Source organism: Phaseolus vulgaris, chromosome 10 (genome assembly GCF_051622355.1).
Source record: "Phaseolus vulgaris cultivar YP4 chromosome 10, ASM5162235v1, whole genome shotgun sequence".
Taxonomy (NCBI): Eukaryota; Viridiplantae; Streptophyta; class Magnoliopsida; order Fabales; family Fabaceae; genus Phaseolus; species Phaseolus vulgaris.
In genome coordinates, this window is record NC_143507.1 from 40,551,988 (window position 1) to 40,624,076 (window position 72,089).

Sequence of the window (72,089 nt, forward strand, 5' to 3'; positions counted from 1 at the left end):
GTGTAAAGTACAAGTGGAGGTTACATTGAAAGAAATTTTTATTAAGAAAATATCATATGAAAACTACAATGTAATTAATTACATTAAAACATTTGAATTAATAAAATGTTTCTATCTAAAGTATATTATAATAATAGGTATAGTCTACCTACATATCGTTTTTGTTAATATATGAGTTTTGGTCTAGTCTCTCGTATTTTTGTATTTTTTTCTTTTTTTTAATAATATTTTTGTAAATGATGATTATTAGTTGAGGTGTCAGCATAACTGAGATCTAATACTTAACATACAAGTTTTTATTTAAAAAAATTTATATTATAATAATGATTAGAGTAAAAATATAAATAGAAAGAGATAAGAGAGTAGATGGGATACATAAAATAGCATCTTTTTCAAATTCTCTATCTTCATGCTCAAAAGCTAATTGGCCAACTAGATGACATTTGGCAATAACAAAGACACATGGGCTTTTTGTTTGTCTATATCAAACCCATCATCCCTCACCAACAAAAAGTTCTCCCCACCCACCCAAAGCCCATCCAAAATATTGAAGCATCAAAAGGGAACACCTCACCCTTATTCCCTGTGCAATGCAAAATAATATGCTTTTAGCATATTTTATTAATGATGTTAACCATTTATTTTGTTAATTGAATCAAAATTATTTAATTTTATAGAATTTAAAAAATGAAAAAAAAAAATTATAATAATTGTAATAATAGCTTTGTTGTGTTTGTGTCCATTCATGATTTGGGTACCCTTGAGAGCTTGAGGGTTGGAGACATTGGTGATAAATTTTGTGGGGTTCACCACGCGCGGTGTGTTTGTGTGGGTCTCACGGCGTGGTTCACTATCATAAGACGGGTCCAATTTGTTTCCTCCTTGTTTTGAAAAGCACGTTTCTTTGTCAATACAACTTGCAACCTGCTTGTTAAAATGTCTGAATCATTGGAGGAGATTGTTGTTTTTTCTTTTGGTTTTGGTTTTCCTAATTTTCACCCCTATTCATCTACATTTCTTCTTCCATTCATTTTTATTTCAAGCTTTGACTACAAAAGAAAAGTGACCATTCTCTACCATCCTTCACTTTTTAATTAACTTACTTTTTTCTTGTTTAAGTTAAAGTAAATAATCGAAGGTTGGTTCAATTTGGAAATGGCCATGTTGCTTGGGGCTGAAGCTAAATCAGTAATTGGGTGTTAATTTCAAACCTTTCAGGTCTCTTCTCCAAAATTGTCACCCGTGAGTGCGATTGGTTTCACAGTCAATGTTCACTATAAAAGAAGGAAAAAAGAAAAAGAAAAGTAGCTACCCAAAGTGGATAGATTTTGGCCATGATTATGGAAATTTTTTAACTTTATTTCGACACAAGATCTCCCCCTCTATAAACCAATTCTGCAATTCCATAATTGCACGTTACACTGTACTTTTTCACAAATCATTGGATAATAAGTAACACAGTTTGGACAAATTAACACACATGGTATGACGTTAAAGTTTAATACCTTTTTTTTATCATATATGTCAAAGATAAAATTCATTTTATTCGTCGCATTCTCACAACTCCTATGCTTTCACTTTTCATGTGTTTCATTAGCAAAATCGAAAGACACTGCAATATAATCCTATAAAAATCATAGAATTTATTTGTGTTCATTGAAGGATCTATAAGTTAAATTTTTTGAACAAAAATGTTAGTTGGTAATTTTAATTTTAAACTCTTTTTTTATTATTATTAAATATTCATAGAAAAGGAAATTTAGGTTTAGAAAAGATAGAAAAAGGGAATAGGAGATGAGTAGTGGGAGTGGTGCGCGTGTTGTGATGGTGAGAGTGTGCGAAGGAAGGACCAAAGCTTTCTTTATTTAATTGCATGCTGGTCCTTTACGTGGAAAAATTGAACGAGTAACTTTAGTTCCTTTCTCTCTTTTTTCTCTCTAGGGGCATTTCAGTAATTCAACCGCGCTCGCCATAGTAACGAACTAAAAAGCCGTTTGTTTATAAATGCAGAAGATAATAGCGGAGACAAGCTTCTGATGTACATTAAAAAGATTCCGAATGGACCAACCGCCGCACCACCACAGCAGCAACGCCACCACCTCCGCCGATAAGCCCTCCACGCCGCGAGGCGGCACGCGTCACCCACTCTTCCGCGGAGTCCGCAAGCGCCGCTGGGGGAAATGGGTGTCCGAAATCCGGGAGCCGCGCAAGAAATCGCGCATATGGCTTGGCTCCTTTCCGGCGCCGGAGATGGCGGCGAAGGCCTACGATGTCGCCGCCTACTGCCTCAAGGGCCGCAAGGCGCAGCTCAATTTCCCCGACGAGGTCCACCGCCTCCCGCCGCTCCCTTCCGCCAGCACTCCCCGCGACATCCAGGCTGCCGCCGCCAAGGCCGCGCACATGATGATGGTCCAGGCCGCCGTCGCCACCGACTCTCCGGAGAAGAGCAGCATTACCTCCGGATGCGACCACGCAGCCGATGACTTCTGGCGCGAGATTGAGCTGCCGGAGCTCCTCCACAGAAAATGGTGGACCTCTTCCGGCGAATCCTCGCCGTGGACGGAGACTGACCTCCCGCCGCAGCAACCCTTCACCATGGCGTGCTTGTAGTTTGTAATAATCAATAAAACCTTCTGCTGCTGCCCTTTGGTAATTGGTATATTATTATTGCTATTATATATAATTAAGTAACTCTGTGTTCTTCTCCTCACAATAATTAATTAATTACATTATGATTAGTATTAGCACTGTTAATAACAACATTTTCACTAATTATTTTCCCCACCGAATTTCTTAGCATAATATTAATTAACGTTACGTTTGTTTGAGGCATAAATTTTCCTCGAAGACAAGTTAAACAAAACTTCCTCAGTTCATTTTGTTGAAACCATTTTTATCTATTTTTTCAAAAAATTAAGTATATAAATCAATTCACCCATCTTCTTTGTCTTCAAAATAGTTATAGAAAAATATGTTCAAAATGCAATCATTATAAGTAACACCTTTTCAAATCTCTTCCAAATTACTTCCCATCAAAATTAGTTTATGCCCAAATTATGTTTTCTGGTAAATAGTTTTGAAAAAGTTATCCAAACATATCCTTATCCTTAGTATATATATAACTTTCAGTTACAACGCGCGTTCATGCAAGGTTTGTTTTAATCTATATATATCAAGTGTTGTTATAATCTAATAGTTTAATTAATTTTGCAATTTATTCCTAAATGGTAATGATATCAGAACAATTTATTTTCTTGTGTTTATCCTTTTAACAGAAGAAACGATTTATGAATGGATGTATTAGAATCACAGATAGAGAGATTCGAGCATATATAATTGTTATAGTTGTTTATTTGCTGTTCTCAAATACTAGGGTACTGTGAGTAGTACGCGTAGATTTTTTTTGCCATGTGGTGTTGTGTTATCTTTGAAGTTGGAGGCCAGTTCATGATTCTCTCTATAGCTATCTATATCTATCTTTCACTTTATTTTATTCTCGTGAAAAAAGTGCGTTTAGCTTTGTGCACAGTGACGGAGATGGTGAATCATTGCATACACAAGCATTTATCTTCCAACTGGGAGATAACTAAATGCTTAATTTGTCTCAATACGTTGAAGTAACACCTTTACGATGACGATGATGTGATTATGATGAGTGGTCTCTTTCGGATATACACTTGTTCAAAGAGTGTGCTCGTCAATTATGCATCTAATAATCTTCTTTTCGGTACATTGCAAGAGTTTTTCCTAGTTGAATCACTCGATTGCTTATTTCTTTTCGTGGATGTGTTTTGTTACGCTCATACTCGTACCAATTTGGTTTCGTTAAACCTTGTTTGGCAATTTCGGTTTGAGAAGTCAAAGATACTTTAAGGTGTTAAAACCATGGTTATGGAAATTCTAGAGGGTTGTGCCAACCATTCTTCTTCTCCCTTTTGCATTCCCTACTTTGACTCCGCTAACTACCGAGCTATATTAATCACCATTTTAATGTCATTTTCTTCCTTTTTAAATTTATATCTTCCACTTACACTTAAAACCTTCCAATAATACTTTGCAACAACTAACAAAGTTTTCAAATAATTCAATCCTTAACACGTGCAAGACTTTAATTTCATTTTAACCATGTTCAAGAAAAATAAAATAAACAATTATATAAAGAATATAAATATTTGATTTTTAATAAAACTGTAAAATTTAATTGAAGAAAATAAGAGAAGACAAAATTGCTGAACTAATTCATTCATTCTTATTTACTTTAATAATATATATAATAAAATTATAATTACTGGGAAGCTATAAAATAAAATACTAAAAACACTATAAACTGACAATAATGGTAAAATAGTTTAAGGGTAATAAAATCAAAATTAATAATAATAAAATCTGAATTAATAACCAACAAAAAACTACCTAATGGAATTGTTTAACTAATTTTTTTTATCAGAAAAAATAATACATAAATAAACAAAATAGTACTTGTAGTACTCTCAGTCTATCTACGAATAATCAATTGTAGACAAATGAGATCATAAAAGTGTTCATCCAAAATTATCATAAACTTACAAATTTTCTCATCACATTTCAACTATGTAACAACAAACATATAAAATAAAAATAAATACATCCAAATTTAGATCCATGTGTTTGACACGACAAAAAAAGATTTAGAAAAAAAAAATCATCTCCTTCATAATTAGAATATTAAACATCATTCGGTAGTTGAAGTTGTTTAAGTCGATATCTATTAGTTGTAAGTTTGAAGTGGATTATGATTTTTTAAAAATAATTCTTTGCATTTTGATTTAATTCTTTTAAAAACAGAGAAAGTAACAAAACAAAATATGTGTAAGTCAAAACACAATATTGAGGAAGGCGATGGGATTGTAAAGAAAGAAGAAAATTGGAATACTAGGTATGTATATGCAATAGCTAATGAAATACTAAATTACTAATTAGCTTTACTAAAGTCAAATTTAGCACGTCATTAACTATTTTGTTATGGGCATTTCGTGCAGCAATGCAATGATGTTACGTTTGACCTATTGAAGAAGAATCTATCTTCCACATAAAACATTGTGGGAGAGGATTATGAATAATGATCTGACTTAAGGGTATTAAGAAGGGATATTATGCTAATTTGGTGGCATAACGTTATCCAAGAATCAACCATTTGGTCTGAAGGGTGTTTCCGTTTTATGTTCAGGCCGTAATATTCAGATAACAAACATATGGCGCAAGTAACACTTTGATGGAAAATGAACAACGACGGGGTTTTCGTCATTTTCTATTTTGTATTGTTTAGGAAAATGTGACAAGAAATTGACCTATTACTAGAACCTTTCATAACTTTATTGTTTTTGGTTTTTAATTCATTATAAGGAAACTGGATCGATGAAACACTCAACCAAAATGTTTCGATTTTTAGAATATAATATCGTGAACGTGGTTATTGTTTTTCTGACTTTCGGCAATCTCCATTCACAGGATTAATGGGGCAAGATTTTTCTTTCAGGGGCCAAAATACTTTTAATTATAAACGTCAATATCGCTTCACAGTTTTTTCCAACAAACATTAAAAATTTTACCCGAATACTTTATAATTGTGGGAATCTCAGGTACATTCAAGATAAAGTATTTTTTTAATTAAAATATAAATCTTATTTTATAAGTCAATTTTAACTTTATAAGATTGAGTTAAGGGCTTAAAGTTTATTTCTCATAAGATATCAGAGTTGTTTTAAAATCTATTTTAGTAAAATTTGTTAATCTAGTACGTTATTTATTATTAGGTCACTATCAGACTATTTATAGATATTTAGTCAAAATCAAATCATTCGAAGATACTTAGTTCCTACATATAAGTGGACGGTCTCATGAAGAATATATATTAAAAATCTCACATTGGTTATAGATAATATCATTTCACAGTATAAGTGAACGCAAACTTTATTTTGTAATAAGATTGAGTTAAACTTAAAATCCATTTTTTTTTAGTAATAATTGTTTAGAATTATTTTTTATTAAATAAAAATTAAATTATAATTGTTAAATTTTTAACAATTAACACGGTTTCTTAACAACGACAAGAAAAAACTGGTGCATTTTTTGTTTCTCTTTGTGAGACTTAGTCTCCAGGGTAAGAGACAAAATTCACTAATTATACAATATACGTACACAAAAGTATAGTTTTTAAAACATTAAAACTAATAAGCACTGTAAAATAAATTAGTAATAAATATCAATTCACATAGCAGCATTAATATGTGACACAAACTACAAGAAGGTTCGCAAAGACTAAAAAAATAATAATTGTATTACTGTCTTTATTATGAAAGATGAATTAGAACTATCATGATACATCTTCATTAAATGCTAATTTTACATTAGTTATTTAATAAATTGCTTTTTGTTATAAAGGTTGTTTTTCCTTGTATATTTCTTGAAAACATGCATTCTCTTAAAAAAGATAGTATTTTTGTTAAAAACATGATTTCCCTTTAGAAAGATAAATATTTTTTGTGATGTGGTTGATGAGGAGATAGAGAAAAATCACACCAAACTCAGTTTTTTGGGATCATTAGGTGGATTAAAAAAATAAATAAGATGTTATATTTTACTTATTAATTAATGTAGCTGTATATTATTAATTTTTGTAACTAAGAGCTTCTATTAAGTGAATTAACATGGTACCTTTAGTTGTAACTTCTTACTCAAGGAATCAAACTTCAATCTCTTAATTAAAAACCCCAAATATCAAACCATTTATGCTAACAACTTTCGGTTGTATATCATTGTTTAGAAACAAATGAAAAATACTTAACACATTATATTCTTTTCTTTTCCTTTCATTCAAACAAAAGAGTTAATTTTGTTTTGTTTTCTCATATATATATATATATATATGTATATATATATAAATATATAAAAGACATAAGTTACTTATTTAAAAGTTTTTTAGTAACGATTTTTTGAATAAACTATATATTTAATTTTTTTTAAAAATTATAAATTTAACTTCTCAACATGTTTAATAATTAATAAAGATAGATAAATATATGGGTTTAACATGTTACAATAATTTCAATATAATAATACCAGAAAAAATATTTATATTTACTTTAATAAGTTAAGTCCTAAACTTTTTTAATTAGATACTTTTTCAATAAAAACTTAACTTTGAAATATTTCTTAAAAAGATTTCACTTGACCTTAGTGTAGTTTTCGGATAGTTTAATTTATGCTAATAATTAATTTGGATCCGTACATAAGTGACAATGATAAACAAATTTATGTGTTAAATAAGTAAAAGTAGGGGTCGTAATAAACTGCAATTGTTTAATATTTATAAATTTAAGAATATCAAGCCTATAAACTTAACTCAATCATAAAATCGTTAAATAGAAAATTAATTGTAAGAACCAAGAAAATAGTGTTATAATATTATAATAAAAGTAGTACAATTAAAATGGTACATAAATATTTTATTATTAAAGTAAAAAAAATATAAATAAAAAAATCAGTTATTTATATTTCATTTTAAAAAATCACAATTTCTCTAAACACTTATTTTTCCTTTCCTTTGTTTTATCTCTAAAATTCTAACATCTTCACTCATCAGATTAATGATCGGAGTCCGTCATTGGACTCTTGACAGTGAACTCTACAAGACTATTATATCAAAATCTCAAATAGAGTGAGTTCATTTTGACTCATTTTCCTTTGAATTAGTTTCGATCTGGTTAGGTTTACTTTTAGTTTAGGCGGCATGTGATGCTTTTATTTTTAGAACTAGTATTTATTAGCTCAGGGTCCTAGTGTTACAGTTAGATTTTTTTATTAGGATTCTTTGGTGCAAGTCAAGCTACCATTGAACTTTTGGTAGGTTTGGAACTCGTAGTGAGAACCTGCTCAAACTCAGGTAAGGGAAGTCAGTCTTAATTTCAAATAGAATCCTAGGTTAGAAAATCTGGATGTGAGGGTGACGTGGTCACCAGTTCCAAATTTTGTTTGCATGATTGATTGTATCTGAGTAATGAGGTATTGTTTGAAATCAAATGTGAATATGTTGATTTTGATATGGATGATTTATGGTAGATGTTTTTGTTTGAATCCAAAATATTGGTTGATTTGTATAGTTGATATAGTGTATGTTACCCTTGAAGTGATGAATTTTGGGTGCTCTCGAGTTCAATCTTGCTCAAGTAAGTGAATTTTCGCTTGGGCGAGACCCATTCTCGCTCAAGTTAGATAATTTTCGCTCAAGCTAGCTTTAAAAAAAATAAACTTAAAAGTGAAATTTTTATCCTTGCTTTTAAAAGGTTGACTTATTTCTATTTTATAGTTTTTACTTATAATTTATGTAAAATTTTATTTTATGTATATTTAATTAAAAAATTATTTAATTAGATATTTATGTGATTATTGGATGAATTTTTGTGTGTTTTGAAATTCTAAGCTTTGATATGATTTAATTGTGTGATTTTGGATATTGTGAGATGTGGAATATGAATCTTAATCAAGACATAGTATTTTCAGGAAAGATACCGTGTTAAGATTTTTTAGGAAGGACATTGAAAGAACTGAGTCTAAGGTTTGAAAGAACTGACCATAGTAGATCATATGGATTTACCCTGTCATATGAGATGATTATGCGCATGGCTGTGTGGATTTCACAGCGAGTAGTATGACAGGTGCATGTCTCTATATGCTAATTTCAATACACGAGTCTTCTAGAAGTATAGTCAAGTGTCTGAGTATGCAAGTCAGTAGAAATCTGACATGAGTAATATGAATGATGAATGTTGATAGACACTTGATGATTGGATTGTTTGGAATCCCTTTCTTAATTTAATGGGGACCATGACCAATGAATCTTGATATATGATCCATTGAATATATTCAATGATGGTGATTCCAAAGTCTTGGAATTATATCTCTCTTGAAGATTATGAAGTTCAACCTTGAAAGTTGAAGATAGTATTTTCAAGGTATCTTGAAAATGTGAGAAGCATTAATTATCCACTATCTTTTTATGAAAAAGTCTTCCTCTCATTCTCTATATAAAGGGAACTTGTGAGGAATAGAAATGCAAGCAAGGGAGAAGAGCGACATAGAGAGAAATGAGAGAATAGATATCCAACATAGTGTGAGATTAGAAATCCTAGGGAGATGCTAGAGAGACATTGTATTCCATCCTTGTTGGATGAGATTGAGTGTTATCATCATAGAGTGAGAGAAACAAATATTCCACATCAAGGTTGTGAGTTTTTGGACTATGTTATGTGAGTTTTTATTTCTTAAGTTGAGAAGGTTTTCCCACATTAAAAATTCTCGGTGTCATTATTCTATTTTGCTCTATTTTCTATTATCTGCTTATTGATTTCACAGGTGTCCATTTTGTATCTACACCAAAGAGAGAGAATTAGTTCTAATTTTCTCAACAATGATTGTGTGCAAATTATGAGAATTTGACAGATTATGTTTATTTTTAAAAGTTAAATTTATAATAGAATTCTTAAAAATAGTTACTTTACCATGTGCTTTATTTTGTGTTTGCTTTTTTTAATCTGTGATGACCGTGTTAATTTACACAAGAGCATGTGAGGTTGCAGGTGATAGAGCTCTTCAGTGACAAGTCGTATGATAAAATATTTTTATTTTGAATGTTTTGTTTTTAAACATTTGTGTATATATATTAAAATCCCTATGAAAAATATATATTTTGAGATACAATATGAGATAGTGGTATATGTTTATATATTAATTAAATATTGTATGTATTTTTATTTTATTAAATATGAATAAAAATAAAGATATTACAATTTCTCGTAAATTTTTAAATTCTAAAAGTAACTAAATATCTACGTACGACTCAATTACTTAAAGATTAAAAAAAGGTAGGAAATTTATTCATTCTTTTGAATTCTTACCAGAATTTCACAGGAAAAGTCCCTCTAAAAATGACAAACTCTAGTAAAAAATGCTTATTTAAAAATATTAATTATGTGGGAGAGAGTTGAAATACTAATTGAAATTTTAGTAAAAATATTTATTGTATTAAAAATACTACAAAAAAGAATTATTACAAAATTAACTAAAATTTTAATAGTTAATTAGATACTAATTAAAAAATTAGTTTATATATTTTATTAATAATAAAAATTATTTAGATAATAATAAATTTTTAATCTTTATAATATCTAATTTAATTAATATAATAATTAATTATTTTTCTCTAAAATTAGTTTCTATTTAATAATTTTCTTATATATATTATCATCTAAAAAAATAATTTTCATCTCATAATCTATTTACTAATCATTTAATTTAGTTGAAATTTTAAAATATTACAATCATCTAATCCTATTAATAATTAATATAGTTATAATATTATACTAAAGATTTAGAATATTCACTACAAGAAAACCATGAAATAGAAACCAATTTTTAGAGACCAAAATAATTAGTTACAATAGTAACTAAATTAGAGACCATTCTAGAAACTATTGGTTTCTAAATTAGTTTCTATTATTGTTAAATAGTTTCTAAATTGGTATCTAATTAGAACCCAAGGTTTTAGAGACCAAATTTAGGAAACTAAATAATTGGTAGTTAAAACCTTGGTTGCTATAATTAGATACCAATTTAGAAACTATTTAACAATAATAGAAACTAATTTAGAAACCAATTTTTCTTTTAGTTTCTAAAATGGTATCTAATTTAGTTACTATTGCAACTAATTATTTTGGTTTCTAAAAATTTGTTTCTATTTCATGATTTTCTTGTAGTGATCATACAATTCTTCCATTTTTTCGCAGTAAAAAATAAAAATTTGATATGCAATTGCAATTAAATTAAATTAAAATGGACACTTAAGAGGTGTTCTAACCCTTTTACACATCCCACAAGAAGCAATAAAAAATCAATAAAATTTGATAGATTTATTGATAATTCTTATTTTTAAAACAGGAAATATAAATAATTAAAATATATTCTTTTATTATTACTTTTTGTCTTGTTTCTTATTTTCCATAAATCCTTTAATAGCCGCATTTTCAATTCGTTAATATAAATTATGTTGAAAGATATATGATAGTATTACAAATAAGGAAAAATGTTTGAGAATGAAATATATATATATATATATATATATATATAAAAGTTAAGTTAAAATATAAATAAATAAAAAATAATATTTTCATTGAGGGAACAATTGTATATAATAATAAAAAAAGTTATTGATTGCGCAATGTAGTCAGATCAATAGCAGAAAAGAATCATATAAATATAGAAAAATGTTAGAAAAAAATTATAAGTTAGTGCACATCTAGTTTTGAGTTTTGAAAAACCAAAGGTTTAGGCAAATAATAATTTCTTTATTTTAAGTTTTTTTTTTCTTTTTCTGAACTATGATTTCATACACAGTACTAATTATTAAGAAGAGACGTCTCTTTCACCATAAACGTTTCCATAACCACAAATGCATTCTAGTGTTTTTTGCATGTGCCAAATAAATGAGAAACAGTTTCATCATTATTAAGCTCAACTTTCCTTTTCTTTTATTAATCAAAGTTATCATTTACTTTTAGTAAAAATCTTCTTTGGAACAATCAATACAGTGATGTATTAGAAAGGTTGGAAGTGAAACTACTATAAAGGTATAAAACACTTTTTATTAATTTAGCCCACACTTTTTTCTTAAAAAAAATAACTAGAGTTGACTTAAGAGACTCTAAGTCATTACAAGGATGTGATAAATGAGCTTTTACTTAATATTAAATACTATTAGGTTTAACAACCATTATGTTTTTAAACATTTTTTTATAGATGTAAAAATTTTAGCATGAAATTATAAAATTAGTGTCGATTATATTGATATTAACTTAAATAAATATTAAAAATAAATAAATTTAATTATTTTGATATTTGTTTTAATATTTATTTAAGTTAGTATTAAATAAGTTGATGTTAGTATAATAAATATTTAATATTTATTTAAGTTAGTGTTAGTTAAGTTAATAATATTTGTTATAAATTCATATGTCTTTGTGGCATAAAATAAGAAATGTCGATAATTTTTAATAAAAGAAAACTCAGATAGATTTAAGAACAACGTGAATGTTGTAATCCATGTGACTTTCATTTTAACAAATTAAAATACAAAAAATTTCTTTTTCACTTTTTATATAAATTTTCTTTCACTCATTTTCTTTATATGCACTCATCTACACATAAGTCTCTTTTCTCAATTATTATATTCAATGTTATTTAAACAATGTCTACCATAATGCAAATCAAAACAAAGAAAGTGCTTACCACCATGAAAAAAAAAGAGAGTATATTCTCACTCTTCCTTCTCTAAGAAACTCTTTCAATTCAAATCACATGTTTATTTTGTTTTACTTTTTTTGTGAGTTTATTTTTTTTGAAAATGATAATGGAAGCATTTACGAGAAACAATTTTTTTTTCTAAAAATGACTATCATTAGTGTCCGTCTCACTAACACAAATTAAATAAATATTAAAAATATATTTTATTAGCAACAACTTAACCGACACTATATGAAATGAAATTTAAAATAAAAATAAAAATGTATTACAGTTAATTTGAATGATTAATCTGAAAAAATTGAATTATGTTAGTATTTTTTATGATAGTTGTATTGTCTGACATGTTGACATGCTGACTTGCCGCCATTACAACGTTATCTCAACATCTCAACCTCTTAACCTCTTGATGAGTAACCATTCAAGTTAGTCAGCTAGTAGGATTATTGTTTAATTGCTTCATTAGTAATAATCAGGTGTAAATAAACTATGGAACCATGATTAAGGAGACGTTCTATCTGCACGTATAACAGTCTAACTCTGAGGTAGTATAAATGAGTATGCCCTAAGGTAAAAAAAATGACTCTTTGAGAAATTATTGTTTACATATCGATGATCACCAATATCCTTTTTTTTTTGTTTTTCCAAAACCTATGTACATAGGTGTTTGATTGTAAATTGTAGTCTTCTTTTGCATAGTGTACTTTTCACAATAATAAAATTCCACTTTAGTTGTGTTTACTTGGTCCATGGTTTTTTCACTCTTCTTTATGATTGCAACTTCTCAATCTCCATTAATCTCAATGAGCTTTTCTCCTTGTGTGGTTGTAGAAGACTCAATGTTCATTCTCTCTCCATCTTTCCTTTACTTTTCATAATTGTCACGGTTTTACAATTTTGTCCATTTTTTATGTTTTTGCCCTTCTTTAACGGGCTGTCATATTCTAAACTTACTGAATCATTATTTCTCTTGACTAACTTGATTGTCAGAGTATAATTGCAGATACCCCTACTAAAACTAAGTTCGAAAGGAGGATCTAGCCTGGGACTAAGACTGAGAGCAAAGAAGACAAGGAGTAGTCAGAGACTATGATTGTGGTGATCACGTGGGTTGATCCGACCTTATAAGAACAATAACAGAAGTGAATTTATCCGGGAAGGGATTATTTCATTCTTAGCATTGACATTACTCTTATGGTTGAGCTTTGAGCTTTTGAGAGCTATGTTAGTCATTAAGCTAGCAATGACCAGAGGATGAACTTATTTCCGAGTTGGTTGTTAAAGCATTTCACAATCCTTCTATGGTTCCTTGGTGCACCAAGGGAGGGAAAGATGAAAATGCTTTCTAACAATATATATTATTTTAAAATTTAAAATTTCTCACACTTTTAAGATCAAAATAAATGTGCCGAAAAATTTGTTAATTTGGGAATTGAGTCAAAGATTGAGTTTTTGTGGTTGAAAATGTTCTTCTTTATTATTCTTTTACAAATAGGTTTGGTATGCTAGAGTATATATTTTCTTGATAGATGAGTTTTGATTTGGTCTTTCCATTATTTTTTTTTTGTTTATATTGCTTCTTTTTATTTTTATATACATACTATTGAGAGTGCAAGTGATTGATGATATATGGCATGGTAAGTTAGTTGAGATATCACATTCTAGTAGTAATGTTTTCTTGAGTGATACCTTATTAAAACATCTTATTGTTTTTACTAAAAGAAACAATCTCAAGTCACTCATGTTTGGTATTGGTATTAATCCAATGAATCAAACGCTGTAAGTAACCATTAATAGGAAGTAAAATGGCAGAGAGGGATTGCAAGCTTAGAAGCAAAGAGGTAAATGTATTGGACTAAGAAACATAGTTGAAAAAAAGGAAGAAAAAGAGAGGTAAAGTGGGTATACACAAAAGATATAAAGAGCACAATTTGTTCTGGTTGTGAAAAGATACTGCATGTGCTGTGTTGTGGTGACTTTATGCTATTTCTGAGTTTACTTTTCTAACCCCAAATCCGTACTCACCAACTACAAGTTTTCCATCCACAAAAAGAATCATACAAGTCCTTTTTAATTTGTCTCCTTGCCCTTTAAACCGGGCCTCCCAAATAATGATAAACACATAAGTCTAAGATCTCAGCACTAGCTCCAAAATCCATATACTGGGACTAATCTCTGTTAATTGCTCTTTTTTTCAAACTTGCTATGAAACACTAATAATACTACTCTGTTATGTTGCATATTATTGCTCAGTGGGGTCTTCACTCCTCACTCTTCACTTCTATGTAGGTGTATTTTTCGTACTTGCCTTTTGGTACACACACATCCTAATTATTGAATCCTTGGAGAGGAAAAGCAATCAGACACCAAACAAAAATCATGTATAAATCATATTAATTATATCTTAAAAATACACTATTCATGAGTGTGAAAACTAACCATATGATATATTCTCAAAAGAGTCTTACCATATGTTTGGGTGCACTCAAGATTATGTATAGTTATATTTCAAATCAAACTCTTAATCTCATGTTTAAGACAGAACATTGTCAAGATATCTGTCCATTGCATGATGCAAACCTTCTTATACCAGAGTCTTTAACATATTCTAGAACAGAAAATACTTTTAAGATATTTGAACTTTAACTACTTAATTTATGCATCCAAAAATGGTTAACTACTTTGAATTTATTAAGAATAAGACTTTAATCTAATTTAGCATTACAAAATCGGTTTATAAGACGATGATTATATCAAGTTATATATTATGAAATGTTTGTGAGATTTTCCATATACATCTCTCATATCAAAATCCTCTAACTCATATCAAAATCCTCTAACTCATGCATGAGATTCTTGTTAAGATTGACTTTAAATAATTCTGATACCATATTAAAAAATATACTTTAAGTCTAATTTAACTTTACATAACAGATTAAAGTGAGATTTACAATCACTTATATACTATAAAATGTTCTTATCTCTCAAATCAATGTTAGATATCCAAACAACACTACACGAGCAATGGAAAGTGGGGATGTGCTTTGAGTGTAAAACATATATACTTGAGCAGTAGTAGAGTGGTGTATGGAATTAAGACAGGAACAGAAAAAGGCTGAGCAAGTTGTTCATTGGAATTGAAGCAGAAACATACAGAATATGAGCAGAATGGTAAAAACTGAGCATTTTCAACTGTTTTTTTAGCTGAATGACATTTTTATGAAGGGAAGAAAGAAGAGTCCCAAAAACACACGTTGGTTTTGTGTGGGAAAATGTGCTAGACTTGAGTATGAGGGACGTGAAGAGTAGGTTTGGAATTGAAGGAAGGAGACAGAGTGGTGGGAACAAGTGGGTGGTGTATGAGACAAGCAGAACTTAAGTGGTTTTGTTTGGTACAACCTTTTGAGTCCTTACTTTAACAACAAAAAGTGGGGTCACATATTTTCCACAGGTTAGAAGGTATTGGTTTGATATGAGAATCCTTATGGTATGGAAGGTTAAACATGGCATGTGATATTCTGCTACCTTCTAACTGCTTTATGTGTTTTTATTGGTTTATTGGTTTATGGACACTGCAGTTTTAGATACTTCCACTTCCAATGTCTTTACACCAACAATGCTAATTCCCCTTCAGATCTTCTTTCATAAAGTTCAAAATCGCCCCAAGAATTTCATTCCTTTACTATAAAGAGGAATTCAAATTTATGCTTTGTGCCTTTTTCACTTCATCTTTGTGTCAGTTTTTCCAGTAACAATGCTCGTTGATTAACAAATCCCTTTCTGCCTTTTTTTCTCCATATTTTTGTTTTGCAATGAAAAATGGATATATATTCTCCATACTATAGTTTACAACAAGAGTGTTAATATTAAAAATATTCAATATAAACACATTTTTTTCTTTCATCTTATTTTTCTGTTCTTTTCACCAAAGATGAGAGGTTAGATCATAAGAAGGCTTTGGTCTGCTTGAAAGTGACATCACAATTCAGTTTTCAGCAACTTATACTCAGAGACAATTCAGTTTTCACAATTAACTTGAGTAGAAGGGTATATGGGAAATAAAATATAATAAATCATACTTTATACTTTTAGTCATCATGCTTTTATATGTCAGTAATTTTAAGTGAATTTAATCTCTTAATTTTATTTATTAGTTACTGGCGTAAACTCACTGGCTTCACATATTTTTTTTATTAAAATAATATACTTTTATAAATATATTTACAAGAAAAAATGAAAATTAAATTATTCTTTTAAAAAAAGTGATATCAGATTATACACCTACTAAATAAAGTTGTAGAATAAAGGGTAAAAAATAATATTGAAAAATTATATCAATAACAGTTATAGAAAAGTTGGATCAGCTAAAACAGAGTTCTGTGGTATAGAGAATTAATGTTGTTTTCTTAGAAGAGTTTAATTTTGTTGACAGTGAGTAGTTCCATGACTCCTCCATTAATGAGTAGTATCTAGCTTTTGATTTTTAAATTGTAATTTTTATATTAATGTGTTTTGGAAAACATTGGAATTAAAATACTTTTGATTCATTTTTAAAACCCTTTTATATTTATTTTCAAAATCAAAGAAAAATAATTTATACATTTGAATTTTCGTTTTCTAAAACTGCACTCTCACTGCTCACCACCATAGAGATTAATCCTTCCCAAGTGTCATTATTATTACACCAATAATTATAATTGATATTGCTACTACTTCTTACATGGTCATTCACCTACACCACTACAAGAAAATCATGAAATAGAAATCAATTTTTATAAACCAAAATAATTAGTTGCAATAGTAACTAAATTAGAGACCATTTTAGAAACTAAAAACAATTTTGGTTTCTAAATTATTTTATATTATTGTTAAATAGTTTCTAAATTTGTATCTAATTAACAACCAAGGTTTTTGCTACCAAATTTAGAAACTATTTAATAATAATAGAAACTAATTTAAAAACCAATTTTTTTAGTTTCTAAAATGGTCTCTAATTTAGTTACTATTGCAACTAATTATTTTGATATCTAAAAATTGATTTTTATTTCATGATTTTCTTGTAGTGTCAAGCTGGTCGTCAATGGTATGCAAAACTTTCTACTTTTCTTTTATCAAATAAGTACTCTATCTCTGTGCTGACCACTCTCTTTTTCTTAAATATAATAATGATAAACTCACTGTTATTCTTGTTTATGTTGATGACTTGGTCTTAACTGGTGATGACACGGAGGAAATCAATACAATTACTGCATCCCTTCACCATCACTTCAAGATAAAAAATTTAGGTAATCTCACTTACTTTTTGGGACTGGAAATTGCTCGCAACAATACTGGTCTTCATTTAAGTCAACGCAAGTATACTCTTGATCTCCTTCAAGAAACTGGCATGCTTGACTCTGCACCTGTGGCCACTCCTATGACTCACACCTCCCGTCTCTCTCCCGACCAAGGCTCACCTCTCGATGCTGATGCCACTTCCCAGTACAGAAGACTCATTGGACGTCTAATTTACTTAACCAACACGCGACCAGACATCGCCTTCGCTGTCCACAATTTAAGCCAATTCATATCTGCACCCACAACTCATCATCAACAAGCTGTCTCCCGTCTTTTGCGTTACCTCAAAGGCACCCCTGAAGGACTATATTTTTCTCACACTAGTTCACTTCACCTTTGTGGTTTTAGTGACTCTGACTGGGCAACATGCCCTACCACACGCAAATCTGTCACTGGATATTTCATCTACTTAGGAGACTCCCTAATATCATGGAAATAAAAAAACAGCCAACTATCTCTCGCAGCTCCTCTGAAGCCGAGTATAGAGCACTTGTCACCACCACATGTGAGCTACAAAGGTTGTCTTACCTCCTTCAGGATTTACATCTTCCTCTCTCCCAGCCTGCAACCCTGTATTGTGACAACAAATCTGCCATTCAAATAGCTTCCAATCAAGTTTTTCATGAACGAACCAAGCACATCGAAATTGATTGCCACCTAGTTCGTGAAAAACTTAACTCTGGTCTCCTCAAACTGCTGCCCATTACCTCTGCAATGCAAGTTGCTGACATATTCACCAAACCCCTTGCTTCCGCACAGTTCTCTACTCTCAAATCCAAGCTGGGTCTGACAAATATCTACTCCCCAGCTTGAGGGGGTGTTACAATATTTAATTTTCTATTGTAAATTATTGGGTTTTGTTTCTTTGGCCCAACTTTCCTTTTCTATTTTAGTTAGGTCTTAATCTTTCTCTAATATATACACCATGTATTTTACTCTTTAATATACGAGTGAATAAAAGTTTATTTTTATATTCAGTTTTCTCTACAAGTAGGATTTATCAAAACCTTTTTTTATTACGATTACGTACAATTACGTACACTACATTAAAGCATCACATCAGGCAAGGAATATTCATCATCTTCATTTGTTACTCTTAAGGTTAAGTATTGTTATAATTAACACATTGTTAGTGTTATGGTAAAGAGGAGTTAAACTAATATAAAATAAAAATATTAAGTATTTTAATTATTTTTGCTTTATATCCAAATTTTGATTATAATAATAATAAAAAAATTAATGTGTGTAATATGTTTATTTAATGTGGAGCACACTTATAATCATAATAAAAAATATATTTTTATTCAAGACCTAAATCATCATTACAACACTAAAAGTAGATGGATAGTGTTGAAAAATTTCCTCGAGAGAAAAAGTTGGACACTACAAAATTAAGAAGAAGTTTTCAGGAATATCAAATAATAATTCAAGAATAAAAAAATGGTGATTTGGATTGTTCATATCCAAAAAAAATTGCATCATCATAAAAAAGTAAGAAGATAAGAGTAGTTTAATATAAAGTTAAACATCAAGCCATAGAGATCAAATGACTCTTCAAAGAGAAACAACTTCAGATGACTTTGATGCAACACCTATCAAAATACATATCCTATACCAACATCAATCATTAGACAACTTAAGTTAAGTGAAACAGACATAACTTAAAGAGTATTTTATACCCAACATTGTGAACATGTTTTCCTTATATTAACAATATTATTTGAATGAAGTATACAACAAAAATTTGATCTATTGTGTGAAAGCCTTTATAAGAATGAATGAGTCAACACCATGATGATTTTGCAAGACAGTCTAATAGATTTAAATTTTATTTTTGTTTTCTTATAAAGCTTAATTTGGTATCTTTTGTCTTTTTTTTATGAGGTTCAAGAAAAGCTCATTTACAATTTATAGAGATAAGATAATTTGATTACATAATATAATCTAAACTTTTTAAAGACATGATATTGTAGATTTTTTTATGAACATACTTTAGATACATTAGTATACTAAAACTAGACATTATTTGTTATAACCAAAATCAAAGGGATATTTGAAAAGATAGGAAAAGAGAGCAACACTTCTTGTGAGATGGATTGAAGACGATGTGCAAAGAGACTCCTATTTGAATTTCGAATTCCAGCCCAATGAAGAGAAAACATAATCACAGTAGAAACACAATAGAAATCAAAAAGAGAATTAATAACCCTAGAATCTAAACATGAAAGAAAGCATAAATAGAGAAGAAGAAGGAGAACGTAGAAAGTGAAAGTGTTATTCATTGATGAAAAAGAGGATACACCCTACTTTTGCGGCATGAAATTGTTTTAGTAATATGGTGGTGTCATGGTTAGTATACTCGGTCTCTGTTCCAATAAGGAAGAGTGCTCCCTTCAAGCTGGTAATAAATGTTCTTCATTCCCAACTTGGAATGTATTAAGGTGAAAGTGTTGAGAGGTAGGGATTTGGTGAAAATGTCAACAACTTGCATGGAGGAAGAAATGGGAAGAAGTTTGAGAAGCCCAATTGCAACCTTTTCACGAATGATGTACCAGTCAATTTCAATATGTTTGGTGCGTTCGTGAAAGACAAGATTGTTGGCTATTTGAATAACAAGTTGATTGTCGCAATAGAGGATGGCAGGCTGGACATAGGGAACCCGAAAATCTTGGAGAAGATATATTAACCATTGGATTTCACATGTAGTAACAATCATGGCTCTGTACTCTACTTCTAAGGAACTTCTTGAAATGGTCTGCTGCTTTGGATTTCCATGTGATGAAAGAATTGCCCAAAAAGATGGAAAATCCAGTAATGAATTTTCTCGTGGTAGGACAAGTTGCCCAATCAAAATAACTAAAACATCTTAATTGAATGAAATTAGAAGAATGGAAGAAGATACCCGAATGACACTCTTCCTTATTGGAATAGAGACCGAGAATTCTAACCATGACACCACCATGTTATTACAACAATTCCATGCCGCAAAAGTAGGTGTATCCTCTTTTTCAATAATGAACACTTTCACTTTCTACATTCCCCTTCTTCTTCTTTATTTATGCTTTCTTTCATGTTTAGATTCTAGGGTTATTAATTCTTTTTTGATTTCTATTGCATTTCTATTGTGGTTCTGTTTTCTCTTCATTGAACTGGAATTCAAACTTCAAATAAGAGCCTCGTTGCACATCGTCTTCTATCCATCTCACAGAAAGCGCGACTCTCTTTTTCTATCCTTTTCAATAAAGGTTGTCCAAAGTGTCTTTAAAAACTAGACCATTTTAATAGATGATCTAGCTTTAACAAAGGTGTAAAATATTTCAATATTAAAACATTTAGATGTCACAACTAAGTTTGGATAAAAAATGGAGATAATATAAATGATCAAACAAGAAAACACTTGTTCACCCAATAAAAAACATAAGATTCACTTTTGAAATAATTTTTCATCACATCCTCCTGTCTTACAAGAAAAAAAAAATAGTAAAAAAAATGAGATGACCTTATAAATATCTCACTTAATGAGACATTAAATATCAACCTTTTGATGATAAAAAGTAAGGTTTGTTTAAACAGATATTAGTATGTTTATCTGGGAGAATAAGTTGTACTAGCAGAATACAAGTATATTTGGAAAATTTTATCAACAAACATATAAAACAGCCATTATAGGATTTGAGGGTGTTTGAATGTGACATCTGGATTGTAATTTGGGAGGAACAGATAAGCGATATTTCTGAATTAGAACAAGATACATTAATGGGTTTGTTGTGGTCAGAAGTCTTGGATTACTCTCTTTGGTCACCAAAAAAGTTGACAGATAAAATGTTTGTGTTTTCTTAGTTGATCAAGTCTTTTTTTATAATTAAATTTGAGAGGTGATGAGTAACCATTTTCCCTTTTGAGAATGGAGAAAATGGGTGGACAAAATTTGTGAACTTTCTCAAAGACCAAGTAGCTGCATCAAGCTTATGATGTGGTACATTTGAATAGAGTCATAGAAGTTGTATGCAGGTCCACTGGTGACATAAAAAACAAGTATGTGTGCTTCTTTTCTTTCGTTAAATTTTCTCTAATAACTTTTACTCCTACATCCTTAATCACACTTCTGCTTCACCTGTTCTTCATTTCTGTGCCAAACAAAAATGTCAGCAGTTAAGTATGAAAAATTAAAAAAAAATAATCTATGCATTATCTCTGAAGAGTTTAATAAACATGCATTACCATTTCAATTTTTTTCCAAACATCAATTAATCAGAAATCATCTTTGGTATAAGTACCCTTACCATATATGATAGTTTGATTAGTTTCTTTTAAGATGATAGTCATTCAAAATAAACATTGAGATGAAGAAGATTGGAACTACAATTCCCTACATCTGGTATGAAAGGAAGCAGAAACAGATAGTGTTTGTACTGCAGTAAGCACACATCCAATTCAAAGAAAATTGAAAAAATAATTCTAAATTTTGACAAAATTTGTTACAATGTCTTGAAATTTCTTGGCAGACTCACCAGATTACACACTATTTTCTATTAAAATTTGAAAAATCTCCAGATGGGTAGTAATGTACTGAACAATTTGATTTGGGGATTGGATGGAATTGAAACACTAAAAAAAAATCATGAAATAGAAATCAAATTTAGAAATTAAATATTAGTAGTTAAAATCTTAGTTGTTAATTAGATACTAATTTAAAAACTATTTAACAATAATAAAAATTAATTTAAAAATTAAATTCTTTTTTAGTTGTTAAAATGATCTATAATTTAGTTACTATTTCAATTAATTATTTTAGTTTTTAAAAATTTGTTTCTATTTCATGATTTTATTGGATAGTTAACGTGAAATTAAATTAAGTTAGGGATTCAAAAAGAAAAAAAAAATAAGAACAAGATTGGGATCATAAAGAATGAGAAACATGGAAGAAGAAGATGGTAGTTGTTATGAGAGGTGATGATGGGTAGAATAATATGATTCTTTAAGATCCACTTTTTTATAATATACAAGTATTTTATACTCAGAACTTCTTATCTTATATATAGAACTTTATGCAACTTTATCTTATCAAATGATTATAAAATAAAAATCAATTTAAAAATTATAAGGTTGAATTAGATTTGAAATGTATTTATTAATAATTTGTTTAATAATGATGGGAAGAGTTATTATATCTAAATTGAGTCATTATTATCTAGAAGTGACTTTAGTATTCTTATTTTCATACAGTGAACTAATATTAAAATATCTTATAATTAAGCTGATTTTAGATTCAAATTCACCAATGAACCTTGGATAATGGCTAATAATATTTTCTTCCTCTTCTTTAAGATTCTCCCAAACCCATCTAGCTTTGATTAAAACTATGAGTAAGCACACTAGTAATGAGGTTTGTGTTGTTGAGGCAACAGAAAATATAAATGGCATAATTTCTCCACAAAATGGTTGGTTGAGATGTGAATTGTGGATGATGTTTTGTCAACTTCACAAACATGAATATAATACCAGAATTTAGAATTGATTTTCAAAATTTAAATTATAAGATATTTTATTATTTTTTAATTATTAAATTTAGAAATCATTATATATTTTTTATGAAAGTAATATTTTAACAACTATATATAGTCTATTTGATTATTATATTACAATAATATCATTGGACAAGTTAACTTGATTATAGGTTTAATGGAGTTTTCTCTATATCATGTTTGTATTTTAATATTAAAATAATAGTAGAAAGAAATAAAATAAAAAGATAAAATAAATTATTTGATATTAAGAGTCTAATAGGGAATTTTTTAAAATTTAAGAGATTCAAATATCCAACTACCATAGTTTCAAGGATTAATTTATTTTAGAAAATAAAATTAAGAGTTTCATAGTCATTTATTAAATAAATTAATGATAAAAAATAGAAAATAAATATGTATATAATAAATCCTGTAATTATTTAATTTTTAATAGTTTCTTTTTTAGATAAAAAATTACAATTTCTTATCTTTTTTTCCCCTTTAAGTGAATCCTTTAGTTTAAATAAATTGGATGGAAATGCACAAGTGTGTCCAAAGTTACATGTATTAGCACATTCTTCATGTAAAGTATTATATATATATATATATATATATATATATATATATATATAATTTAAGAAAAGATCAGTGATTAGTCTATTTTGTGTCACTATTGTATTCTTGTATTTCTCATAAACATAAGTACAGTAACATTTATGTGTGATATATGGATTAAAACCCATATATTTATGCTTAGTCTTATAAACATTAAAAAAAGTTTAATTTTAAAAAAAATGTCTTTAAAACTTACTGGATAAATGCTAAACACTTAAAATATGTAGTATAATGTATCTGCATGTTTAGTTATTAGTTAAGTTTTTTAAGAAAATCATTTAAGTTTTTATTGTAGCCTAATGAATTTCAATTAAGTACAGTTTAAGTTTATGAAAATATATTAAGCTAGCTTACAAAATTAAAAGATTTTTTTTACTGCATGATAACCTTATCGAAATATATTTAAACTAAACACATGATGAATAAATATTCAATGAAAATTTTATCTAGCTGAATTTATCTCTCACATTATGGTAAACTAAATTTCAAATTTTAGTATCAATAATAGTTGGTTAAATTAGTAAGAATCAAAGTGGTATCTCATTAATTCAAATTTAGTTGGCAACATAAAAATGTTGTTAGTAAATGATAAGCAAATATCTTGAGATATGGTTTGAGACTTCAAGATGTGAATTTGAATTTCATTGTTAGTGAACAATTTATAAATACTTTTGTACGCATTATTTAAAAATTTCCATATATTTCCTAAACTTTCATGACTAATTATTTAATTGTTATTATCTAAACAAGCATGCAATATATGTTATGCAAGCTGATAACTTATATATTATACTATATCTACTATATCTTCATAAATCTAGGAATTTTCTTTTACATGGTCTCATTTGATCTATGTATCAAAACTGATATCATTGGAGATCCAGATTATGCAGAATTTTTTTCTTTTAATCCTTTTAAAAGCTAAATGACCAAATTGAATATAAAAAATAAGTTAACAGGCCAAGAAGTAAACTTTAACATATTTTAAAACTTTCAAAATTCAATTTTCAGAAATTTTTATCTAAGCTTTATTTAATACGTTTTAAATAAAAGAAATGAATGGTAGTTTATTATAAACATAAAAGAAGCTAGTATTATTTATAAAAAATAAGAGAAATGAATGTTTATTTAAAAACTAAAATATGTGAATTCATTTTATAAAAAATATAATAATAGAGAGATGCATCTAGAGAAGGTGAATGCCATTTCTAATAACCTTAAAAGGAGGTAAATACAATTTTCTTGATATCATTGACAATTTCTTTAAATATACAAGCTGTCAGGTATGACGACAAGTGAAACAAAAGAAAGCTCACTAGTGGTCTATCAGAAAAATAGCCTAAACAGGACCTCCTTCCTCGTATGTGTATATATACTATACTCACATGACATGCCTCAACAAATTCAAACAGGTAATATACACCAAGAACAAATACCAGTTTTCTCCCAAAAATGTTGCCAGCCACGAAGGTATTCATAACTTTAACCTATTATATGCTGGCCACCAACTAAAATATTGATCAATGCACAAGGAATGACTCGAATCAAGATGAAACCATGCAATCTGTTCAAAAAGAAGCAATGTGGTCCACTAGCATGAGAAGTTTATCTTCCGGGATGTATGGCTAGCCCAAGTTGCAGATTTTTGGATATCTGAACATAGCAAACTCACCAATGAAGAATCCTTTTCAAAATGGATGGTGGCTTCAGAAATGTTCACATTTCGTATGTAAGTTGTTGAAGAAGCCAGTAATTCAGAAAATGATAGCATCTCACCGATAATGACCACTGTCATGAAGCATTTGCAGCATGGTAGTGTTTGTCATCAACATAAAGGATCTCGGAAGTATTATAATTTAATTCAATGGCCACGCACGCAGGTGATTGTCAAGCCGTACCAGCTTTACAGTTCCATCCCCACCGCATGTAAGAAAACCATTGGAAACAACTTTTATATCTGTTACAGCAGCCTGTGACAATTTAAGCTAGCAGTATTAGTTTGAGAACTCTTGTCTCTGATGGACTATACCTATTTGATTAAACTTAAAAAAAAATGTTAAGTAAAGGCCATTGAGTTTGACACAACTATAACACCCCACGGCATCAGCTTTAAAGCAGCTATGATTTTCACAGCCAGCAGGTACTGGCAATGGTGAGAGTTTCTGTTATGTTTAAAATAGGTGAATTTTGTGTTAAACGCATTAAGAAACATTCATATTTAATATAAAATTATGAAAAAATTACCCGCACTACACCACCAAATCCACGAGAACTTGGCTGTAGAAAAGTGTGTTTTTCATGTATCTTTGACCAGTGATGTACTAACTTTGTGCTCTGGGCATCCCAGAGTTTGACATCTCCATCTGTGCTTCCAGTTAAAAACAAGCTGGTATTGGGGATGGTAACTACTTTTGTGACACTCCCTGTGATCATAAAGTTTCAGCAGAAATCGTAAGAAAAAGAATACACTCATACTAAAAGTGCAAGTAAACCTTGTTCACCTGAGTGAGCCTTTGGAATGTACCAAAGCATCCCATCTACATTCTGGTCCTTGTCACGAGCCAAAGATTTGGCAGAGCTTTGTCCAATGTTATCAGCATGCCTATGCCTTTTAGCCTTTCCAGTAGCTATATAGCGGAAGTCATGAAGTCCAACATCACCACCTTTACCACCGGTCACAATAAGGGGGGATACAGAACCACTTCCCACATGATTATCAGAAACAGACACGGTTTGTGCACCACCTTCAAAATAGTAAGAGGTAAGGTTGGAATCTGATAAGACACGTGTCAATCTTCATAAATGAAACAGGACATAAACCCCTTTTTAAAGGGGAAAGATGACAAACCTTAAAACATAATTCAGCCTTCGCAGAAAAATATTCAAAACCAAAAAGTCAGTATGCAATCCAAACCTTAGCTTAAGGAACATTTCAGCACTATAAGTTTCAGATTAAGGACAAGAGGCAAACCCCAACTTAACCCTGAAAAAAAGTAGTTTATTTTTCTTTTAAAAAAAGTTTAATTAGCAATAATTTGCCACTCCCTCCCAATTTCAATATATGGATACACAAAAATTCAATGATTCAATTATATTACTTATCGTTATTGTTGGATAAAAGAACCTTTCATGTGATTTTACCCAATAACTTAAGCGTTTAGCATTATTGATTCATGACATGGTACAAAAACATCCATTTGATTACCTAGTGGTCTAGACCCTACAGATTTTGATACTTGGGGCCTCCGTTCTTCTAAATAGTGGTTAAATTTCAGCACAAGGCTGGGAGGGTCTCTTGACTATGCTAAATCCAAAGGACTTGTTATAAAATCCTTCATATGCTTTTACCCAATAGTTTAAGATTAGGTTAGGATAGTCAGATCTTGACAAGTTATAAAAATATAAAACCATTTATGTACATCACCTAGCTGCTTAAGCTTTAGAAATAGTTGATTCGTGACATAGCATCAGAATCTCTACAACCAAATTGTCTGGAGTCCAACTCTTGCACCACAATTTTTCAAATAAAATGTTGAAGTTACACTTCAAGTTAGGAGGGCCAAACATTATCTACATGTCAAGCTCAAGAGATCTAGTGTTGTGTGGAGGCGTACTAGAGATGTTATTAAAATATTAAATCATTCATTCTTATCATTTTGGAATAGTTAGTTCATAACGTTAAGATGTTCCACTGTCTAAGAATATGATCATAATACCTCTTTCATGACCCAACCTATTTTTACCAAAAATATATCCAGGTTTAATGTTTGGTCACTAGAAGACTTCTAATTCTACAAACTTCATACTCCAGATGTCCTGTCTTGGACATGAAGGGTGCTAAGATGTCCCCCATTGACTAAAAATAAGGCCACCTTATAAGACTTGGGCATTTCTCCCTTCATGGGTTAGTTTTGGGAGTGAGTTAGACAGTCCATTTCTAATATAGTATCAGAGCATCCAGTCTTGATGCCAGGCCGCTGACACATGTCCAGTCCAGTAAGTTAAACCTGTTTATAATACATAACATGTATAAACATTCATTAGTAAACCTAATTTAGAGACAAACCTTCATGACATAAAATGGAAGCGCGAGAAGTTGTGGGTGGAGCTAAAGTATCCCATATGACCACATTAACACCATTAGAGCTATATCCAGCCACAGCTATTATTGATCCACTTGAGGAAAAATATGTGACATCCCTGAAATCATAAGTAAAATAGATTGCATGAAAATAACATCTTTATTGGGGGGGAAATAACAAAATCACATGCCAACTAAATAAAAAAACTCAAACTAGTTCAACCCCATCATAAACACAAGTCAAATGGCTAATACATCACTCCTGATAATGGATGCAATTTTAATATTAAGCCAGTTTTAACTGTTAACGACAGGCTTTCAAATCCAACCTTGTCAATCATTTTTAGGACACAACTACAACCACAACATAAGATAACAGATGAGGAAAAAATGCCTTCCCCCATAATGAAATCTGAAAAGTATCTCTAATATCAGCTGAAGTACTAAAATAAAATCTATCAATATCTCAACAATTGCAAATAAAAGTTGGTAAAGGAAAAGTACATACGAAGCGTGACCATTAAAGCAAAGAGATGATTCTATTGGACGGACATTGCTCCTTCCTCCAACCTCCAGCTGCCATGTGCAGACAGTTCCATCTAATGCAGCACTGGCAAACCGGTGTCCAAAGTGGTCAAACTGTAAGGCTGAAATTGATGCAAGGGCATAAGGTGGAGGGACATTTGCAGCAGGCAGCACTCCATATGTAGCAGTAGCTTTGTCTTTGTTGAACTGTATTTATAAAGCTTCTTAGCCATAAGCTTGAAATATTGTCTGCGCATGCAATTAATTAACTGCACTAATCCAGATATTATATGCAAAATATCTTTTTATTTTAGGGAAGGGGAGTTACAATAATGGCACTGGAATTAGAAACTATTACCCCTTTCAGAATAATAAAAAATGAAAAAGTCTACATAGGATGATAGATCTTCAGTTTTAAACTCAAATAATTGAACAAGGGTATCACATTCAAAAGAATAATTAATTCAAAAGAAACCCTCCTCTCTAGGGACAAGGATTGTATGTGCAATTGTGCATGAAGCTTGAAAAGTAAACTTAAGAAAAAAATTGGACAAGTTGGCCACATAAAAAAGAAGAAACCATAAGATGGGGGGAGGGGAACTGTCTGCATATGTTTATACAAATACAAACTCATAGCATCTATAATGTATGCATAGCAACTACGAACTTCCTTACCTCCCACAAGTAAATGTGTGTATTGTTAGAACCAACCAAGAAGAAAGGCCTCATTGGATGACTAGACAAAGCCCTGGTACTTATGTTATCCAAAGTGGCAGGTGGATCAACAAAATCTTCAAAATCTTGTTGAATTTCCCAACCTAATCTAGAGGCACCAATATCAGCATAACCTAGCATTCCTAATACTCCGCCACCTGTCAAGTCATTGCTGGGCCAAGTTGAAGAGTCCACACCGACAGTTGCTCCACCCAGCCCAAGGTGTGCCCCTTTCTTGCTCCCAAGCCCAACACCGGGAGAAACACATGTTGGAGTAGGGGTGGATTCTGAACCTGCCCACCCATTCTGAGGCCAGTCAGCTGTGGCCCACAAAAGACCATTTGATTTACCACTGTGTGGAATCTCATCTTCCAGATGAAAGAACATTATACCCTGAATTAGATAAACAAAAACAAAGACATTTATATACTTCTTTGCAAGTTCATAATTAATATTTTTAATCTGAACTATATTTTAATAAAAAAAATCAGGATGATCAATTCAGTGTACTTCTATTTGAGTACAGAATTCAATTCTAGGCTCCACCTTTCGTTGCCCACTCATAAAAATAAACTCAACACGGAACCCTAAATCCCACAAAAAAGGCTAGAGAAAAAGATTGAGCAGAAACCATAACAAAAGATCCCATGTGCAAACAAATTATAAAACTTTTTCGACATAGAACATACAGGCCTGCCAATGAAAAAATTAACATCCAAGCATCCAAAACTTCAGAATAACAACAGTTTAAGATCCAAACCTTCCTGTTGCTAGCAACCGCAGCTTCCTGTTGACAAGTAGAGTTTATACACAATGCCTGTTCGAATACAGCAACAATGTCATTCTTATTATTATAAACATATATGTGGCCATATGAAAATGATTAAACAGAAGGGGAGATCACCTCCAAAAGTTCCCCATTTCTCTTGTACATTTCTCTTGGACTCTGGAAAACTGCAAAATTTGTAGAAGTTATATCTTTCTGGTTTGATCTTGCAGAATGATGGCCATTCAGAGATGTTTCTTTAACAGGAGTTCCAACTTCATGATTAGAAGATCTATTGCTAAGATTGAAGTCGTCACCACATGTATCATCAGTTTTATGCAGCCCTGTCATAATCATTGACAAGTCATTCCACCCCTTAGTGTGCATATGATCCAAATCATTTGGCCAATTGATTTTTTCCTGTGCAAAGCAATCCAATATCAATTTGGGATCTGCACTGTGATCCCATAATAACTGATGAACTGAATAATCTTTCCTGTTCCCCGGTTCCAAAACATCCAGGTTTTGGTTCTGACTGAATTCAGATTTATGTTTTAACCATTCAAGAGTCTGTACATTCAAATCATTCTTTACTTTCTGCCACAGAAATTCTACATGTTGTTTAACAAGATAAGAAGAGATGTGAGTAACTGTCGTCATCAGTAGATCACATAGGCTATATGAGACTATCCGAATCTTCTCTGGCAAGCTAATGCTTTCAGAATCCATACTTACGATACAAGACTCGCCATAAGCATACTTTCTATGGAAAGGACCAGACAAATTACCATCTTCGAGTTTGGCAAGAACCGAATTCAAATTTGATATCATGAATCTAGACATATGCTGCCACAAGCAGGTCCCTAAAATCTTCCATCTTTCATCATCAGGAATTGAATGCTTCATATCACGTTCAGACAGTTGAAGGTTTTGCACACTAGGTATGGAAGAAGTTTGAGACAACAACTGTCCAACTTTTGGGATAATCTTCTTTAGATTCACCATATCAATGTCATAAGGATTATGGCCATTAGATTGTGCAACAAAGAATGGTTCCACCATATACAAAAGCACTTCAGAGTTTTTCTGAAGCCAAGCTAATGAAAAATGTAAATAGTACTCATAAAAATCTAGGATATCAAGAAGTGTTTTAATAAGATCTTTGCTAGTAGAACTCAACTGGATCCTCAAAGTTGCTCTTAAAAACCACAGTGAAATAAAAACACCTTCAATGCGGCACTCTGAAGCATAAAAAAACTTAGGTTTGCTATCAATAAATGAATCTCGTTGAGAATTTTCCATACTGCAGGCACAAAATAATCTTGAATAGAGAAAGGAGACTTCTTCTACAGTCTTAAAGAGGGGTGTAATCCTAGAGTAACATAAATTGAAATCATCAAACATATCGCTCTTCTTTTGAGACAGTTCTCCTTGGGTAGATCCATCTGTCATATCAAATCCAATGTACAATGATCCATGATGGCAAAGTAAGAGTAAAATCTGCAGAATAGAGAAATTAAAGAGTCATAACAAAAGTATATTGCTGACCAGTACAGAAAGGGAAAAATTGGAGTAGAGAAGTATACCATGCCGATTAGACAGTGGGGAGCCAATAAAAATCTCTGTTCAAATAGAGCAAGCCCACTGTATAACTTTTGTTTAAAACTTTCAACTGATTTCTCATAGTACATCATGTACTCGTCAGAATCAGAAGCTTCTTCATTGTATTCTGAAAAAGTGTCAAGCCAGCTTGGATGCTCTCTTATCAATTTTGATAAGTAGCAAAGTGCCAAATTCAATTTAATATGGAACTCGAGATGCATGGAAACATTAGCAGACAACCAATTAGAGCCTTCTCTAGGCAAAGGCTTAAGAGTATTGGACAGCACATCATGATTATCACCTAATTCACTGTCTTGATCAGCAGTCCCAGGCATGCTCAGTGAAGATGAGAAATACTCCAATGCTTCAAGCTTGAAACATGACAACATTATGAATAATTACTGAACAGTAATACTTAATGCATAGACAATCAATCTAAAGCTGCTGCAAAGAAAACTTAACTTGATAAATAACACCAATTCAAAAATTAGGATCATAGAGTTGGTTGAAAATTCTTAGAATTCTTTTCATTAATATGGCTAGGTACTTGGATGGGCATAAAAAACATCACAACATCTTCCTAGATTGACAAGAACAACAAGTGGGCATATTTACGTAAAAGGCCAAAGAAACATACAGCAAAAAGAATTTCTTAGGAAAGGACAGTACAATAAGAAGCTAATTTCTCCATCTTTAATAGAAGAAACCCTTTACACTCCTACATAAAAGGCCAGGAAAGGTGCAGTAAACACAAACTACACAGTTTTTATATCAACCAGTACAGGATAAACAGAGCTTAAGGCATGTTTTTGAGCAAATGGTTTATGTTTTGACATCACCACAATTCATTAGATGTGCTGTAGTTCCAGCAAACTTGTTTTTTTTTTATATGAACATACAAAACTCAATTAACTTGGAATTGATTAATTTCATACTATATAAAGTAAACTTACAGGATTACCACATCTTTTTAAGGAAGCAACTGTCATCAAAGTTGCCCATCTTAAAAGAATTGCAGAATTGTGCTCCCCCACAGCGTTCCGCATGCTATTCTTAGTTGCTAGCATTTGGCAATAAAAACCAACTGTAGGGTCCAGAAAAGAACCACAATTGGACATGACAGTCGACTCCGGAGGCCCAGGGTTTACTGAATACTCTAGCATTCTATAAAAAGATCTGTAGTAATTACCCATTTCCCACTGCAAAACAAAAGCATCTAGTTAGAGTTAAGATCATGTATGATTCATGTCTCACTACAAGCAGAATATAACCAACGACGGATAAATTGAATACAAGTACTCTATGGGGTACAAAAAATCAGGCCAACCTCACCAAAACTAAACAGACTGGCCCAATATCAGCCCTATCCAAGGCTGAGAAAGGAAAAATAGTAATTAGGTCAGCCAGCCCAATTTCAGCCCAGCTTCTTCTTGGGGCTGTGAAAGAAAAATATACATGTAACGGAAATAAGAACCACAAATAACTGCTGTCAGTAGATTACATAAGCTAAACAAATCTAATTGACTCTGGCCTTTTATGTTAGCAGACATTTATATTTACTACTGTAGAATCCCTAGTCCCCTATAAGCAATGTCATCTAGACATGCTGCCACAATTGGGTCCATAAAATCTTCCACATTTCATCATCAGGAACTAAATGCTTCATAGCTAACATGTTTATCTTGTGTACATTTGGACCCTAAAAGGTTGTATCTTATTCATAAGAATTCAACAAAAATCTAGCATTTTATAAAAGAATGATAGCAATCCCTTGTTTTGCAGTGGAAATCAAGGAGAGCTAGTTATACATGGTAAAGGAACATGTATTACGCAAGCCTTAAAAGCAGAGAATAGCAGAAAGTCTTGAGAAATAAATTAATGTAAGTATTTGTGGCACCTCCAGAAGGCTTGCAAGCCAGTAGTCTCCTTTATCAATTGCAGATGGAAGTATGTACTTTGTAATTAGGTGATGCTCCAAAGATCCCCCATGGCCATCAACAAGACGACAAATGACTAAGGCAAGCTGCTCATCTCCAAGATTCTTAGCACAAACGTTTATAGCAGAAGAATGATCACCTCCAAGCAAAAAGAAAGCAACTGCTAATTCCATCTGATGCCTTCCCAGTAATACATAAGCATTTTTTAAAGCAGCAGCTTTATTTTTTTCATCCTGTAATAAAATTATTATGGCTGAATTAATGACTTAAAAAACATTAATATGACAAAAAAAGAGCATGTAGGACAAGAATCTAATGCTTATAGAATTCACGTTAGAACAGTGACTAACAAATAAAATCTACACGACTTTACCAATCTAATGTAAGTTACTAAGGACCTGTTCGGTATTTTTCAATCAATTCTTATAATACAGGAACTTAAGTTTATAAGTGCTTAAAATTCTATAAGCTTTGGATATAGATGTTAATAAGTTCTTACATAATTTTGACATGTTTGGATCCCCAACTACATAAGTACCTATAACATATTGTGTCATTTAAAAAAAATTAAGTATCATAAAGTTAAAAAAAATAAGTGACACAAAAGTAAAACACCATAAATAATTAAAATATTTAATTATCAAAACATGATTAAAATACAAATTAAGGTGTTAGAATTAAAACTATGTTTCCTTCGATATGATTTGTTCTAGAATGGTGTGTAATAAATTTTTGTTTCCTTCTAGAATAGTGTGTAGTGGTGAAATTTTTATAATGGTGACATATATATGTGTGCGCGTGTGCGTGTGTGTGTGTTTTGTAAACCATATATTTCGTAATTTCAAATGAGTTGTTCATAAGCTCTTGTAAATGGGACCAAAGTCCTTTATTGGTATTGATGAAAAAGGAAACATACACACTGATCGCAGTTTTGTAAGATAATTCACCTGAAAATTGCGAGAAAGAAAGCCCACCAGAGGTTTATCCTTCTCATCCTTACTGATTTTGAAAAGGCCAGCCAAAACTTGAATTCTATTCAATGCAATATAAAGCAAAGCACAATCCTTTGGATTTTTGTTCTTCAAATACTGAGCTCTTGCCAATTTCTCCATCTAGAGCAAGTCGAGCAAAGCAAGTATTAAAACTGTTTGAATTGGAAAAATAGTAATAAAAATAAGATATTATGAATTATGAACTTATGACAATAATTTACAGAAGAAAAGCACATAAACAATAGATAAATCAACAATTAGTGAAATAGAAAATTTACTTCCACACTCTAATTTGTCACAGCAGACAAAAAATCCCAGGTTTTCTCACAACATAATGGCATCATGCAATCAGCAGATATAGAGTAAAAGAAATCAACAGGAGGAGCTGGAGTTTCACCCTGATAAACATCATTTCGAACCATCACAGCAGTTGATACTTTATATACACCACAACTACTTCCCAGGGTCCCAACTCCCAACAAAGTGTATAACAGTAAAAGGACACTAAAATATTCTCCATCAAAGTACATAACAAAAGTATGCAATTCTTAACATCTGGTTCAGCAGGAAAAAAACAGGCTCACGGGTATTTTCTAATTTTTAAAAGGAAAAAAATATAAAAATCCAAATTGAATTGTCAAAGAAGTCCATAACAAAGGTAAGATAAAGATTTTGAAATCAATTAAGGAGAAAAGGCTGTCTTTAAGATAAACTTGAACAGCTTTCATTAGTTTGATTAGAGCATCTCCAATAAGAGTTGCTTATGAATAAAAACATTTTTTAATGTGGGTCTCACATGCATAAGTTGTTTAAAATTGAATAGAGTTGCTTAGAGGCCTACATTAAAATAATGTTTTTATTCATAAGCAACTCTTATTGGAGATGCTCTTGAGCTACAAAACAGAAAAAAGTTTATAGGATGGGCCAGAGGGATCACCTTATCGGATCAACATCAAACTATATACAAATGTCAAATACTACAAACTTCACATTCAAGATGTTCAATTAAGGACTAACCATGGAGAAGAATGGAAAATACAAAAGGACTAAGCATTACCCTTGCACGTAATTGAGGTATATTAGCATACCAAAAGCCAAAACCCAAAGCACGCATTTCTTGCCAAGATGGTTCATTGGGCATGACAGAACCAAATAAATTATCTAGGCTGTCAGAGTGATAAGCCCATACAAACAATCTTGAGTTAACAGGCAACTCTTCAAAAGACGCAGCTCTACCAAACTTACGGAGAAAAAGCAGTTGCCTAAACCGTAGTGCAACCCAAAACCTACAAGGAAAAATTTAGAAATCACATCACTCATGTGCCAACTACCAAAAGTCAGTCATACACACATCAGATCCAACCACCACCACTACATGTTTTTAAGATATATCATATATAATCATCAGCAGCAATGACACTCATATTTTTGCAGTTCCACAGTCATCTTTGAAGAATTTTGACATTAACAGCATCATTAATAGGTATTGAATCTCCATGGTAAGAATATTAACAGAATGCATAGTTCATTTAGGGGCAAAGGATACACAGTCAACAACATAAATCACATGACTCCATAAGCTTGGCATGTTGATGGAGTGAGAAAATTCCTGACAATGTATAAATCAGATTAAAAAATTTCCTTTCAGAACTAGCCTAATAGAAAAAAAAGAACAGAAACTACCTATATGATCGACCTTTTCTTTTTTCTTCTTATACTTCTATTAGAAGGAAAATTATATCAGCCCTTCTCACGACATATGTTAAGAATGGCAAACAAAATAGCAAACACACGCTCTGATAGATAAGAATCTACCCAGACTCAGATCCAGTTCTTCAGGTAAGTCCTGTGCACGACCTAGTCAGGATTGCTTAACTTTGTAAAAGAGTATACTTGTTGAATTTCTTAACTTTTTGTTTCACTACTGATGTAATATACATATAAACGAATGAATTAGCTAAGAGACCATTGAACTCAGACATTTTTCATATATTCCGATCTCAAATGATCTTACAATTTAATAATTCTCATGTAAATGCATTGGACATGATTTTAACAAAGTGATCATACTAAATGATATCTTGCAAAAAGTGACCTCAGATGCTTTGCCATTGATGTTCAAATGAAAAACGTAATATGAAAGTTGGGGTAGCTTGTCAATTGTATATCTCTTACCTTTACATTTGCCATCTGTGTTTAATGAACCCAAAATGGATAATATTTAAAGAGAGTTCCAGTTCTACGCAAAGATTCAAAGGGAAGTCTTCAATTGAAGACCTCATATGAAGTTTTCAATGTGAGGGAGGTGATGGAGATCTCACATCAACTAGGAATAAGGCTAAATTATAATATATATATATATATATATATATAAGTGCGGTGTCATCCTCACCTTAAAAGTCGGTTTTATGAAGTTGAATTACACATAAACCCACTTACTAAAAGATTGGGAAAAACTTAATTGATAGTTTCCTATTACAAAGTAGTTTAAAAGTCTAACTCAATCTTACAAAACCAACTTTACACTCAGTTATATGCTATAGTTTTGACCATATTTTTAGTCAATGTGAGATCTCCAACACACTATCATATTAAAAAGTGAGATTAAATCTAACTCAATTTTACAAAAAAAACTTGTAAGATGAGGATTTATCTCCACTTGCATATTGTATTTAATGTGGGATCTGGGTTTTTATAGGGTTGAATTAAAACTAAACCACTTTTCAATATGTGAGTCTATCCTATATCCATTAAAAGAATCACTTGCCATGTTGTCCACGCTAAGCCCAATAGTGTTTTGAGAGTGTGTTGGAAAAAAAAAACCAAGTCCCACGTTGACTAAAGATAGTACCAAAATATAGTATATAAATGAGGACAATTTTCACTTTATAAGTCAGTTTTGTGATCCTGAATTAAGCTTAATATCCACTTGTTAATACTTCCAATAACTTTTGCTTATTGATTTATCAAACAGAAAATAAAATGAATAGAGGGAAAAGGTCAAAGGAAATGTAACAGGAAAAAGCATACAAATGTCAAATACGTTCATGAATACCTTCGCCCAGGTTCATCAAGACTCTGATACGCAGAAGATGAGTGTGCACTACTAACTTCACTAAGCAGATCAATAATTGCAAGAATCTGTGTCTTCTCTATGTCAATCAAAAGTGGTAAATCAGGAAATTTCTCAAGTGATTCAATAAAGCCATTAAGCTCAGATTTTGTTGAGAAAATGCTTTCATTTTCAGCACTGGAACCTGAATGATATGGAAACTGGAACAAGCTACTCTGAGCCTGTGAAATTGATGCTGAATCCCCACCCCACTGAAATCCCTTACCCTGGGAAACTTTTGATATACAGCCTTCTAGATAATTTGACAATACAATATTTGGAAGACCAATTCTTTTGGAGATGTGTCTCTTTTTAGGATCATAAGTAGAAGTCAGGCATTCAACAAGATGCCTCACAGCTACATAAGCACGTTTCCAGTTTCCTGAAAACATTAAAAATAATAACAATAAAATACATGAAAAACATGATATCATTCCCATTACATAATTGAGTACATTAGTTGAGTCATCAGTCATACTTAAAGAAAACAATTTACTCAACCATTACCTGAACTGATATTAGTAATTAGTACATCAGGGTGATAAGTAGGCAACGATCCACTGATTATCTCAGATACTTCTAAGATGCTCCATAAACCAACCTTGGTTAGAAGTTCAAATTTTAATTGTTCCTTGGCCAGAAACAAGCTACTGGAATTGTCCTTTATATTGATTTTTTTTATGGACTGCACATAATTAAAATCTACTTGACTGTCTCCATCTGTCTGTTCTCTGAGAGCACCAATGTCATATTCAGTAAAAACTGTAGAAAGTATGTCTTCATATATTTCATCCTCACAATTATAAGCGTTAGGCTTTGAATCACAAGGATGACAATTACTCCCTTGCTTTTTATCCATGTGGAACAACCAATGACTAAATATACTAAAGTAATTTCTATGAATCACCACTGCTGCAGCTCTAGGTCCCCATAAGAAATCATAAATTGGAATGGAAGTGTGAGCATATGCAATGCGAACCCATATATTCATTTTTGGAAAATGTTCAGAGTTTGACAAAGTTGTACCAATACAACGCTTGGGAGCATATATTTGTAATTCATTTTGCAAACAAACTCCAAGCAATAACTCCCCTGTTCCTAAAGTTAACCACTTTAGAGCAATAACATCACTATTGGTCTTTATTTTATCCTCCAAAATAAAAGTCCCTGCGTTGATTAATGGTACAGCATCCCATATATGTATGGTATTGATAGCATTGGAATTGCTTTCGTGGCCGATCGTAGCAATCTTCTCACCACAATCAGAGAAACATATACCCTTGATGGGACCATCATGTGCAACAAAAACACCCACAAGCTCCCATGGCAAGTGTTGGGTCAATGAGTTCCCAGGTTTACTTTTCCAGAGTTTCAAGATGCCGTTAGAGGAGCCTGTGACCATGATGTATGTAGGATAACTGCTACAAAGATCATTTGCAAAGCCAAACTCTTGTCGTATATGGCTTAGAGTGCCTGGATTAGCCACAGCGAAACTAGTAACCAGATCATTGGAACTTGGAAACTCACATGAACATGGATTTACAGTAATGCAATATTTTTTATCAGCAAATGTACTTTCAAATGCCCAAACACTACAGTCATCAATGCTTTTAGCATCAAAATTGCATTCAGAACAGTTTGTTGACATGTCAAATGAATGCAAGTTAACTTCCCACGATAGGGCCTGAAATCTCCCCATCCATACTGCCAACAGCATAAGTTTACTGTTACAACAAGTTTTGTCACAGGCGGAGTTCAGAGGAATTGTGAAGATATCAATAGGGCCATCTTCATAAGGACCATGACCATTGAAAGGAATAGTGCATAAGTAGTGACATTCTATGTTTTCCTCATCAGTTCGACAAATATTGACAATGAAGCAATCAATCCCCCGGGTATGTCCCATGAAAAAAAACAGTTTGTCACCAACTATTGAAGGTGCCCATGTCAAGCTTGTGTACAATGAGCATGAGTCTTGAGTGGCAAGCTTTCCACAGAGTTCCATAGTAGGAACCAAAGTTGGACATCCCAAAATGCAGTTTGAAATATTAGAAAGTGACCAGAAAAGAAGCAGTCCATTAGAATCCAGAGAAGCAGCAAATTGAACTTTGCATGAATAAGGATGAATTGAAACCTTTAAGATTTTCCCACTATGACCATCTAAGTTCAAAACCCCACCAGTCAAATAGGGGGACATGCTATCTGTGTTACCATTATCAATGGAGTTCTCCACAGCATCATGTATTGTTAGAATACGGAAATTTGACCAAACTAAGGAATTACAAGACAATAGCTGAAGTGGAGAGCATATAATAGGTGGACCAGAAAGGCAATTTCTCATTAAAATAACCTTTTGAAGAAATAATGCATTTTTAAAATCAGATGAGTTAAACTTGTATACATTTGCAATGTCATGGTTCTGGAGTTCGTGTCTCTTCCATAATGTAACTCGAGGGAATCTCAGTGGTGAGACATCGTCAAGACAGTGGACAGCCCAAAAGCTAAGCAACATTCCAGGACCAAACCCAACTATCCAATCGCAATTTCTGACATCATGCTCAAATCCATCTTTGGAAAAAACTTGTTTGGACTCTTCACCAATTCTAAATATTCCCTCAAATTCTGTCCCCCATCTCACAAATATATCTGAACCAAGAGTTCCATTTAAGGTCTGATTAATCTCAATAACAGCAACAACAGAAAAGTAGCATCCCGCATTTTTCTGATCATTGATGTCCTTCCCAACTCTCCTGCCCTTTCCATTATTAGTTTCACTCCATAACCTTGCAGTCCCATCTAAGCTGCATGTCAACAAAACATGCCTTACTGAACACTTACCGTATCTGTTTGATAACTTCCCTCTTGGTGGTCTCCATTGAATCATTACAACAGGTAGGGGATGATGTAGTTCGACTTTTGAATATTCAGAAAGTCCATTGCTTTGACATACAACTACACATTTGCTTTCCTCATTGGTCAAGGCCCCTTCAATCTGTTCTTTACTAGGATGTGCTGCAGTTGCTGAAGGGCCCTCAATAGACCACGTTGCAGAAACAAGAGTTTGGGGTTGATCTGCTTTAAACTTCCAAGCAACTTCCCAACATTTGTTGCTCTTTTTCCAGAAAACCACCTCCATTCCAACAGAAATTATTCCATCTCCTGATCCAGTCCATTTGATGTTTGCAACTTTCGTATGTTGTACAAGCACTGCATTCTGGCTCCAACAAAAAGAACCTGAATATGAGTGACAAGATTGTGTTTTTAATATATAGAACTAACAAAAGAGAAGACTCTTCCTAATGTAAAATGTCTCCTTTTCTCTGTAATAAGAATAAATATATTAGAAACAGGATCCAAAGAAGTGTTAGAACAGAGGACAATATATCCTCCAAAGAGAAATAAAAACAAAAAACAAACCTCGAACAAGAAAAGCCAAACGAGTAATCAAAGATTGCCAATCTCTTCATATATCTAAACCCTCTCCAAAATAGACATTGACCCCATTTTATGATAAACTATTATAAAGGTGTTGACACGCTTTACAATACATGGAGGTCCTATTAAATTGTCTTTTACTCCAGACAATATGGAAGACATTAAAAAGCATGTAAACTTTGAGTAATGGAGTTCACTTTGAACTAACCCTTATCCAAAAGGCAACCTTGGAATGGTCACTGAAATCTCCCCTTTCTTAAAAAGTTGTTGGACCAGTTTTCAAAATCCAAAACTCACAAAGCATAAAGGAAAGGAAAAGATAATAAAAAATTAAAATGAATTGCTTCTCCCATGAGCTAAAAACCAACTTACACACCTCAGCTTCTGAACAAGTTAAATGTGAGAAGTTATATATAAGTTAAATGCATAAGTATATTTTAACTTACATAGAAACTCAATTCATTTTCCATTCTTCTCCTATAAATATTAGAAGTTTATTCAAACATGACTTATGTAACTTGCATTTTCATAAACGAGTGAAACAATGAAACATAATAATCATAAACGTGTGAACAAATACTCAAAATATTATGACTCAAGAACCATCCTCCCCGCCCCCTCGGTAGAAGTTTAAAATTGTTGCTTCAATTTACTTGTCTCGCACAAGCGCATTCAAATTCAACAATTTAAGCACATAATATACCTAAAACGTTGAATTAGTTTGATTGCTATTTGGTCCCTATACCTACACAATTTTTACATTTTAGTCTCTACACCTAAAAGCCACTTGTGTTAGTCTCTATAAACACTTCTTAAATCCGTTCTAGCCATTGCCATTCGGAATTGTGGAGACTAGAACGTATTAAAAAAAAACCGTTAATTAAGAAAGTGTAGTGTATGTGTAGGAACTAAAAACCGACTAGTTTTTACACGTAAAACGTAAATATATGGACGAAATGAGTAATTGAAGCTATTAATTTCAGCAATGGAAGCAAAGAGAGTGGAGGTCGGAGTTACCTTTTACGGTGGTGGAGTCGTGGTGGAAAAGGCAGATGCAGTTATCGGCAGCGGCGGCAAGGTCACCGGAGGAGGGTGAGCGAGGGGACCAGGCGACGGCAGCGAGGGGATCAGGTGAGAGCTGAAAGGATTGGCGGAAAATGGGGCCGATGCGGGATTGATGAGGGGAAAGAGGAGAAGGGAAGTGGGAGATAACGAGGAGAGAAGAAGCGGCGTAGGCGATCCAAGAGTAGCCGGAGAAGTGAGGGAGGAAATCGACGGTGGATTCGGAGAAGGTAGGGGCGGGTGGGACCGTGTCGGATCTGAGGAGACAGAGGGGAAGGTGATCGATAGGGTTCATCTTCGTGTTTCGGATTGACGTATCTGATTCCGCCATTGTTCCTCTCTTTCTCTCTCTCTCTGAAGAAGAAGAACATGTACCAGTGTCTGCTTTCTCTTGGTAGTTTTCTATTTCAGTTTTTTATTGTGCAAATCACCTTTTCTTTTTACATTTTTATAATAATAATAATTATTATTATTATTATTGTTATAACACATTATTAAGTAAAAAAATGTTAATTGGCCTGTTATTCTTAATATTGTGATTAACTACATGGGATTAATTAATGTTATTCTTAATATTATGATTAACTACATCGGAAAATGTATAAATAAATTGTGGTTGTTATGGAAGCATAGTATTGCATATGTAAACTTGTATTATTACAAATTGCTCTCACTTACTATGTTTAATTTACAAATTAAGTATCAAACATAATTTTCAAAACCTAATTGATGCATAGACTAGGAAAACAAAAACTGAAATTTGGTCATGAAATAGAGACCCAACATAAGCATAGTTTACATAGATTATGTTCTTTTTTTCATTAACTTTTACACCTGATTGGATATTTTGTACCAAATCTAAATATTTTGAAAGAAAATGTTACTTTTAGAAAGGAGAAGAGTTTGAATGAAGTTTTTAAAATTTTGGAAAATCTTTTTGCAAGAGAGACTATTAGATACAAGAAAGGGTTGTTTAATAGTTTTGAGAACAGTAACTTCAAAGTAATTTTCAAATATGCTGACAAGAAAAGTAAATTTACATAAAGGATAATTAGTTTATATATTTTACTCCTAAGTGTGGACTACATTTTATTCTCTTTTACAAGTAGCAAATTATTTCACTGATTAATACAAATTACAAGTATTATGATTGTTAGTTTTAGTTTACATAACTATACAAAGAGTCACTTCCATTCTTATCTAATTTTCTCAATATTAAGTACAACTAGACAATGTTATTCTTAATTAACTACATTAAATTATTTCTAGTTATAAAAAAATTTAAAAAAAATACTCATTTGAGAGGATATATAAAATAAGCACTTCTTGCATTAGAGTCAAGTTTCACAACTATATTTTTATGCAAGCTCACATAAGAGAGGTGTAGTTTATTTCTTTTTACTACTATACCTATTTCCCCACAATTATTGAGGGAAGACCACAACTGCTTATTAGAGCTTTTGAACTTAAAGAAGTAGAAAAAAACGTTCAAAGTTTAAGATATTTTAACCTGAGAACATAGAATGACGAAGGCTCGAATGAAGGTCCAACTATTCAAATGCAGTTGTAGTTGGGCCGAAACAACATTTAGCTCGGTTAAAATCTCCTTCTCAAACACAGTCAAAGGAAGGTTGAGACGCCATTTTGTAAACACCGTGTCATAAAAAAAGTAGAACGAACCAGAAGAGTCACAAGACTCATCTTTACAAACCAGTTCGTTAAGTTCATAGGCGCCTACCTTATCCAGGTTCTCGTTGGTTTTACTTAAACCACAAGACTCGCAAAGGTTTCTGATTTTTTTGTGAGAGATATATATAGAGGTTTCCTAGAGCAAATCCTTTTTTGCCCAAGGATAAATAGAGGAATAATCCATACTCAAGCAATAAACAAACAGGAAAATTCAGGTAAACAAGAAAACAAAAGAAGCAAAGATACCTAAATGGAACAGTAAAACCACCACTAAACAGAGCACATAAAAAACAGCAAAATGGTGGAGACATACCTACAATGTTGTGATTAATGAGGTTTTGCGGCAGAGACAAGGAATAAGATGGCAACTGAAACCTATAGTGAAAAAGAGTGAGTAAGAAAACAAAAAACGTAAAGGTAGAAAACCAGTCATTCGAAGCAGAAGTTGAAGCAGTTGATCAAAAACCCATTAATACCCGACACGTGTAAAGGCAATAGCCGTAATCGACGACCCCGATAGGACAACGTCTTGTCAAGTTTTCGAAAAGGAGTAATTTCTCCCTCCTCAGGGAAGCAGAAGCGTCCATTGGGAATGACTCAATCGACACGAGACACGTTTGACAAGGCATTTATGCTTGATGGCCTGGGAACTCGCGTCTTGTCAAAACAAAAAATACTAGGGGCACATGCAAGTAACCCTTATTAAACGTAAAAGTTTTCCATGTCGGCATGCATAAACCTCTTCGTCCAACTAGGCTTGGGCTAGTGGCTACGAGGTTGTGTACCGTCTGGATAGGTTAGTTAATTGACCAATTCAAATATTAAATAAAGTAATTATTCGAATCAGAACAAACATCGAGTATGATATGCTATAATGTCCTATTAAAGTCGATATATAAGCCAAATTAAAATTTTATGTCACAGGCCAAAAAAACATACCTAAGGAAATATCATGGATAACAATTTCTACGAAAGCCTTGATATTAGGGATTTTTTTCGGTGAGGGATGGATATTATTCAAGTAATGGAGTAAAAGAGGATTGGATAAATGACACCGGAGAACAATATGACAACGGATTTGTAACGGCTCCACCTAAAGTTGGTCGAGCATTATAAAAAGGGAAGACACACACTAATGGGGGACATTTGTTTGATGAGGAAAAAAGATAGAAATTTAATGTTGAGTTGATTGAATTATTGAGAAACATAAGAAGAAAGTTACCTAGGTTTCCTAATTTGCAATTCGGCCATAACAACTACTATTTATAGACATTCAAAAATTAACGTTATGACTTTGTGTTTTCATCATTTTAATGTTCTTGTGTCAAAATCTTTTCAAAAAAAATGTTTAACTTTAGGTTGATAACTCTCACTATTACACTCTCTCTATGGTAAAAGAAAATCTTTATTTCTTAAAGCATGAGTTAGCTTCCTTTAATATTAATATTAGATAATCTTTCATTTTATAAATTTTGTGTCCACGTTTTCATGTTGTTTAGTGATTTTAAATGTATCTTGATGTTATAGTTTGGATTCAATGTTTCAATACTTATCAAACTTTGTATTTTCTTCCCATATCCCGTATGAAACTTTAATATAACTTGCGTTTGTCTTTTTTTTATGTTTGATCTTGCACATGATAGATTCTTCTTTAGATTATGCTTAATATTTTCGTTTTCGAATTAAATTTGACCATAAAGACTTACAAAAGATGAGCATTTTACTAAACATTAAGTAACTTTTGTTAAATAACTAAAATATGATATTAAACTTTGTTAAATAACTTTAGATATAAAATTGTTCTAATCATGTACACTACATTTATGCCTTGATAATCTTTCAACTTTTGATTAGTTCAATTATTCTATTAAACACATCTAATCTACTAATTTTGATAACTAAATGAGATTCAAATTTTATAGATTCTACCCTAAAATTAATAAGCAATTATTCATTATTCGTTGTAGTTTTTCAGAAATTACATCTGAAATAGTAATTGAATAAAGTTATAAACCGTTTATCTTCTATCATACACAATCATTTAAGTTACTAATACTCTAAATATGCTATTTCCCCCCTTTAATATATATATTTTTTTAATTTAGGATTCAATCACATATATCTTTATATTTGAAAACCCCATTTTTCTAAAATAAACTAGAGTATTTATATTATAAGTGTTTCTTGGTATGATTTGATATTTTATTTAAAAGCCACTCGAACCAAATATGACATGTGATTTTATTCAATTCTAATTTAATATAAAATTTACATCAAACTAAACCAAAATTTTGTATTTTAGTTTGAATAAGCTTTTCTGGTTTTTTATTATTATAAAAATGTTAAAACATTTAAAATAAATATTAAGCATCACATAATAAAAAAATCTGTCAAATATATAATTTCAAACCTTTTAATATTTATAAATAAATTACATAATCACATAGTTTACATTACAAAATTGTTATTATATTTTAATAAATATAAATAGAATGCAAATATAGTACAATCAAGTTGTGAATCTCAATTATCACATCACACTTATTTATATTTATTAATTAATTAACTAAAAATATATAATATTATATTAAATAATAAACTATTTAATTCGGTTCTTGCTTTTTTAAAATTGAAATCTAAACCAGTTGAAAAAAAAAGATAGATCCAACGATTTTAAAAATAAGTGATTTTCAACTTTTTTTTTTATAAGGCTTTATTTGTTTACTGATTTGATTTTGAACCCTTAATTTATAAGAAGTGATACATATGATATTCTCTCTTGATATCTATTGATCTTTAAAGTTAATATCAATTCATATGATATCTATTGATCTTAAAGTTAATACTTATTTGATATATATTTATATTAAAACACTCATGTTTAATTATCCCCTCCATCTATGCATAATCATGGATAATTCACAAATTAAAATTATTCTCTGATATATTTATGCCTTACAAAAATCAAATGTTGTTTAACACAACACTAACTCTTAATTACATCTTAAAATTCTGAAAGGTGAATGGTTTTGAGATTGTAAAAGTCAATATTAATTTGTAGGTGAAGTGTTCCAAAACTCCCACACTGACAGAAAATAAAATAAAAATTACTGTATGGTGTTTAAGTTCTCAAGCCAAAAGCAGACCATCTCTTTTTCCCTTCCTTCTTCATCTTTAATGAACTGGAATCTATAAGGTTTTCAAGAGATTTTTTCCCCTTTCTATTCCGAACTCTTCCTGCTTCTTTCAAAAGCTCAAATAGTCGCTTCTTTTCATCATCAACATCTGGATTAGCAGTTCCAAGCTTTTCTTCTCTCATCTTTAGTATGTATTCCAATATCTCAATGGCATCTTCAACTCTGTACACAACAATATTCAAAATAAAATCATCCATTCAGAAACAATCATCACATCATTAATCTTTGTGCCAATAAACTCAATACTTCATGGATAACAAAATGATATGCACAATCACCAAGCTTCATTTTTAAGTCAAATTATGAAGAGGGGGACCACACATTTCTCATCACATGGCAAGAAAGAGTTGTCTCAGCCCAATGAATGATAATGATGATATTCTATGGTGCAGCAAGATGGTAGTTAAAGTATTTTTGAGACAGCAAAGGGAGGGGAAAGCCAAACAAAAGGGTCAGTTAATGATGTATAGAAACAAAAGATGTTTACCTCCCCATGGCATCATAAGTTGCTGCAAGATTGCTATATACTCCAAGAGTGTCAGAGTGATATGTACCACACTCTCTCTCCAATATCACTTTTGCTTCTTCAAAATGTTTGGCAGCATCCCCTATTTTATACAGTTGCACACATGCCAGCCCCATCTGGTTCAATACAACTCCAAAAAAGGTAGATTTCTTCTCCCCACTTGCTCTCAGCTTGGTGATAGCATTCTCAAATGACTTCCATGCCTCCATGTACCTCCCAACCACGTAGAACATCACTCCCATTTGAGCTTCTATTCCTGCCACTGTCCTATATTGTCCAGGGATGTCCTGCAACAATTTCACTGCCTTCTGCAGCAGCTTCAATGCCTCCTCAGGCTCATTCAGAGCTTCATAGATGGCTGAGATTTCAGTCAACCCACTTGCAATCTCCCCGGCAGTTGTTCCAACCACAGGCTTACTGTATATTCTCAAGGCATTTTCACAATACGATTTTGACTCTCTTAATTTTCCTGTCCTGTAGTAAAGGTCAGCAAGGCGAATGAACACTAAAGCCACAGAACTGTGGCTTTCACCTTTGGTGGATTTGAACACTGTCAGTGCTTTCTGATAGGCGAAAACAGCCTCGTCAAAACGACAGAGTGACATGTAGATATCTCCAATGCTAACATCAATTGCTGCAACCTCATTATCTTGTGCATTGGCGATCATTGACATGCTAGCTAGGACAAGGTGCTCCAGAGCTGGTTCATAATCTCCCTTGGCCTCACATATAAGGGCCATTAGACGCCTGTCTGTTGCTTCAGTAAGGGAAGCAGGAGAGCAATGCTCCCTGTGAATTTCGAGGGTTTTCTTGCAGAAGTTCTCTGCCTGCTCAAATTGCATGGCTTGGACATGGGCTTCAGCTAAGTACCTGCCCTTCGTGGAAAGCAATTATTTTGAGAATTTTTCAGCACCGCATTAAGTATTGTAATCCTATTAAGCAGACATGATATTGACAATACATAAACATAAACAGTAGCTAGCAAATCAATGGTATAGCCAATTTCTCCATTCCATTGTGTCCACACAACACAGAAAGAACAAACTATTTCTTCCTCGAAGAGTTTCACTTAGAAAATAGATGATATGAGACAACTGGTATAATTTAAGTTGCTATCAGAGTGCTAAGCAAAATGGTCACAAAAATAGGTTATTTACAGTAAAGCTCACATTCTTAATTGAAATCATAATTCTTAATAAAGCACTTCCATTTATTTCATCCCAACAATCTAATAAAAAAAGAAGATTAAACAATTTGCATCCAAACATGTACATGTTAAAGGATGCAGCATTTTCTGATGCTTCTTCAAGTACAATAGGAAGGATCTTTTTGTATATGCCAAAAAGAAAACGAGAGAAATGTTGACAACTTCCTTTTTCATATACAACCCTTTTATAATAATATAAAAACAGAAAATCTCACTCAACTAAAAATACTTTGATAAGTAATTAAGTTGTCTACTGATTGTATAACTAATATTGGTAGTCAACTTATCAGTAAAAAAATCGTTTTGTTATATGGTGAAAGAATAAGGGTGAGTGAGAGTGATTTTCTTCTGGCTCTTTAACAACCCAACACTCAATTTCTATCAATTTCACATAAAAGAAACTTTAGTTTTAATTTTTTTCCCAAAGTGCTAAAAAAAAAAGACTGAAACAACTGAGAGATGTTTTCTCATTTTTGTTCCTGTTTTATGGTCCTAACTCAAAAAATGTTGGTAATCTGGAGTGTACTAAATGTAGTGAAACATAAGCTTGGTGAAAGTGTTTGTTTTCTTCATTTTTCTTTCTAAAACTACAATGAGCCTTTGAAAATAGATATCAAACACTCGTTTCATAGTATGAGAGGGACTATCATAGCTTAGTTTCAAGAAGGTTCAGCCAATTCAATAGTTCCTTGTAGTTTAGGAAAATGCTTTAGATTCTGAAACTGACATCCCCAGATTCACAGTAGATTCCAAGGCCATTGTGGCCAACAGCAACATGCTTATCAATACTGGGTCCAGCACATCAGTGATTCATAATTTCACATTTTAAATTCTACAAAATTGGTGGTGATGCAGTATGTGCCTAATCACAAATATCTCTATATAATAAATTTAATAACTTTTATAATAATTGTTTAAAATAATATAAATGATGATTTTTTAATAGTTGTGATAATAATTTTTCATTCTTATTGTTATTGTGATTATTATTAGTTATGATGATGATATATATTGGTCAAGCACAAATGGTAAAAGACATGTGTGGGCCATAGCAATATACGAGGTTATGGATTAAATGGATAAGGTGATAGTGTTACTTTACCTACAAGTCTCAGCGATTCTCGGGTCGGACTCACCCAGAACATCCATTTGGATCTTCAAACCCGACTCGTAACACGAAATTGCCCTATCCAAGTGTCCAATCATCGAATACGTGTCACCAAGTTGCATGTACCCGGAAAACTGGGCCATGACATGACCCGACCCGTTTTCCCCTTCCAACAACAAAATGGACCGCTCCAAAGCCTCGACCGCCTCATCCAACCGCCCCAAACTGCTGTATATCGCAGCAACAACGTGGAGACACGTGGCAAGCTCCAGGCCCGGGCCCGCACACCGCTCGAAGGACCTGGAGGCCCGAATGGCGAAGTCCAGGGCCTTCACCGGGCTCTCACCGGACGCTATGGTTTCTCGGGCCATCTTCAGAAGGAACGGGCCCAGATCCGGATTGTCCAAGGAGGAATCTTCTACCACCAGCGTCTTCTTCACGGTACGGTTCAGCGGTGGGGTCCGCCTCTCGCTGCCGTCTGCCTGTGGCGCGTTGCGGAGGAAATCGGCGAAGGGCTGCATTTGCGGTGGCATGGGGACAGATTGAATGGAGGAGTGCCCAGAGATCAAAATTCAAACTTTTGTGGGGAATTTTAATGGGCAGCGTTGAATCTGTGGATTTGGGATTGTGGGTGGAGATGAAAGGAGGGAAGCTTCATGATTTGCGTTTAGGGATTTGGAAAAGTGTTGGGGTTGTTGTGAAAATTGGAAAGTGATAAATAGAGAGAAAAGGGGAAATGGATTAGGGGTGGTAGTGGTGGAAGATGGCTTGGAAGAGACGCGTGATGATGGGGGAATTGGCATACCTTAATTTGAGGACAAGCTTGACGAGGAAGAAAGGGAAGAACAGAGACACAAAGTCCATGATTGCATAACAGAGTAGTATGGTGCAGTGTTTGAATTGTAACAGAGACAGAAGTTTATGTTATTGCAATTGCTTACTTGCAGCAATGGCTTCCTTTTGTATTGCTAAATCAATGCAATTGTGCATGGAACCATGTGTTCTTCTCATAAGGTACTTTTGTGTCATTGCATTCCACAAAATAAATATTTTTTAATTATATAATTTTTTCAGTTAAATTTAGAGTTTGTAGGAAATAATTTGAAGTATCTTCAAATATTTACAATTTCCTTATAAATGTTTTATAATATAATTTAAAATAAGAATACAAAATATGTTATTTAAATAAATGATAAAGGAATTTTTAACTAATCATAGAAAAGTATGCTAAATTCACATTTAGAAAGAGACGGAATTTTTTTTATTAAAATATGTAATTAAAAAAAGTAAAGGTATCACTCTCCAAAATTTATTTTCCAGTCTATAATATATGAAATATAGGATTAAGCTTTCGAAAAGAACATGAGAAATAAACAATCTTAGTTTTGTGTTGTACTTTCGTTCTTTAGTTTCTAATAATCCATTTTAGTTGTTTTTTTCCCCATAATTTTAGTCTAGATTTTTAAATATTTGTAACTTTAGTTCGATTTTTGGTTTAATTGTGTTTTGTATATTTTATTTGGTCTAATTAAATTTTATGTCTAACATTTATTCTAAAATAATTTAATCAATTAGTAAGTAATTGTGGTTGATGTGTCGGTAACCTTCCTTTAATCTCATTCTTTTAGTGTTGACGCTCGGTCGGTTGGGATACCTGTGACACTCACTCAAGTTAGTGATTTTGTTTCAAGTGTGCTATATTGGGATATGAAAACTTATCTTACCTACCTTTCTCTTTTGACTAATCCCCTTTTATACAAGTGTCATTCTTTTCTCTCTAGAATATTCTCCTTGATTCATTCAATATCAATGATTCTTACTAATGACAACAATTACTTATTTAGTGGTAATGATAACCGCTATTAATGATGGTTATTGTCCTTTTTATGTTATTATTTCATCTTGGTCGATCGGTGCACGATCGTTTAATACCGACCGGTACAAGCAAGTGATTTTTTATTAGAAAAATAAATGTTGGAAGGTTTATTATAAATTTATAAGAAAATATTGGAGAAACACTAATGAAAAGCATAAATAATTGGTGATTAGGTGAAGTGTTCTTCATAGAAAACCATCATATAATTTTGTTGTTTGTGTGGATAATTTAAGTTGTTGAGAGACTTTGATTGTCTTGCAAGTTTAATTATTCAACGTATAATCCGTATTTAATAGCTGTTAATTTTATTATCCATTTTTAATTTGTAATATAAGTTGAAAAGTCAAAGTCTTATTATAAGGATTCAAGCCCTCCAACATCTGCAAATTTCTTATGGTATACGTTTCTTCTGGTTTTCTATGTTAAAATAAAAATCCTCAAAGCTTCAAGATTAAGAAAGAAGAGGGTGTTTCTTCATGCAACTATTAAAATTCTTACGGCACCCCATCAATTTTTGAAAAAAAAATATTTTACCATTTTTTTAATAACTTATGGATTATTTTTACTGTATACTTTTCAGAATTCATAAAAAAAATTAAGTTAGGTTGTCTAATATTTTCTTTCAAGTTAGGTCCATCTAATCCAATTTAGTCTTTATTAGTTAGATTAAATTTGGTAAATTAAATTAATGTTTTAAAATAATAAATAATAAATAAGTCAAATAATAGGTATTTTAAAAAATAAAACTAAATATAATTTTTTTCAACCTAATTCAAATAATATCATAATCACTCAATTATAATAGATATAATTAATTCAAGATTTAAAGCGAATCATAACATTGTCCAAAATAATTAAAGACGTGAAATTTTTATTATTCAAATTAAACTAAATGTTCTAATCCCAGAACAACCCTACCAACATAATACAAAATTCTGAATATAATTTAAAGTGTAAATTGACCATAACATAGTTTTATCCAAAACTCTAAACACTACAAAACAATAAATTATATCATCAATTATTAGTAAGATAAAATTGATTTTAAAAATATGCAAGAATTTAAAGTGAAAATGAAATTTATCTTAAAATGTATTAGTTATAAGTTATACAATTCTAATAGTTTAAACCCTAAATAGAAACAAATTTTAGAGACAAAAATTAATTAATAAACTAATTTTAGAACAAAAAAGAATTAATTGTTATAGTGATTAAATTAGAGACATTTTAGAAGACTGTTTTTTTTTTTTTACTTTCTAAACTAGTTTCTATTATTGTTAAATAGTTTATAAAATTGGTATTTAATTAGCTACTAAGGTTTTTAAACTATCAATTATTTAGATTCTAAATTTGGTAGCAAAAACTTTGTTAGCTGATTAGATATCAATTTAAAAAAACATTTAACAATTATAGAAACTAATTTATAAACCAAAAGTTTTTTTAATTTCTAAAATGGTATTTAATTTAGTCACTATAACAACTAATTATTTTTTGTCTCTAAACCTGGTTTCTATTTCATGATTTTCTTGTAGTGACATTGACAAATTCTTCTATCACATTACCAATTTGAAATTTCAAAAATTACTGATTTGAAAATTCAGAGTTTCAAAATTTCTGATTTTTTTTTAAAAATTGATTATTTTATTTCAAAAATAAATTTCAGAATAAAATTTGAAATCAAAATCTCATTTTAAAAATATAAATTCAAAATATATAAAATACACTAAAAAAATCTGAAAATGAAAAATATTTTCAAAATTAAAAAAATGTTATTGTTATAGAAATCCAAATCTAAAAACATCTTTTAGAAAAGGAGTTACGAAAGTATTTTTATCCACCAATCACTTTTATTTAAGGATACCTTTTGTCATTTTACTTTTAAATCGAGATTTTATCAGAGTAATTATCTTAAATATTTACAATACAATATTAATTATTATTCATATTCATATTGTGAGCTCATAAAAAAAATACTAGTTATCAAAACCTAATAAATAAATACACCCAATACTTAATTACTGTTAACTTAATTAAGTATCAGCTTTAGTGAGTCTAAGCGATAGTGCTATTGACATAGAACATGAGATATTCTTCTTTTAATTTCTATGGTCAATTTGTTCATTCACACCAATTACAAATCACTTATCACATGAAATTATATAAATTAAACCATACCATTAAAGATTATGATGTTTCATAATAAATTTAGTTTAATAAATATTTAATGACAGGAAGAATATATTACAACACAATATAAATTCTACATATTAACATTTTTTTTTCAAATAGCATTTTTTCACTAAAAAAATCATGAAGTAAAAATCAATTTTAAAGATAAAAAATAATTAGTTGCTATAGTGACTAAATTAGAAATCAAAAACTTCTAAATTAGTTTTTATTATTGTTAAATGATTTTTAAATTGATATCTAATTAGTTAATTGGTAGTTAAAACCTTGATAGTTAATTAGATACCAATTTAAAAACTATTTAACAATAATAGAAATTAATTTAGAAACTAATTTTTTTTTTTAATATCTAATTTAGTCATTATAACAACTGATTATTATTGGTCTTTAAAATTGATTTCTATTTCATGACTTTATTGTAGTGTTTTATTTCATAATCCTACTTATTAATAATAAAAATCATTTTTATTTTATTTTTTAATAAATAAATAATATTTTTTAATAACTAAATATTTTTAAATAATTATTATATAATTTTAAAATATTTCTTTTATAAAATTATATATATAATAAATTTTCTTTATACGAATCACCAGTGAATTGTTTGTATTAACTGTTAAAAGTAGAAAAAATATATTGAAATATAGATCATACAAATAAATGAAGAAATTTTAAAATATTATAAACTGATCTTTAAATACATATTTGTAAAATTAATATTTTATACTAAATTATATATATAATTAAAAGTAATGGTAAACACATGTAATGCAGTCCCTTAAAAATGTAAAACGTGTTGATTCTAACGATGATGTTTTGTGTATTAGTTGTATTATATTCAAAATTCAAATTTATTGGTTTTGTTTTCTGAGTGAAAGTGATTGTAACTCATAAATGCAATGAATAACTAGTTTACACTGAATTTGAGGCCTTAAATTATATAAACGTAAGAGACAGAAATGGAATGAATGAAGAAAAGTCAAAAGGTGAGAAAGAAGAAAAAGGTAACAACACTCTCTCTGCTATTGTTCTCATAATCTGCATCTCTCTCTCTCTTCTGCAGAAAGAAAGAGTTTGATTAGGAAGCACCCAGAAATGGACAACCTTAACAGCAGCAACGACAATAACAAGAACTACTGGGGCTTCTTGTCGTGCGACAAACTCGACCGAATGGCCAACTGGGTCGGTGCCAACGTGGCATCTGCTTTCTTTGCTTCCTTAGAACGCTGTTCTTGCATCAACCTCAGCATCGACAACGATGATGACCACAACATCATCAACAACGATGATCATCCTCTCTTCCTCTCTCAACCCACCACCCCTCCTCCCTCCAACACCAATCTTCGCTCCTAGTTCGTTTCCTCTGCTGTGTCCTTCATGCTTATGTACATAAAACAAACTCTTTTATTTCTCTGTTTTCGGGAGTTTGTGATCCTGAATTACCTCTTCAATACATGGAAGTTGCTGATAAATAGTTTTGCTTCTTTTGTTTATTTTACTTCGGAGATCGTGGTTTCGTGTACGATTTAGTCGATGGTTAGATGGATGCATCTTGATAGGTTTACACTTTCCTCTTGATTTTTATTTTTTGGGTTTAGTTCGATTATAGAATGTGAAAGGTTGTTGTTTACTTTGTGATAATTATTTGAAAATTTGTATTCACCCGAGTTTCATCATGTACCCGTGTGCTGATTTAAAGAAAAACGTTTTCTTTAAGTTTCAAGATGTAGATTCGAAAGAAAGGGAATGGAGTGTTTGCAGGTGTTTCGTGGTTCCCTTTTCTGTTAAAAGAAAATTCCTTGGGGATGAATTAGGAGTGGAGGAGATTACTTTAGGTTTTGATAAGATATTACTGCCATGGAGTTTGATTGAGGATGAGGTTTTCTGCTTCATTTGTGAAATCACGTGTTTTGATTGAAAGTGGATGTCGAAATTAAGCATGTTTTAGTGAGTAATGCTTTGAAATCTTTTGTTTTTTTCGAGGTGTTTTTCTTGGATCGTGGAGTTCTTGTTTAAGTTGAAGTCTAATTCTATGTTCTTTCCACATTGTGAGACCAAAGATAGGAGTAGAAGGCAAGAGAATTGATTATACCATTAAGGTTGATTGGTTATCTTGGATTTCTGATCTTACAAGTATTTCTCAGTTTCCTGATAACTTAGAACTTGTCTGGCAAATTTGAGAGCTTTAAACATTGAAACTATAATAGAATCCAGATGATTTGCCAAATTAAAGGATAAGTTTTAGACATTGGTTTGAAACAGTGACCTTGTTTCACTTTTGAAAATGGCAGATCACTGAATCAGTTTCAATAATTGACAGCATCAATGGTTCAGATATTAAAAGTTTCAACTTAGTAACCAGTTAGTCATGAGTTTAAATTCAGAAACAGCTTCTTTGCATATGCAGGGACAAAACTACTAACCATGATCCTACCTTATATATTTGCATAACAAGAAGTCTTATGATATCAACTATGCTAGATGTTATAAGGGTAAATGATGATATGATTATTATGGTGGTATTTGCAAAACTGGGAAGTCCAATCTTCAAAGCATTGTAAAGAACAAACAAGTGAAAATTTAGTGAAACATCTACAGGGATTGTCTGCAACTAAACAACTTGCATTCCAATTCCTCACATAATTTTTCTTGATAAAAATTCTCTAAAGTGGGTGAAGACATGTGTGCTCTTACCAAATTAAAAATCAGTGCAAGAGGAATCAATCACACTTATTTTTCCTCCAGCAAATTAGCATCAAAACACAGTGCTTGATGATGAAAAACCTTGCATACTTCTCCTTCCAAACTTTTCCTTTTGAAACTGGAAGTTCAGTGGGTTCTGGCAGCTTACGAGGTAGGCATCCCATGGTTATGTTTGAGTCTGAGAGGGTGTTGGTAATAGCAGATCCCAGATAAAGAGGAAGACAAAGTTCTCTCTGTTGGGATCACTTCAGACTAGACTATCTTGCTATGATTGTTGAAGGGTTATTCATATTTATTTGTTTTTTTGCTTGAAAGATACATTGGATAGAGGAGATTACAGTGATTTGTTACAGTATTTTGTCTCTGAGTGCATCGAAACAAGAAAATTTCTTGTTATCTTTATTAAAAACGATTCTCAGATGTTTTTACTTATGTTTCAGTTGGAGATCATTAATCTTGGTTAAACCTTGTTCTTGAAAGAAACTGTTACTTGTTTGTTGAAGGTGTCTCACTTTCTATTGTTCTATTCATCACTATCTGCTGGTTTATATATTACAGGTTACTTTTTTTACTTTTATTTTATTTTCTAAAGTTTAACTTATTTTTTTTAATCTTTTTCAATATGTTCGTTTAGCTTATTTATCTTTTTGATAGATTCGTTTTTATCCATTTTCAATTTTGAGGCTCTTATTACATTTAATAGGTGGTATAAATGACTATTTTGAATTATGATACAAAAATAAAAATAAAAATAAATAAAAAATAAAAAATTAAATAAAATTAAAAGTATAATTAGTCTTTAGGTTTTTCTTGAAATAAGTTGATGTTAAAAGTGAAATATCTGTATAAATGGTGACAAGCTAGCACAAATAATATTGATAAAATGAATTTAGATTTGGAAGAACATTTTATCTCATTTGCGGATAAGTCATTAGTCCTCAATTTTTTTAAATAAGATGTCATATTTGTTTTATAATGAAAATAAATAAATTCATTAAATATTGCCAGTGAGTTTTTTTTCTTAAATTAATTAATCACCAAATTCAGTTGCTAAAATATTTTTATTTTATTTTATTTTCGATCTTCTTTAAGGATTTCATAGCAATTGTCAAAAATAATTTTTCTCTCTTGACATCCTCTAGTTTTTTTTTTTCTTTTAATGTTTTTACACATGTGATAAACAACTAATTTTTCTTTTCATCTATTTATATTATTTGGAACATATTTAATATAATTCAAATATCTTATAATTAACAAATAAATTAATAATTAATTAAAGATAAAATATAAAAATTGGACTATACTTTGTTATAATAATATTATAAGATTTAATAAGATTACATTTAATCGAGAGAAAAGATTTGTTTTATACAAGAACATTTCAATAGAGAGATTTACTTTAACTCATTCTTGCAATAATTATAATTACTTTTTTCTCATTAATTTCTAATTAATTCACTTACCATTACAAAAAATAAATTATTAAATAAAAAAAATTGATTATTATATATTCTAAATTAGATACTTTATTAATTAAATTAGATATTATCTTATAAACTATAAGATTATTGGTATATTTAAAGAAGTTTCTATTATTAATCATAATTTATAAATTATTAATTAAGATTTTAACTACTTTAAATTTTAGATTACTCACAACTAATTTACAAATTATCATTTTCATTTTTTATTTGTTTACTTGAACATTATAGGTAAACTTTTATCCATTTAATATTTATTTCTTATTGGTACTCATCTCAATTCTTATCATTGATGATGATTCAATTCATATTTCAAGAAATGGAAGACTCCACCTCATCAAAAATAACTCAGCCTAAGTTAAATATTATCAATTTCTAGTTTATTGGTTGTAACGAAGAGTTTGTGTAATTAGTAGGATAATAATAAGTCAAATGGGATTATAAATATGTGATCGTTTGTACTAATAATTAGTGATTAAACAATAAGACCTAATGTGAATCTTTCTAAATCTCAATGTTATTGGCAGAAAATGTCTTAAAAGATTTCTTTTGAGTGGAAAAATCAATGAACTTCTTTTAGTAGTCGATGAAAATAAATAGAGAGAAGAGGTATATATATATATATATATATATATATATATATATATATATATATATATATATATATATATATATGCATTAAAATCCCTGTTTAGTTTTCATTAAGTTCATCCAATATAAAATATTATATTTATTATAATTTTTCTTTCTTCATTTTTCTCTTTCTTTTCTTCCCATACTCCAGAAATGAAGAATGATTCATCATTTTCCTGATTTAATATGCATGCCTGCACAGATACCTAGATGTAAGTTGATAAACTAAAGAAAAGAAATATTACATAAGATCTGAGTTGAAGAACATGGAATCATTGTGCCTCAAAGTCTATGAACAACATATTCAGCTTCAGAATAGTGATTTCAGAAAGTATGCAGAGTTGTGTTAATAGTTTTGCACAAAAGCATGGTGCCTCCTTCTATCTATTCAGAAAAGTAGTAACAAATCAGAAAGGAAGCCAAAAGCTTGACACTCTATAAACATCTAACTTTCAAGTTTTTTTATCATGCTGCTATTAATTCATTAATTTATAAAGTATCATGATCAAGAGTAATACACAAAGTTTGACCACCATGTATATTTAGGAAAGTGGTTGAACATGCATTATAAATAAACACATTTTATAATATAAAGAAAATTATTAAATAAAAAATAATTTTTAGAGACTAATTAATTGATATATTAATTAAATTAAATGAGACTATTTATCAATAATAAAAAAATTTAATATCTAATTTAATCAATAAAATAATTAATTGCTTTTATTTTTAAAATTAGTTTTATTTAATAATCTTTTAATAGTGATAATTACGTGCAAATCATTAAATTTACCATGCTACCACTCTTTTTATTAGTTGATAATGCCATTTAATACAATATAAGATGCAATTACATTTTTTAAATTAAAATAAAAAACAGATTAGAAATAAAAATTATTAGGCAAAATTAAGTTTCCATTATTTATATTTTTATTATTCATTATATTATTATAATAAAAAGCAAATAAAAAAACATAATTATTATATATATATATATGTTTTTTTTTTTTAGTAAGACATGGGAATGACTATGGAATGCAGACGTTAAAATGGATTCGAAAAAACGATATATTTACGTTTTGAAAGATGATGTGGAATATAAAGTTACTTTTGAAGCATCGTTCAACCTGAAGTTGTAGCTTCTATTGCAACTATGATGGATCGACCAAGAAGACAACAACGACAACCTATCTCTTTTGTTATTTCTTCCAATTAGTTTCAACACAAAATAAGTAGTAAATTTCACCCTTTTTTTTCTTCTCATAAACAACCAATATTCTGAGAATATTTTTATATATTATTTAACTTTCTCATTTTTAAAATAAAGTAGAAATTTCGATTCATACTCACATTCTTAACATACTTTATTATATGAATTATTATGCAAATAATTTGTGAGAGGAAATGTGGGCACTGACAAGAAGAGACACTGGTGGGAAGCGTGTTTCAGAAGTTAGAATGTGTATAATGGCATGCATGAGAAGAGACACAATCATATACTTTCTGCATCTTCGCATCGTTACTTAGCGTAAATTTTTGTCCTTCAAATGTCTCTTCAACTAAAAAATGGCAATATTTGGCACCCGGGTGCTCATTATTGTGCTCAAGGGAGATTTTCTTGGTATGCTAACCATGGAAACTTCTAAACGTACACTACATTCTTCACTGCACTAATGGAAAAAAAGGATACAGAAAAAGAAAAACTGATACAACATGTGAAGTGACCTTAAAATGAAGTAGAAAATGAAGTAGAAGTGTGAAGAAAAGGTGGAAAACTTAGTTTACGTGTATTTTAAGGGACTCGAATTCTTTGTGGCAAACACACTCTCTCACTATTTCTACTTTCTCGTGTATTTGTATTTCTTTGTAGTATCTGTGTGCTCCTGCTTTTAGTTTTTCAGCAGCAAAAAATAAGAGAGGTAGAGGAAGATTTAGTTTACCATTCTAAGTTTATTTAACCACTCAAAAAATAACTTTAACTTAACTCAAATTTATAAAACTGACTTATAAGGTGGAATTTGTCGTCATATATTATAAGCGGTTATAAGGTGAAATTTGCATTCAAATGGATTATATATAATGGGTGGACCTGATAGCAGATGACTTATAAGATAAGGTTTACACCCACTGGAACTATGCATGATCCGATAGCGAGTGAGCTGATAAGCACAACAACTCTCATTATGATAGATTTGAAATAACTCTAATACTATATTATAAGAAGTAAATTTTAAGACTAACTCAATCTTATAAAACTTGCTAATGAAGTGAAGTTTACACCCACTTATATACTTATAAAATATATTAATCTCTAGTCGAGGTAGGATTTCCAACAATTTCAATATATTTTTTATTATTAAACGAAATACATATTCATTAAGTTGTAAAAATAACTATTATATAGTGTTTAGAAAATTAGTATACATTATTTATTTCTAAATTGTGTTAGTGTTTTTTTTCACTTTGTTTTTTTTTTTAAAGAACGAGGTTGTGGGTCTAAACATCACCTTAAACACTTTGGTGTAATTTTCAGTTACATTCTATTTAATTAGAATTTATTATCGAATGATAGTTGTTCGTGATATTGAATTTGAATTTTAAATTTGTAATTCCATTATATACTCAGAAGGAGAATCTTATTATCTATAATGATAATATATTGTTTGTGCAAAGTTCTTATATATACACTTGAGATATCGTACCAGTATATATAGACACACACAAGTAAATGGAGTCTTCAGAAAAAAATCGATGTGAATAGGTTTGGGTTAGATTTTTCTGATTTTCTCTATTATGTAAACAAGAAAGGGTATAGCTAAGTTCTCAAATAATAATTAAATTGTAAAATTAAGCTTAGACATTTATATCAATAACATGATTAGTTTTTTAAAAAAATCTTAAGGTTCTTATAGCTCCTTTTTTTGTATGATTTGATATAAAAATGTGTTTGATAGCTATTTTAAGAAAAAGAAATGAGATTGAACACAATAAGAGTGTATTGCTATTTGAATGGGATTTGTATTTTTTTGTCCTGGAATTTGGTTTCACAAGTATGTTGAAAGAGTGTATTGCTAATAATAATTTTATATAACTTAAACCAAAATTCTATCCAAACACAAGTATGTTTAAGGAATTGATTGTTACTAGCTTATAAATATACAATAGAAGCCAAAAGCAATGTGTATTATCAGAAAAAACTAATGGATACCATTTAGTTTCATTGCCAATTATTGAGGCGAATAAGTTGATAAGCTAGTTAAGTACATTTGATATGATCACTACGTAGTTCAATTTGAGGAATGTGTAGTAAGTTGCATGAAGAGTGTATAATATAATCAATTAGCCATCCTAGAACTAGTATTCAAATGTTTTGTGTTGTTTGGAAAAGATACCATGCAAAGAACATGTATTTTAGGCATGATGACTGATGGAAGCGTACCCTGTTAAAGCAAATAAACCAGAAAGATGTTTGAAATGCTTTAGTTAAAAACAGATATTTGTAAACTGTAACCAAGGTCATGCTATGATTTACTCCAATAATGGTGGTCTAGGGATTTGAAGGCGTGCATCAACTTTGCTTATCATTGAGAAGAGGAAGATGTCTAATAAAAGCAAAACAAAGTAACCCATCTTTTCACCAAATACAATGTGAAAATGAATGGTTTGAGTTGTCTAAATCTTTGTCTTTTCACAGAGTGCTTTATTGTTTTCAACTCTTCAAGATCTGGGTGCTTTGGGAGTAGACTAGTAATCAACTTACAACACCCACAAATTTGTTTAGTTTGACTTTAGATTCTTCAAAACACAGTAAAACAACAGTTAATGTGATTCAAGTAAATTTTCATATATTTAATTCTAGGTCAAAGAGTTTAATTTTAAGTTGAAACAACTTTGTGCAATATTTGCATTAGATAAATTATATTGAATTTTATTATTAACTTGTTTTTCATAATAAGAGCATCTAAACATAAACATATGACTTCAAAATCAAATTTAACAAAAATCAATTTTGGCAGCATTCATCAAAACACACTCAAATTAAAAAAAAAGTGGATCCCATCATGCATGTGAAAAGAAAACAGCTAGCAGCCTAAGAGTAAACGGATATCCAAAAGGATACAAAGAGAAACCAATAAAAAGGTTTTATTAGAACAAATTTGGTTTTAGACCCTACAAAATAAAATCAATTAATTCATATAGAATATCCCAAATGATGGAATATGATTAGTTGTTATTGATGACTTCTTACTGAATTACTAGAGCGAGCTGAATGCTGCTTAATAGTTTAGTTTCTACCAAGCAACTTGATTAGAACATGTTGCTCTATTATAAAAAGTGATAAAGCATTCAGATTTGTGGAAGATTAGTTGAATGGAAATGGAGGTGACTGATTGTGGTGGGGTTTAGTATGGAGCATGTTTAGGGGCATGTGTGCCCTCTATTCTTAGTCAATGCCAATGGTATGATTTGTAACAGAAAATGTTTAACAGTAAAAAAGAAAATGGATAAAAACAGAGAAGTGGGATAAAAGGGAATGTTGAAGCCTTCCCTACCATTGTGGTCATGTAGAATAATCACTTCCCAACACCTTATTATCACCAACTCACGCTAGTGGAATCATGAAAGCTGACAAATAGAATAGAACCTGCATAACCTTTTTGAGCCTTTTCTCTAATAAAATAAAATCCTCGAAAGAGAGTCTCACTCCTTTAAAAGGGCTTCCCTTCTATTCTACCTCAGGCCTCCACTTCTACTCACTACCCAGAAATGTCCAACTTAATCACCTTGTTTATGCTGTGGTTGTCTATGCTATCTGCTATCTACAATGTGAAGCTTATAGCACATGGAAGTATTGAGGGAGGATCAACCAGGTTCTATGATTTCAAGGTATAATTTACTTTTAAGAGCACATTATGACACCACATTTTACTTTCCAGTAGAATGCAGAGCTCTCCAATGCCTTTTTCTCTATTTTTGTTATGTTCTAAATGGTTACTGCACAGGTTCAAACCAAAAGAGATACCAAACTTTGCAACTCCAAAGATATTGTCACAATTAATGGTATGTTTCCAGGACCTGTTGTTTACGCCCAAGAGGATGATAGAATCATTGTAAAAGTGACCAACAGGACACCTTTCAATGTTACAATTCACTGGTAATCCCAATAACAACCTTGTACAGGAAATAGTTCACTCAGCTAACGATATTATATGGCTGACAAACTTGAATGTTAAACTTTATCTGACAAACTTGAATGTTAAACTTTAGGCATGGAGTTCGGCAAAGGCTATCATGCTGGTATGATGGGCCATCCTTGATTACACAATGTCCAATTCAATCAGGTCAGAGCTTCACTTATAATTTTTCAGTGGTGCAGCAGAAGGGCACCTTCTTCTGGCATGCTCACGTTTCGTGGTTAAGAGGAACAGTTCATGGTGCCATGATTGTTTATCCAAAGGCTGGGGTACCTTACCCGTTTAAGTTTCCCTATCAAGAGCACATAATTATACTAGGTAACTTGGTATCTCCCTTTGGTTGTGAATTCAGAGTATTATGTAGTTGTATTGTATGTTCTCCATATAATGCTATTGTTTGTGGGCTGATATGAATTATGGCAGGGGAGTATTGGCTGCAGGATCTCCAACAAATTGAGAAGAACACTCTAGCAAGTGGAGGACCTCCTCCAAAAGCAGATGCATATACCATTAACGGTCATCCAGGACCCAACTACAACTGCTCCACTAATGGTATTTGAGATAATAAAAAACTAACAATGTAATTGTGATAATGGTAATTCTCATTTGTTGGGATTGCTTACAATTGTCTATTGGTAGGATCATTATATTTTTAAGATGTTTCAAATAGACTAAGCTGATAGAAAAGAGAAAAATCTAAGTGGTAGATGATGCCACTAACACTCGTTGACATCATGACAATATCCACGACGTTGCATTTGCATTGGTCTCCTAAACCAGTCTATCACATATTAATAATATTGTAATTTGCTTTTTCTGCATTCCTTTTTCTTACATACGTTTCTTTCCTCATCATTTCAGATGTCTACCAAATTGATGTGATTCCGGGGAAGACCTATTTGCTAAGATTGATTAATGCGGGTTTGAACACTGAGAATTTCTTTGCCATTGCTAATCACAGTTTAACAATCGTGGAAGCTGACGCCGAATACACAAAGCCATTCACGACAGATACAGTGATGATTGGACCAGGTCAAACACTGAGTGTCCTTGTCTCTGCAAATCAACCAATAGGAAAATACTCCATGGCTGTAGCACCTTATGAGTCTGGAAAGATTGTCATATATCAAAACGTTTCAGCTATAGCAGGCTTCAACTACATAGGAGCTCCATCTGATAGCCTATCTTTACCACCTAAATTGCCTGAACCTGATGCTGAAGTGGCTGTTAAGACAGTCATGGATGGATTAAGGAGCCTAAATCAAGTCAATGTTTTCAAAGAAATTGATAAAAATCTATTCATTACCATTGGATTGAATGTTCAAAAATGTCACTCAAAGACACCAAAGCAAAATTGCCAAGCCATGCACAATGGGGTGCTGGCAGCTTCAATGAACAACATAAGTTTCGTTAATCCCAATATTTCAATCTTGGAAGCATATTATAAGAAAATAAAAGGAACATACACTGAAGATTTCCCAGACATACCCCCAAAGTTATATGACTTTGTTAATGGTGCCCCTAATAACATTCCGTATGACACGCAGTCATTGAATGGTACTAGAATAAAGGTCCTTAAATATGGTAGCAGGGTGCAACTCATTCTGCAGGACACAGGGATAGTCAACACTGAAAACCACCCAATGCACTTCCATGGCCACAGCTTTTATGTGGTAGGGTATGGCACGGGCAACTATAACCCACTAACTGCACAATTTAATTTAGTGGATCCTCCATACATGAACACAATTGGAGTTCCAACAGGAGGATGGGCAGCAATTCGCTTTGTTGCTGATAATCCAGGTATAGACCCTAATGCTGCATTTATTTTCTCTATTGTTCTATTGAAACAGCAAGGATTATTCATTTCCCTCTCTCTCTGTCTATTGAATTATCAATTTCTTACTATCAAAATAACATGAAATCATTTTGCAGGGGTGTGGTTTCTGCACTGCCACATTGATATACACAAGTCATGGGGACTGGGAATGGTATTTATAGTAAACAATGGAAAAGGAGAGCTGGAATCCTTACCACATCCTCCATCAGACTTGCCACAGTGTTAAGACTACCAGCAGATCAAAACAAATATAAAATAGCAGATGATTCAGAAATTTCCGGTCAAGCGTTCTTTAGCTCCGTGTTTGTTACTGTAAAATGTGGCATTTCTATTTCTTTTAAAAGCAAAAAAAAACTATGGGTGTAAAAAAGCAAAATGACTGTAGCATGTTTGGTAGAGATTAATTTAGAGAAATAATCGCTTATTTTTCAAAAGTTCTCTTAGAAAGTTAACAAAAAATAAGTGATTATTTCTTTAAAATAAATTGAACCAAACATGCAGTAGATAAATGCAAATTTTCTTCTCTATAGTTTGATTTATATCTGCTAATCCATCAGAATTCTGAAATAAAAATAAAAGATATTAATATTATCTGAAACCAAAGTGATAAATAGAAACTCCTGCTCTCTCCAAGGTTCCACATCTAAACTAGTTCCAATTGAGATGTCTACATAAATATGATGCTATACACGAGGCTAATTCACATCCAAGCTTACTAGGCTTATTGAACGAGCGCAACCTTCAAAGGGCTGCATGAACATCCAGTGACCATTGTAAAATGGATATCTGACTAATACATATACACTCGGAACATTCAATCTGTTGTCTACGTACAGTGAAATAGGAGCACGACACTGACAGAAAACATATTATGGATTAACCCTCTCCACAGTCCAGCTATTCTTTGCTGCAGCACTCACACTTGATTTGGATGTTAGCCTCTGGTTGCTCTTCAGATTTAAGTAATCAACCTGTACGTGGTTGAAACCAAAGTGAATGTGTAGATGCAAACACACATATTTATGTTTGAGTCTGAGAGATATCACTACCTCATTCGGTTCTAGAATCAGAAGGCAAAAAGCATCAATAGGACCTGTAGAAGGATCTAATGATATATCTGGCAGAGCTTGCTCATCTAGACAGGGAAGTCCAGGGTTGGGGCACAAATATTGCGACCTTGATCTCAATGAACTGGCAAACCAAGAATTTTCTCTTTGCTGCATTATGAATTTATTACAAGAGGGGAAGATTATTGCAATGAATTTAAAATTTGGTATTGGAGTTTGAAAATTGAAAACTACAAAAATTTGAAAGTAAAATTATAAATTTGAAGATCAGTAAAAAGTTCAAAACATAAAACTGACAACAAAACCGAACAACGCATAAGGATTTTGTTTTACTTTCCCTGATTTGAAGAGGGAGAAGAAAGGTTTCTTCATTTTTGCAGGGTGCAGATTTATACAAATAGTGTAAAAACCCAGAGTCCCCCTTTGGTAGTAAATGTGTCATCTAGTCCATAAGGAACCCTACAAGCTAAAACTGCTAAGTAGCTTTAACCGTTACTTAGTCTGCTAAGTATGAGATTTCTCGTATATTATATTAGGAAAAAAAGAAGTAGCTAGTCTTGTGCTACATTCAATTCCAGACTACCATTTTAATTTAATATTCCCGTTATGCAGTTATCTTTAGCTCAACATACCCTTAAATCACTAGAGATGTTTCAAATTGCTTTTAGGGAACAAGTTCACATATTTGTCTCCTTTAGCGTAAAATATATTATCTTCGATCACATGGTATAGCTGGACCTTTTTGCTTGCATATCACACAACTATGCAGAAAAACTGATGCAACATACAGAATGTTCAAATCACAATCGAGCCAACGAATGAATAAGATAATGACAATTTCAGTCATAACTGAAAATCTCCAATCAAACCTGAAGTTTTAGCGGGTCAGGATTCGAACCATCAATGACATCTACATTCCCGTTTATCCGAAATTGCTCCCAGGAATCCGTGAAATACCAACAAATCTAACCAAAAGAACTCAACTTAGTCCCAGTTCACAAAATCTACTATGCCCCTCATCATGTTTTATTAAAAAAGTACCTCATGGAATAATTACCTCAGCAGAGGAGCAAAGCTTGAGCTCTTCAATCTACAACCAGAATAAGAAAACAGAAACTTCTAATTGAGTAACTTTTCAACAAAAAATCAACATGCCAGCAACTACGTGCCTCTATGTTCTAAAATTGTGTAGAAATTATTCAATGAAATAGATTTGAACAGTTGATGTGTATGTATCTCTAACTGGTTTTAATGGAATTCTTTGAACCATCTAAAAAATATTTATTTCTTCTAAGCTAATAAATTAAATACAATGCATAATATTACGAGCCATTCCAATTCCAAGCATCAGATTAATTAGAGAAAAAAAAAAACCTTGCGAGTGCGAGCATCAGTGTTAATTTGGATGTTATCAGTATTATCTTGGAATCCTCTGAAAACGCAGATCATACAATGTCATCAATTTTCCGTTAAAACTAAGAAGTGAGTGAGCGAGAGAGGGACAACCTGAAAACGACAGTGCGGTTCGAAGGTTTTCCGTTGGTTCCTATGGTTGCCTGCCCCAAACACAAACAAAACAATGAATCACAAAAATGTAAAATTAAAAAAAAAAAAAGGTTGATTCTGATACGATACGAGTTGCATGAAAGAAGAGTGCTTGAGGTGAGCGTTTGATTCCAAAGCGTTCAGAAGAAGCTGCTTCCACGCCACACTCCCCATTTTCCCTTTCCAATACTTTCGGATAATTTTTCCCAGCACTTCCAAGCTTTAAACTGTTTACCTAACATGTTGTATCAGTATGATGCAGAAGATGTGATTTTCCTGTTTCACTGTAAAAAATTCAGAGAAGATGAAAAATTGTGGGAAAAAATTGCTTATCTACGCTAACACAACATCAGCAAAACAGAAATATAAATTTTATGCAAATCAAAATAGGATTTTTTTTTTAATTAAATAAAAAAGTACAAATTTATTGAGACTAAAAGGAAACAGATAAGTAAAATTTGCAAATTTTTGAATGATGAAAAAAGTTATTTAGTCTTTATTTTATAAAAAAAAAGTAGGAGTTTTTAAGAAAAATTATATATTTTATTTTATTAAAAATATATTCTAAAAAATAATTTCAAGCATATTCGCATGTAACTAAGCTACCAGCAGTTAACTACCACTTAGGTTCAAACCATCTAGCAAATTGAAAAGATGAGCTTTTAATAGACTGTGTAATTCTAATAAATGTATTATCAACCAGACTTCTAGCATAAATATAAAATATTAAAATTTAGAAAAATATTGATATTTTATATAAAATTACAAGAGTATTTTGAGCATTTAAAAGATTTGTATAGTGCAAGTCCCAAAATTTATAGTGAATAAAGACTAAGCCTATTATTATTTCAAAATTTACAATCCATAATACAAATGAATGAATTTAATCTATTATGAATTCTTACATCCAGAATACAAATTTGCACTCGAAATTCTAAAATTTGAAATGGGCAATTTTGGTGTTTTTTTAAAAATATAGAGGTGTCATGAGAAAGTATGAAGGTGTGGAAAAATTTTGTCATCTAAAAATCAGGATAACAACAAAAATGAAAGATTTTTTTTCTTCATACACCTCCATGAATACTACCTCCATCCTATACTTATAACAGAAAAACTAAAATACCCTCCTTGCTGCACCATGTCATCTCTACCACTGTTGTTGTTGTCACCTCCAACTACACCTTCTTTCTTCATTGTTGTTACACTCTTTGAGAGAAGGAAGATGAAAAGAAGCTCATTCCAAAAAATATCATATATATATATATATATATATATATTATAAATCTTGTTCTGAAGTATCTCTTATATTTTAAAAAGTTTGTAGTGAAAAACTTATTTTAGAAAGTATCATATATGTTATATGGAAAACTCATTTTGAGAAATTTCTTTTGAAAAACTCGTTCTATAAATTTCTAGTGTTCCAAAAAGCGTATTCCAAAAATCCTGTTCTGAATATTCTGGAAAGTTTGTTGTGAGAGATTTTTGAAATAAGTAATCTGAAAATCATATTTAAGGAAAGTAAAAAGGTCACTTAAAAATTATGAAAATGTAATTAAAAATTATGGGTGTGCAGGAAGAAAAAGGCCGAAATGAAATTGACTACACAATGGATAGAAGTTTGGCCCAAGTAAAAGAGTCCAGAGCAGTACTGTAACAGGATAGGCAATTTCTTCTTGCACCTCTATATTTTTCTTCCTGCACCCCTACATTCTTCAAAAATACTGAAATTACTCTGAAGACAAAAAAATCATTTCGGAACACCTTTTTTATAACAATTTTTTTTATTTATTTCCGGATTGATAAATCCGGAATTCATAAAACATGTTCCAAAAATATTTCAGAAAGAATAATCCGAAAGTCATTTTTAAATGGGGTAAAATAGTCTTCTCTGAAAATGATGGGGTGCAGGAAGAAATTTGTAGAGGTGCAGGAAGAAGTTGCCAACAGGATAACATATATGTTTGGACAATGACTTTCGGAATAGAAAAATAATAAAAATAAAATTCTATCTAAGTTAAAAATTATTTATAAAACGTCAAACTTTTCTCATATAATGTCTAAATTTTTTATTTTTTAATATGTGGATAAGTTAATTTTAGTTTAAAGAGAATTTTATTTCATTTTTTTTTATCTCTTAAAAATTGTGGTAAGAAGCTTTGTTCAAATATATCTATAGTTTTTTTTTTTTAATTTTAAAATTATTCATTGAACTATACATCTTCTGTTTTTGGAACATTCCTGAGATTACTTTTGTTTAGGTAGTAGTAACTTCTTTTACAACTTATGATCACATCATTTCTGATTTTGCTGCATTTTGATATTGTAGAAGCTGGTATGGTAGACCTATATGATTTTATATGTTATTAGTTTTATATATTTCATTTCGATAAGATAAAGGAAGAGAAAAAAAAGAGAAAAAGATATAATTTAAAATTTAATTAAGATAAGATTTATACTTATTTATATATTATAATATAAAATGTGTCGATGATATTCTTCGAATTTTTTTTTTTTTAATTATGAATACTTGATACAATGAAATGATGTTTCTTGAAATTTATTCTTTCTATAAGTGATTTATTCTTTTAGAGATATATACTTCTATTGAAATAAATTTTGAAAAGTCAAGTAGATGACATAAATTGGGTCATTAATATCTTTAATTATATTTTGAAACTATATTTTTAATTATTAAATTAATATAAAATAGAATATCATCGTGTGACCAAATATAACATTTTGATTATTACATCAAGAATATTTGTTTATATATAATTTATATTTCTATTATACATTATTTATTGATTTGATATTTTGCAATAATATAGAGTTTTATGATTTCTTAAATTTATTATGTTTCTATACCGACATGTATATTTATTTTATATTATATTTGATCTTATCTGTTAGATCAAACTTCATTTTTTCTCATATAATTTTGGACTGGTTACAGCACATGAGCAATAAATAATAAAACCATGACAAACAATTTAAAAGTTGGTATGGCTTCTATTTTTCTATCAGACATATCAAATCATTCAAATGTTCTAAAGATAAAGTCACATAAATATTTAGAATCTCATGCAGCTAATTAAACACATTTTATATTATATATTTTAAACCTAACCTACCACACTTTTTTTATTTGTTAAGAGACTAAATTATTTTTATTTTTAAGTTTAACAATTATTTTTTCACTTTAAAATATTAATTTTGATATAAATATACATTTAGATATTTATTGTGTGTATAGTAGTTTTATTTGACTTGAGTAATATTACTTTTATCTGGATATAGATAGGTAGAGAGAAAAGGAAGAAATTATATTATATTAATATAACTTTAATACTATAAATACATATATATTGATTAATATATATATTTTATTTAATCATTAATTTTTCAATACTCAAGGTTAAATTTAAATTTACTTATATATATATATTAATATAAAATTATTTGATATCTTATTTTCAAATATAGGTTATTATAGGTAGTTGTACACTTTCAGTCAATTAGAAGCATAGGTTTGTTAGATGGTTATATAGGTACTTTTACCTTACCGTTCTTTTCTGATTTGAAATTTTTGTATAAGGGTTGAAATATCCTTAAAGTGTTCTCTTTAATTTCTTTTTAATTTTTTATCGATAAAAAAAATATTATTTTCAAATATTTACTTACATAGATTAAAATTGATATAATGTATAATTTTTAAAATATTTTAAATTATAAATTATTTAATCACTTTGTCATTATGATTTATATATTAGTAGAAAAGGTTATTTAGTAACAACTTTTTACATAGATTTATGGAATAATT

The 72,089-nt window shown here is 30.9% G+C and overlaps 6 protein-coding genes across 10 annotated transcripts; 3 read left to right on the plus strand and 3 right to left on the minus strand.

Moving 5' to 3' along the window:
* Positions 1-1,895: 1,895 nt before the first annotated feature.
* Positions 1,896-2,738, plus strand: LOC137819024 (ethylene-responsive transcription factor ERF023). Its single transcript, XM_068622725.2, has one exon. It carries the CDS (start codon positions 2,059-2,061, stop codon positions 2,608-2,610), a length of 552 nt encoding a protein of 183 aa, XP_068478826.1. The 5' UTR covers positions 1,896-2,058; the 3' UTR covers positions 2,611-2,738.
* A 22,279-nt stretch (positions 2,739-25,017) lies between these two features.
* On the minus strand, positions 25,018-42,437 carry LOC137818116 (transducin family protein / WD-40 repeat family protein). 5 transcript variants are annotated; one of them, XR_016516305.1, is made up of 16 exons: positions 41,971-42,437; positions 38,026-40,752; positions 37,462-37,900; positions 35,464-35,692; positions 34,362-34,526; positions 33,375-33,647; positions 32,431-32,676; positions 31,462-31,848; positions 30,014-31,375; positions 29,870-29,926; positions 29,071-29,502; positions 28,379-28,644; positions 27,856-27,989; positions 26,291-26,533; positions 26,034-26,212; positions 25,018-25,759 (listed from the first exon to the last, which is right to left on the minus strand). XR_016516305.1 is itself a non-coding variant. In XM_068621349.2 (16 exons), exons 2-16 carry the CDS (start codon positions 40,652-40,654, stop codon positions 25,646-25,648), a joined length of 7,113 nt encoding a protein of 2,370 aa, XP_068477450.2. In that variant the 5' UTR covers positions 40,655-40,732; positions 41,971-42,437; the 3' UTR covers positions 25,018-25,645. The 5 variants fall into 5 exon arrangements, 4 of the variants coding, with proteins under 4 accessions (XP_068477450.2, XP_068477449.2, XP_090152605.1 ...); XM_068621349.2 differs by having other exon boundaries at positions 28,379-28,602; positions 38,026-40,732; XM_068621348.2 differs by having other exon boundaries at positions 28,379-28,602.
* Positions 42,438-46,622: 4,185 nt separating this feature from the next.
* On the minus strand, positions 46,623-50,796 carry LOC137818783 (protein KINESIN LIGHT CHAIN-RELATED 1). Its single transcript, XM_068622392.2, has 3 exons — positions 49,737-50,796; positions 47,389-48,297; positions 46,623-47,063 (listed from the first exon to the last, which is right to left on the minus strand). Exons 1-3 carry the CDS (start codon positions 50,273-50,275, stop codon positions 46,826-46,828), a joined length of 1,686 nt encoding a protein of 561 aa, XP_068478493.2. The 5' UTR covers positions 50,276-50,796; the 3' UTR covers positions 46,623-46,825.
* Positions 50,797-54,732: 3,936 nt separating this feature from the next.
* On the plus strand, positions 54,733-55,277 carry LOC150024805 (uncharacterized). Its single transcript, XM_090296551.1, has one exon. The coding sequence runs from the start codon at positions 54,901-54,903 to the stop codon at positions 55,156-55,158; it is 258 nt and encodes an 85-aa protein (XP_090152677.1). The 5' UTR covers positions 54,733-54,900; the 3' UTR covers positions 55,159-55,277.
* Positions 55,278-63,323: 8,046 nt separating this feature from the next.
* On the plus strand, positions 63,324-66,250 carry LAC6 (laccase 6). Its single transcript, XM_068623089.2, has 6 exons — positions 63,324-63,509; positions 63,626-63,777; positions 63,891-64,135; positions 64,241-64,369; positions 64,679-65,620; positions 65,753-66,250. Exons 1-6 carry the CDS (start codon positions 63,390-63,392, stop codon positions 65,881-65,883), a joined length of 1,719 nt encoding a protein of 572 aa, XP_068479190.2. The 5' UTR covers positions 63,324-63,389; the 3' UTR covers positions 65,884-66,250.
* LOC137819287 (Pyridoxamine 5'-phosphate oxidase family protein) lies at positions 66,225-68,632 on the minus strand. The gene is made up of 7 exons (XM_068623090.2): positions 68,360-68,632; positions 68,231-68,280; positions 68,099-68,156; positions 67,782-67,814; positions 67,594-67,689; positions 66,707-66,874; positions 66,225-66,628 (listed from the first exon to the last, which is right to left on the minus strand). The coding sequence occupies exons 1-7, from the start codon at positions 68,441-68,443 to the stop codon at positions 66,527-66,529; spliced, it is 591 nt and encodes a 196-aa protein (XP_068479191.2). The 5' UTR covers positions 68,444-68,632; the 3' UTR covers positions 66,225-66,526.
* Positions 68,633-72,089: the final 3,457 nt, after the last annotated feature.

Bases quoted from the DNA above. Each gene is read 5' to 3' on its own strand.
- LOC137819024 (XM_068622725.2), top strand. From the start codon at position 2,059: ATGGACCAACCGCCGCACCACCACAGCAGCAACGCCACCACCTCCGCC.
- LOC137818116 (XM_068621348.2), bottom strand. From the start codon at position 42,346: ATGGCGGAATCAGATACGTCAATCCGAAACACGAAGATGAACCCTATC. The intron at 37,901-38,025 runs GTAATGGTTGAG...TAATGTTTTCAG, and splicing joins AATTACTAATATCAGTTCAG to GAAACTGGAAACGTGCTTAT. The intron at 34,527-35,463 runs GTAATGCTTAGT...GACTTGCTCTAG, and splicing joins TACCTCAATTACGTGCAAGG to ATGGAGAAATTGGCAAGAGC.
- LOC137818783 (XM_068622392.2), bottom strand. From the start codon at position 50,275: ATGCCACCGCAAATGCAGCCCTTCGCCGATTTCCTCCGCAACGCGCCA. The intron at 48,298-49,736 runs GTAAAGTAACAC...CACGAAGGGCAG, and splicing joins AGAATCGCTGAGACTTGTAG to GTACTTAGCTGAAGCCCATG. The intron at 47,064-47,388 runs GTAAACATCTTT...TGTTGTGTACAG, and splicing joins ACTTATGATGCCATGGGGAG to AGTTGAAGATGCCATTGAGA.
- LOC150024805 (XM_090296551.1), top strand. From the start codon at position 54,901: ATGGACAACCTTAACAGCAGCAACGACAATAACAAGAACTACTGGGGC.
- LAC6 (XM_068623089.2), top strand. From the start codon at position 63,390: ATGTCCAACTTAATCACCTTGTTTATGCTGTGGTTGTCTATGCTATCT. The intron at 64,136-64,240 runs GTAACTTGGTAT...GAATTATGGCAG, and splicing joins AGAGCACATAATTATACTAG to GGGAGTATTGGCTGCAGGAT. The intron at 64,370-64,678 runs GTATTTGAGATA...TCATCATTTCAG, and splicing joins CTACAACTGCTCCACTAATG to ATGTCTACCAAATTGATGTG.
- LOC137819287 (XM_068623090.2), bottom strand. From the start codon at position 68,443: ATGGGGAGTGTGGCGTGGAAGCAGCTTCTTCTGAACGCTTTGGAATCA. The intron at 68,281-68,359 runs GTATCGTATCAG...TGTTTGGGGCAG, and splicing joins ACTCTTCTTTCATGCAACTC to GCAACCATAGGAACCAACGG. The intron at 66,875-67,593 runs GTTTGATTGGAG...TTCATAATGCAG, and splicing joins CTGACCCGCTAAAACTTCAG to CAAAGAGAAAATTCTTGGTT.